This window comes from Electrophorus electricus, unplaced genomic scaffold (assembly GCF_041902795.1).
Source record: "Electrophorus electricus isolate QZ-2024a unplaced genomic scaffold, ASM4190279v1 Scaffold37, whole genome shotgun sequence".
NCBI lineage: Eukaryota > Metazoa > Chordata > Actinopteri > Gymnotiformes > Gymnotidae > Electrophorus > Electrophorus electricus.
The window spans coordinates 448,425-520,513 of record NW_027658660.1 but is presented as its reverse complement, the minus strand read 5'-3'; the positions used below and the strand labels follow the sequence as shown (position 1 = coordinate 520,513).

The following is a 72,089-nucleotide window of genomic DNA, read 5'->3' as shown; positions in this document are numbered from 1 at the left end:
GGAACTACACGTGCTTCGTTAGAAGTTCAAGCACACCTCAAGTACGCTTGCCGCACATCCCGGCGGAATGGTGTAACCGCACGGTCACTGGGAACGAGTCTGTGGGTTCATGGGCACGAGCAGGATTGTATGATTATTGTGGAAGGATGACTTTGGTTGTTAACATGCCAGAGAATTCGGAGGCGACATGCGCCATGGTCAGGTTAGCAGCTCCTTTATTACTGATAGGCAAAAAACTACACAGGGACCCGGTAACTGATGCAGCAAGACAGTAGCGAGAGGCATACCATTTTGATTTAACAAGGAATACCCCCACATACATAGATGCAATAGGAATACCTCGCGGAGTTCCGGACAGATATAAGTTAGCAGACCAGATAGCAGGGGGATTTGAGAATATTCCGATACTTTCTGCATTATTCCCCATTACTCCAAATAAAAATGTGGATCGGATTAACTATGTACATTATAATGTCCTCAGGCTAGCCAACCTGACTAGGGATGCAGTGGAAGGACTTAGAGATCAGCTGGGACCAACCTCACTGATGGCGGTCCAAAATCGTATGGCATTAGACATGTTGTTGGCGGAAAAGGGGGGTGTCTGCGCTATGCTTGAGGATGTGTGTTGTACATTCATTGCTAATAATACCGCTCCGGATGGGTCGGTTAGTAGAGCATTGGATGGTTCGAAGACCCTATCAGAAGAAATGCATGAGAATTCAGGCATAAACAACCAGTTGGAATCCTGAATGGTGAGCCGGTTCGGTCAGTGGAAAGACTTAATTGTGTCATTGATGGTTTCATTAGCCACATTCACGGGAATTGCTGTGACATGCGGGTGCTGCTGTATTCCATGTATTAGGGCGTTAATGGTTAGACTAATTTCAGCTATGATAGAAAGGAAAGATGTGCATGAGGGTACCACGATGATGCCACTGATACAGGGGGAAAGGGACGTAGAGACAGGAGATGCCAGAATAAAGGAGTGTGATTGGTGATCTCTTTGTAGAGATCAAAAGGGGGAATTGTGGAGTTTCAGAAATTAAATGAATGCTAAGCTTACACTAGTAGAGAATAATGTGCAGAATGGAATAGGACTAATGCTTGAATAAATAAAAATAATTACTGTATGTCCAGACATAACAGGAAATGCCCTAGACGTGCATATGTGTGATTATGCAAGAAGACATGTGTACGAGACGGTCAAACAGAGGTGACGGCTGAGATGGAAAAACACAAAAGCAGAAGTGGCACAAGGCGAGAGAAATATGTCTGTCTGTTGCAAAGTTATGCTTTAGATCTCACTCGCACTGTGTTGTGAAGTGACATCTCCAGAGCTCTGCATTAATAAAAGGCCACAGGGTAACGCACTGTTTCCTGTCTCTTCTTTCCTGCATCAACGGACATGACACTAACTAATGATATAACAGAATCTGGCCCTTAGCTATTTTATTAGCTTTTTATCAGGGCACGCTTAGTAAAACGTCACATCTCTACATCAACTTTTTAAAAAAATTAACAGACAATCAAATTATTTTGGCTATACTAAAACCTGTCCTGGAGCAATGCCTAGCTAGCTGGATAGCTAACACTAACATGCAAGACTGGGTTTGTTTTGCAGAAGTAGCAGATGCTAAATAGCTGCCTTGTAAAAGAGGTTTGCATTGGGGACTGTTTGTATTTGATGCATGCACTTTAGGTATTATTGCATAACGCTATTTGTGATGTATTTTTGTTTTTCAATCAGTCACATTCCGAGCCAAACTTCTCTTAGGTATCTTGTATCAGTGGAGAACTACTTTTGAAGGCATTGTTACTAGCTAACTGTTAGCTAGCAAGGTAACAAGGTAACTCTTTTTAAACAACAAAAAGAAAAAACACTTTACTGTGATTAACAACTATGAATTTACTAAGTTGTGATTGTTTCATAGAAGGTCTGATTAGCTAGCCTAGCTAAAGCTATGTTTGATACGTTTTGATATGTCTAACGACACTAGCATTTTTGGACAAGAGTAGCTTTATAGTTGCTTAGCTAATGTCACAGAATTAAAAGTAGAATCAGAGGGAAATGTTGAATATTGTGTCATTGCACCAGCCATGAGGCATTAAAGTGTCTGGACAAGAACATAGCTAGCTAGCTAACTGGCTTAGATCACTACTGCAGCTCTCACACCTCGGTTTATTACATCATAATAGGTAATGTGGAATTTTTAAGGACCATTGTTGCGTCTGATAACGCGTTCAGAAAAGGTGTTCTTCAGCTGAATGAACAGATACTGAAACGAACACTAAAGAGATCATCCAACATTCAAGATATTTCAGTAGACACACTAGTGGAAGAGCTGCTGAGGTTCCTGAGCCATGAATGTCCGGCCTCCAGCATCTACTCTGGACAGGTATGTCACCGCCTTGCACCAGGACGCAGAGATCCATGAGCATGACTGAGATGTAATTATAACTATATACACCTCATTAGTCTGATGCTAATGAGCACACATGCACACCTGCCGTCCAGTTCTTTAACATCCATATCCGTCACCTTGATTTATCTTAGTAAGTTGCTGCTGAAGCTCTGTCTCTCTTTCTCTCTTTCCCCATGCCTCCTTCCCTTCCTGTAGGAGTGTGGATACACCACTGGCGTTGTTGCCTGATGCACCTCCTTTGGAAGAGGACACGGTCCACTGTCAGAACTGGCAGGAGACAGTGGAGCCGCACACACTCGCCTCTCTCGGCTCCCGGGAGATCGAACGGCAGGCTGTCATATATGGTAAAACAGCAAATGTGGTGCACAGCAACTGACTATAAAAGACAACTCCCAGTACACAGTTAACATGTAAAATGAAAACAATTATTTACTGATCTAACTTAAACTAAATAGCTACTAAATCTTTTGAACATACAGTATTCTATTTATTATGCACATATGATAATTCTATCCTGACTCATGAAAATGTGGAATTCTGAATTGTGTAACGTTTGTAAGAAATTGTAGTGACTTTGCTATATCCTCTTCCTCAGAGCTGTTCACAACGGAAGCATCTCACTTGCGGACTCTCAGGGTTCTCGATCAGGTGTTCTTCCAGAAGATGAGGAACCTTTTGACCGTCGAAGAACTTTCCTGTATCTTCCCCAACCTGCCCCAGGTCTACAGTCTTCATGGTCAGTCTCTCTGTGTGCGAGCGTGTGTGTGTGCGCGTGCAAATCCGCTCCATTTGTCTTAGTGTGTTTTCAAACCTAAATTTCTGAAGCCTACTTGGTGTCTAAATCATAATCAAGATTAAAGAAGTGTAAAACCCACCCAAACTGAGAATTTAATGACAGAACAATATCAGCTATCGGCACCATGCCATTACTGTGAGCAGGTATGGACTGGAGGCTGTACATGTTGTTTCTGCGGTGGCCTTCATGACACAAGTAGAGTTCTGTTGCCCACTGACACAACTTTCTAACAAACCACATATACACTGGCTCGCTTAAACAGATTCTGTTTTGTGGTGTTGCATTTGTGTTTCAGCGAATCTGTGTGAGTCCATGAAGAGGCTGAGGGACTCTTCTATAGTTCAAGGCATCGGAGACATCATGGTGTCTAGAGTGAGAGCTGGCTAGTGTTACTCCCTTTCTAGTTCACATCATCTTTTGGTGCTGTCTAAAATGAAGGGGTTGTTCTGTGTAGTGTGGGATATACTTGTTGCTTTACTTGATATGTCAGTAGCTCATGTGTTTGTGTGTGTGCGTGATAGTTTGAAGACGCTGCAGGAGAGGAGTTCCAGGAGCAGGTGTCTCACCTGTGCAGTCAGCAGAGTCAGGCACTGGAGCTCATTAAAAATAAATGCAAAGACCCGCGCTTCGCGCACCTTATACAGGTAACACTTTTTAGAGGTATAAAGCCTTTGGACAAACCTACAAACACTAGAGCTTCTGCCATATTTGTTAGTGGGCTGGGTTGTGAATTGGTTGACCCATACTTTGAATTGGAGACTATCCAGTCTTTTATATTTGACTTTTATTGCAGCACATAACTTCTAGTGATGCTGTTTTAGGTATAAATTGGTGTTGCTGTCAACAGAATCCACATTTGGACTTAGATGTCCTTGGCTCATTCGTGTGTGTGTGTGTGTGTGTGTGTGTGTGTGTTAGGAATGTGAAGCCAGCCCTCACTGCCGCCGACTACAATTAAAGGACCTTCTAGTGTCTGAGATGCAGAGACTCACCAAATACCCCTTGCTGCTGGATAACATCATCAGACACACAGAAGGCATGTATAGAAACACTCACACACAATGTATTGAACCATGAAAACACTTCAGTATACACACACATACCAGTTTACCAAGGAGGCAAGCACACACACCCTTTCTCCTGGATTAACACTAGTATGTGCCCCCACAACAGCTGGTTCTCCAGACCTGCAGCCATTGGTGAGGGCACAGGCGTGCTGCCGTGGGATACTGCGAGCTGTCAATGAGGTCGTCAGGGAGACGGAGCACCGGCGACTGCTCAGCCGTTATCAGCGCAGGCTAGACTTGTCCCCTCTGGAGAGGCAGGCCAGTCCTGTCGCTGCTCAGTTCAAGGTACGGCCTTACTATGTATCCACCATCTGCCTTCCAAACAGCTTCTCTGGTCTTGGAGCACCTGATCCAGAGTATGAATTATTAACTATATTCTTTTTCTATGTAGAATCTGGACCTGACCACTAAGAAAATGATCCACGAAGGACCGTTGACTTGGAAAGTTAGTAAAGATAAAGCTATAGGTAAGAGATCATCACAGCTGAACAAATCACTGTTCACTCTGGGGAATGCAGCTATTGAGAGCATGGTGCTATGCTGACTTGGAGTTATTTGGTTCCCTGCTACCTCACACATGACATGGTCTGAATAACTGTGTGTGTGTGTGTGTGTGTGTGTGTGTGTGTGTGTGCACCTGCATCTGCCTGTATGCTCATACGTGTGTATGCACATGTTTCAAGGACTTTTAATGTGAATGGATGCTTTCAGTGATCTGTGTGCAAGCTTGCATACATTTTTGTTTTTCCTCTTGCAAATGATTACTTGACAGGTCCATTCTCACTCTGTGTGTGTGTGTGTGTTCCAGACATTCATGCTCTGCTTCTCTCAGACCTGTTGGTGCTACTCCAAAGGGGTCCAGGTGACCGTTTGAACTTGCGATGTCCAGCGCGCTCACTGGGTGGAGTTTGGGGTGGGAACACGCACCTCAAAACCACCTTTTGCCCCGTTGTTCGCTTGGATTCATCTCTTGTCAGATCTGTGGCTACAGGTATATTTGTAGTTATTCTTACAGCTATGAATAGCCAGAATAGATGAATGGGTCTGGAATAACTATGTCTTTATTTTATTTTTAAAAAATTAAGAAGCCAGTTAGAAATTGCATGTGGGTTACTTTGAATACATTGTTTGACAACCTGCTCTTCTCTATCAGATAACAAGGCCTTGTATGTGATCAGTACATCAGAGAGACAGATATACGAGCTGGTGGCTGGGACTTCCTCTGAGAAAAACACGTGAGTTTGTTTTTTTTCCTCTCTCTGACCCACCATCTTGTCATCAAGGTCAACCAGTCAGCACTGCTGTGTCTGTATTGTGATTACATTTATGGTGTCGGGCCATTTATGGTTTAAATGACAAACCAGGCACCCAGAAGTATAGAAACCAAGCCTTAAGTGAAGTAGATATTGTGCATGAATGGATAACCATTTGAATTTCCTGCAAAATCAGCTCAGAAATATGGCAAGTATTTCTTTGAATACTATGCCCATATGTTCAGATGATTTTAACAACATTGTGCTGTTGTAGAAATTGGGACCTGATGGCTTTAGCGATGTTTCCACAGATGGAAGAACCTGTTAGAAAAGACCATCTCCTCGGCCTCTGGAGGCATTGAAGCGACCGAGCAAGGATCAACAGCTCCGTAAGTACTCAGGATTTTGAAAGTTTTCTAATGCTGCTGTAATGCTGTTAAGAGAAGGCAGAATTTCAAAGATGCACTTACAATGATTGGACTCCTGACATCTCCTCTAGGTCTGCGGTTCTACGGTTGCATGGTAATCAAGTCGGTCGTCTAGGTAAGCCCATGTTTGTTTTTGTTTGTATACAATGTCATAGGATTTGCTCTCTGTGGTACTTATGGTTGATGCCTTTGGTCCCTAGATGGCTCCCTATCAGAAGAGTCTGGTTCGATAGAGAGAGATTCACAGAGTGATGATGAAAATGTTCTCACACCTACTATCCCAACTGACCAATCAGAAGCCTACATGCATACTGGTGGGCAGGGTTATGTGGGAGGACAAGCTAAAGTGGCTGATGCTGCTCTTCAAGATGGTAAGAATTTGTTACACTCCGTTACACAGTCATTGTTGCACTATGATAGTTAAACAGTATATTTCTGGTGGTGGTGGTGGTGTTTTTATAAATAGAATTTTAGCAGGCTCAGATATTTACCAACTTTTTTGCACCCTTTGTGTTCTGCCAGTCAGGACACTAAGACTGTTGATCCTTGGATCCTTGGATCCTTTAGAGGCTGCCAGTCAGAAGCAGAAAGTGACATCATTGTCCTCACAGCAAGAAGGGCAGGAGATGCCTTGCCATTCACCAAAAGGCCGTTCACACCTGGAGATGCTGAGGCATGAAACGAGGCCCTGCCAATCACGAGCAAGCATACGGCAGCGCATGATAAAAAATGTGGATGGAATCTTTCAAAGAATGGAGGGACTGATGAAAAACCTGCATCAGCTTAGGGTAAAGTGGATATATTACTCACTCTCTCTCAAACACACACACACACACATACACACACACACACACACACACACACACACACACACACACACACACACACACTATCATTGCAGCTAACTAGCACTTTCATGTTATGTTTTAAAAGAATGGCTTTGTGCACTTGTGAGATCCTGGTTAACTCCTTGTTTTCATTTTCATAGGAGATTGAAGCACTGTAGACTGCTCACAATGGTGAGAAAAAGTTACCTGTCAGTCAGTTCAGATGACACCATCCATGGGTCTTCCTCCATTATCAGGACACCATCTATTTATCTTGGGTTGAGCGATGGTAAGTGTGTCAAAGAAGCAATTTTTAAATACTGGGCCTAAATCTGTTTAATGCTGTACCACAATTCTTTTTGATTGTACCAAAAAAAAAGATCTAGTCTGGAATCACTGGGATAATTTGGGTTGAGTTTAAATGGAGCCCACTGTTATCACTCATAATCCGGTTTCAGTTGTGAACTGTCTTTTGTGATGTTTCTTTAACCCAGTCCCCCACTGCGAGTAAGCCTGAAAGGCTGGGCCAGGCCAGCACTGAAAGCATGCCTAGACTGCTCATGCAGTCCTCCACCAACGAGCTGCTCACATGCCTGGGTGTGTTCTTGTGCCGGCGTTGCTGCCTGCTGAAGGACCTGACTGCTGACGAGCCTGTGCAGTGGCTGCGCATTGTGGACCGCTACGTGACACTGACAGAATGGCAGGAGAAAAGCTTCCTCATTCCAAGCACCGTGGTCTTTCTCTACATGCTGTGCCGCGACATCATTTCAGCTGAGGTGGCCACCAAGGAGGAGCTGCAGGCCGTGCTGCTCACATGCTTGTATGTGTCTTGCTCCTACATGTGTGAGGAGATCAGCTACCCAGCCAAAGCTTTCCTGGTGGAGGAAAACAAAGGGGCCTTTTGGGCCCGATCCCTGGACATTGCTAACCGCATGAGTGGCAAGATGCTGCAGATTAACAATGACCCGCAGTATTTTTGGCAGGTCTTCACTGACCTGAAGAACATGATGGTTCATTAAAGGATTAAAGAATAAAATATTTTATTAATTAAACATTTTGTTAAAATTTAATTTAATTTTAGTTAAAAAAAACAAACACATAACTGCAAAGTCAGTTGTTATAATGTGTGATGTAATTTCTCCCCACCTAGCGTTATTACATCTCCTAATCTTACCAAAAATGTGCCACTTGATTTAGTTATGTTAACTTGATATCAAAGATGTCAAAAGCAGCTTTTAATGTCAGCTGATGCTTGTTGGCATAAGCATTTATAAATGTTCAAGTATGTTTATGTCAATTGTCATTAAGGGCTTATGTGGGAGTCATCTAGCACTCTGAACAGTGCCCTTCAGTAATGTTACCCAAATTTCTTATCTGCACCATCAAATGAGCTCCACTAGACCTAATCTGCCATATGACAGCACTCAAACACTGCCAGTTTGAAGTGGTTCTGCTGTGCCCCACAACTCTAGATATGTCTCCCTATTCTGAGGGAAAACGTTTATTTTCACAAAATGAATTCTATACTCAGCTCAGCAGTGAGAATACTGTGAAGTAAGAACTGAAGCCTGAACCAGGCCTAAAAGCTATTTAACTTTGTGGCTCAAGGTGAAGATGCACTGACATGCAAAACAGCTCTCTGATGTATTGTGGTTGGGTGGAATGAGTCTTTGATAACTAAGATTGTAACTAAGATTGAAACTGCTCACTGCACTACAACAAGTACACAAGGTGCAATGAACTTGCTATGAGAATGATCTCAGTAAGTAACTCAACAAGGATAGGCTCATCATGATGCATTAGCTAACATTCGGCACTCATACACAAGGGTGAATGTTCAATTTTCATTCAAGCATCTCATGGTCACAGTCTGTAGCGTGTACAAAAGGAATCTAAAGGAAAGGTGTGAGCAAGTGCATCTTCCACTGATAAGAGATGTAAATTAAGACTCGAATTGTAACGTTAGAAAAAAGTACAATTCTATCAATTTATTTAAGATGCCACACCTTAAACATTTAAAGTTATTGTTATTTACAGTAAATTTATTATAATGCAAAATAATTTTAAAATGTTATTACAGTGACATCTCATGAACTATTACACAATTATTTTACAAGGGACAGACTGATTGACTAAATTTAAAATTAAGAAAAGCTTAAACCAATTTTAAACAATACAGAAACTCTACATATAGAATATAAAAAGTTAATAACAACAATCACAATAATAAGAAGAATAATAGTAATAATGCAAACAAGGATGACAATAACAATCACAATAGTAATAATAAAGTCAGTGTCTTCGGCTTTTCTTCTTAGGCTGTTCAGGCATGGGTTCTCCACTCATGTCCACTTCAAAGTGCGGCACGAAGCTGTTGAAAATTGGAGTAGAGAAGCTCTCAGTCACGTCGAACTGTCCATCAGGCTTCACTTCCTCTCGCAGAGTCAGACAGAAGAGCGCTTCCCACAGGCGCTGCTTGATCCTGCGGCCCAGTACAAGGCTGTAGGGCTTGGCCTGTCTGGAGGGACTTTAAGTTGAAGTTCAAGTTCAAGAGGTTTTATTGTCATTTCAGCTATATACAAGTACACAACAAAAACGAGACAATGTTCCTCCAGGACCATGGTGCAACCTGAAAACAACAGTGCAACAGACAACATGCTACACAAGTGCAAACAGTCCAATATAGTGCAAAATGTCATTAAATAAACATTAAATAAACAATAATAAATACAGGACAGGACAAATACAAAATAGAAAATGAGTAGACAGTGCAATTTAGTCCAGTACACAGTACTGGGCATATGTAAAGCGAGTTGTGCATAGCATTCAGTGATATGCTACCCTGAACATAGCAGTCACCAGTAGCAGCCAGAACAGTTCAGAGTACAGTGCTGGTTTAGTACAGTACTCTAGCAGCAAGTAGGATAATGTGCAAGACTGCAACAGGAGTGCATAGTTTATTTGTGTGACGTTTGACTTCAGCACTAGTCCAATGCAAAACAATGTGTGAGTGTGTGTATAGATATGTATGTATGTATGTATGTATGTACGTGTGTGTGTGTGTGTGTGTGTGTGTGTGTGTGTGTGTGTGTGTGTGTGAGTGTGAGTGACTGTCTATAAGCATGTATAAAAGTGCCCATTTTGGAATCTGAATTGGAATTGGAGTTAGCCAGAGTTCAGGAGTCTAATGGCTTCTGGGAAGAAGCTGTTGCACAGTCTGGAGGTGCGGGACTGGATGCTGCGGTACCTTCTTCCAGATGGCAAAAGGGTGAACAGTTCATGTGAGGGGTGTGTGGGGTCTTTCACAATGTTGGTGGCTTTCCGGATGCAGCGTGTTAGGTAGATGTTGGTGATGGAGGGAAGAGAGACCTCAATGATCTTCTCAGCTGTTCTCACTATTCTTTGGAGGGTCTTGCGGTCAAAGGTGGTGCAGTTCCCAAACCAGGTAATGATGCAGCTGCTTTTGGCCAATGTTTTTTTAAAAAGAGATAAGGAGATACCAGAACAAAATAGAAAAGCAAATAATAGAGGAAGATGGCATGGGATGGAGGGATGGAGGGATGATAAAAGACGGGTAGTAACGGATAATTTATTCTATTCTCTCAGCTATTCTCTTTAACTAATTCTGAAGTCTGCATCTTTATTTTCTATTTGAATGTTAACTTTACGACTAGCTGATTGGGGTTTAGGAACGACACTAGCGTTGATTTTGATTCTAGCCACAGTTCTAGTAATAAGCAGTGTTACAACTCTACATGCAAAGTCACTGAACAGTTGACTGTTAATTCTGTAGTAAGCATAATGCAAAAAATACAACAACATATTTTGTTGTGATTGAAAAAATTATGTCCTAAATACATGCGTTGTAAATACATTGACATTAGTATTTTTAATTAATTTCTAACATTCAGAGACATTCAGAGGTGTTTCTATTAGGCCCAGAGTCAGCTAGGTCTCCACTCTCTAATTACTCAATGAACCTCAATGGTTTCCAAATCACATCTTCTCTAACAGTTAAAGATCTTGGAGTTATGGATCCCAGTCTCTCGTTCGAAGCTCACGTAAATAAATAATGTTTCTAGGACCCCCTTTCTCCACCTTAGAAACATTTCAAAGATTAGGAACATGCTCTCCACACATAACGCAGAAAAGGTAGTCCATGCATTTATTACTTCAATATTGGACTACTGTAATCCCTTACTATCTAGCTGTGCTATTAAGTGCCTAAAGTGCCTAGCGAGTTCAAAATGCAGCAGCCATAGTTCTTAATAGAGCTAGAAAATTTGATCACATCAATCATATCTTAGCTACTTTACTTTGGCTCCCAGTAAAATTTCGTATTGATTATAAACTACTTTTAATAATTCCAAATGTGCATTAGACTTTACAGTAACCTAAGACAACCCTTTTGCATGAAGGGAACTGGTAACTATGCTCACCCTCCATAATGTGCAAAAGATATTTAAAGTGTAGGACAGTCGAAGCATTATGTGTGCGTGTGCGTGATGTTATTAACATGACAGTAAAAGCTCACCATTTTTAAACGGGGGCTGATGGACTTTCCATTTATGCAAGACTTATGTCAAGAGTACATGTCAAAAATTAGAGACGAAATTAGGTGCTAAATGCTGCAATTAGGCATACAGCAGTCAAAGGCAATTTGGAAACACACTTAGAAAACAAAGATCATGATCTTTGATCATGATCAAACTTTCAAAAAGCTTCTCAACGTGACGAGAATGTGAGGTTTAGGTTCATCTATAGTGTTACAGTATCAATGTGAAATATGGCTATTGAGGTTAGCATCACGTAAGAGTGTATATGTGTGAAACATCTTCGTCGCCATAAATGTTGTGTTGTTACATAATTAAGCAGTCCATCCAGTTTCATTTACTTGATTTATTAGCAACCTGTGTCCACTGTCTAACTCAAGTATTTTTATTTTTATTTCCTCCATGTTGTTTATAATAGGCCTACAGTAAGAAATCATTTTAAAGGTGATCGCCATTTCTCCCACTGTACACTGTTGAAGCATACAAGTTTTTATTCAGTGAGAGATATGTCCTTTATGGGTGACATGCTACATTTGTTACTGTTTTCACTTAAACAAGGAAAATCATACTCAAAACAGATATATAAGTGGACAGTCAGGGTGAAATAAGTAACATTCTCCTTTTAATGTTATATTTTAAAAAAATATTAAAGGTCCTAAGTATGTCAGTGTTTTAGTTAGTCTTTTGGCCAATGTTTTTTTTAAAAAAGAGATAAGGAGATACCAGAAAAAAATAGAAAAGCAAATAATAGAGGAAGATGGCATGGGATGGAGGGATGGAGGGATGATAAAAGACAGGGGTAGTAACGGATAATTTATTCTATTCTCTCAGCTATTCTCTTTAACTAATTCTGAAGTCTGCATCTTTATTTTCTATTTGAATGTTAACTTTACGACTAGCTGATTGGGGATTTAGGAACGACACTAGCATTGATTTTGATTCTAGCCACAGTTCTAGTAATAAGCAGTGTTACAACTCTGCATGCAAAGTCACTGAACAGTTGACTGTTAATTCTGTAGTAAGCATAATGCAAAAAATACCTAGCATAAATAAATACGCAAGAATGCAGAGCACGAATAGTCGTTGCTTACAATCACTAGACAATCACTAGCAACTACATTTGCTAATCATTTTCTCTTTAAGGTTGGTGTAAATTGAAAACTATTGCAGACGTGACGTGTGATGTCATAATGCAGCCGCATCAATTATGCGATTATGATGTAGTCAACAGATTTTTCAAATGAACAATTTCTGTGAACCATTTTTAGTCTACAGATCACAGATAACGGTTACACTTGGATTTTCAAAACTAAATTTATTATGGGTCAGTCCGGTAGTTACGATTGCAATCCAAGACGCAAGGAACATGTTCCTTCTGAGAAATATGAAAAGGAAAAGCACGGGATATTTGGTAAATATAGGAAAAAGAAGAACGAAAAGACACGAGCCCAGATCCCTGCCAGAATATTCACGCAGCTTGTGCTATTGTTCACTTGCTGTTGTCGGAAGGGTGTTAAGAGAAGGAACACTACCTCAGTGGATGACTTCTTTAAGGGTAAGTTCTGACCACAGCCACCACTTGGATGAACTGTGTGTGTGTGTGTGTGTGTGTGTGTGTCTGAGAGAGAGAGATCTACGTAGAAGTGTTCTAAGTATCTATACAACGCTAATAAGACATTTTCTGTTACTTTTTAAACAGATACTAGACCAAAGTATTTATTGAAGAATGACTTGCCTACTGAGAGAACTGAATCAGCCATGGTAAGTAAAGTAGAACCAAGGCAAATGATTTAAAGCCATACTGAGGCAAGGGACAAAAGCCACAAAAAATGGAAAAACAGCTATGGTGAACAGTGATGCTAATTTAATGCTTGTACTTAAGTACACTGAAATGTCTTTGAATATAAATTACAAATGCATTTCAACAAATGTTGGAGAAATTAATTAAAAACACTAATGTCAATTTATTTAGAATATATTTAGGACACATACATTTAGCATATGCAATCTTTGTCAATTACAGGAAAAAAAAAATATTGTTGGTGGGTTTTTTGTTTGTTTGTTTTACATTCTCCTTAATATAGAATTAACAGTCGACTGTTCGGTGACTTTGCATGCTGAGTTGTAACACTGATTATTAGTATAATTGTGGCTAGAATCAAAATCAACACTAGCTAAAATGACTGAATGCATTGGAATTTATTATTCCAATAGCACAATTTGAATGGGTCTACGGTACCTTAGTGTGTCAGGTCCTGTTATTTCTGTTGAACATTTGATATTTGGGGGCACATTTTTACATCATTAGGCCTGCAGGCTATGTGATAACGGCTATGCGATAAAAATTGTATTTGTTTCCTTTCCAGTGCAATACAAACTATAAATTCCAAATGCATCAAAATGTAATTAAAGTCATATTTCAATTCAATGTATTTAAATACTGTTCAACAATATTTCTACTTATATCTACAGGTGGAACTGAAGTCTTTCAAAAAGATAGAACCTCCAGATATGAATTTCAAGATGATGCTTCCTGAAAAGACTCCTTTGAATCAGATTTACGATCACAATGACTGGGATGAATGTATTGAGGACCCGGAAGCCATGTTTGCTAGAGTGAGAAAGTCTGCAGTGGAGCAGAGCAATCCTAACACTTGTTTTCCATAAATTCTCACAATGCTATGAATTATACATTTCAAGTAGATGTAATTAAATATTGCTTAACACTGTTTCTCTTCATAGCTGGAACTGAAACTGAATTCTTTCATAAAGATGCAATATGATTTCTGTGAACATGATATGGACCAACTGATTGAGGAGATGGAATCCACAGTTGTTAGAGTGAGAAAGTTTGCAATGCAGCAGAGCAATCCTAACACTTGTTTTCCATAAATACTAACAATGCAATCAAATATGCATTTCAAGTAGATGTAATTAAATATTGCTCAACACGGTTTTTGTGTCTGCAGGTATTAGACGCCGTACTTGCTAGGGAGGATATGGTTGCATAACCTCTGACGACAGCAATAAACAGCATTAAAAATACTCTGACATTTTTCAGTCTAATCTCTGCCTATGTTGTCTGCAACACAGTCAATTAAACCATGGATAGTAATTATATCTTTTTTTTTTTGTCTCACAAACATTCTGAATGTAACATTTCCTAGAGCTTTTAAGATACAATCACCATACTTGGCACGCACACTATTTTTTCCCTTGATGTCCACTTACATCTATGTGGCTTAATAATCACAATTCATTTTTACACAACCAATTTCCAACCTCTATATATATCGCTCGGAATTCAACAGACACCTGTTGCTACTGCACCTTTAAGACGGATGTAAGATAAATGAGCTCCTTTATGATTGGCTGCCCTGTATTGTGCTTCATTCAAAAGGTACTCAGAGCTGAAATGCCTGAGAAAGGCAATTTAAGTGGGTGTGCTAAACCTCTATAGGCTGACTAGTCAGAGATAGGTCAATAAAGTGTTCTTGTGACATTAGAAATACAAATTTCAATATGGGGGCATTTTTGCAGCTAACTAAAACACTGACCTAGTTAAGAATTTTAACATTTAAAATAAATAAATAAATATATATATATATATATATATATATATATATATATATATATATATATATATATATATATATATATATTAAAAGGTGAATGTTACTTATTTCACTCTGAATGTAAAACAGTGCATATTGTGTTAAACGGGATTTCCATCCCATGTTTTTAAGGCTGCCTTATGTATAAATAAATAAGCAAGAATGCAGAGCATGAATAGGTCAGTCTTCCATTCTGTATCACATACCTACCTTTGATAACACCGTGGTAACTGGAAAAAAAACAACCCTTTTTACTCAGTTGTCACTACTTCCAATAGACTTCACGCTAATCTCATAGAAGTCCACCCCTTTCCGTGTCCTCCGGAAACAGCACTTCCGTTGTGTTGTGACAGGATTTGTTCCTGAAGTTGTATGCGTTTTCTAAATTTGCACCGCATTTCTAAAGTGTGTTACCACTTTGATGAATATGCTTTGTGTATTTGCAGCACGATGGGTTTTCCAGGACACCGTAATTTATGCATGTTTAATTCCATCTTTTATTCACGTACTAAGCCCAACTCTATAGGCTAATATTTATAAAACCGAGATAACCATAGAAACGTCTTCATCTGTGCTTGATACTTTCACGGAAAAACGTAACTGCTGCTTGTCAAGCTTGTTTCATCAGGTTTTATATCATCGTCATGACGTGTTTGAATTGATCCCAGGCATATGCAGTCCTCATCAAAATCCATTCATGTCCTAGGCTGTGAGTAAGCTATGTTCTCTCTCTGGTCACAGTTGGCAAATAAATTGTGCATATAGATTGTGGGGAAAACACTTTAGCACGTGTTCTCCAAAGAAGTGTCTTAATATGAGCTATCTAGCTAGTTCCAATGTCAACTGTAGTCATAACACTGGGTTTCTCTCTGTGCTCAGGTGTCTTATTTGCATGCCAGTAACATGTTAGCGATATTGCAGTAGTGTGAATTTTTATGTTGCCCGTGATGAAAGGTGACAGGAAACAAAAATCCAAACATTTTTTTTGTTCAGGTCTTTTTAACGGTCATAACCGACACATATTTATCTAACAAAAAAATCAGGTTCCTCTAAATGTGTGGAAGAACTACTGTGTATATTTTTGTTTCCAGTGGCCTGAGTACCTAAAATATGTCACCATTTTAGGAAGCAGGAAAGCAGGGCTGCTTACAAACATGACATTAGTAAATTATTTTTGGGATATTTTCATTTATGATTTTCCCCTTTTTGTTGTTTGTTTGCTTTTTTACTTTCATTTTTTGTAGGGACTGTGATATATATTTTGTTATTTGAATGCATAATATAGCTTTGGGGCTCCCACAGACACTTGTGTATATAAACATATTAGGGGAGATTTTTTCATTGATTTGTATATGTTTGTGAAGGAATGCACATAGTTCTCATGTTTGACCCACTTTAAAAATATTTTTTGACTTGTATCAGAAAGGAATACAAGCATTTATTCATATCAACATTTTCCTTGCAGAGTCATTTCAAAGATGATGCAACAGAATAGTTTTGCTTATCTATTCTGTACTTTGTTGATTGACAGGTAATTCCACCCTCAACTTTTTAGGGTGCCTCCCCATAATTGCTCAGCTCTTCTGTGTAATAAAAGCAGGATTGGTTTGTATATCACATTGGTGTAGGTCATTTTCACCCGTTATATAAAGAACATTCTAATGGCTTTGGGGGAGACGAACCAAATTAGTCCTTTATAATTGTAATTATATATTACTTCATTAGAAGTTTGTGATTATTCCTGTTATTCATCAACTTAGGTACCGTGATTTACTGGGGTAGGTCAAATTAAAAGATAATTGCCTGCTTATATTAGGTAAAGAAAGTTTTTTATGTCATAGTTTTCACTTACTATGATTGGGACAATACATCTTTTACATGAGGATGGATTTTATCAAAGCTTATATGGATCTGTATGCCATGCATAGGACACTTATGCTTTATTTAGTTCACTAAATACAAGCAGTTCATTTTTGTTTTAAATGTTGATGTTCCACCTGCTCCATCAGACCCTCTGCTTTGACACTATGTCCACCTGATGTACATCAGTAAGCACAGCCTATAACAAGGTATGTCTTAGCCACTTGTAATCTTCTAAGCATTAAATTTCACAACATTTTTATGACAATGTTAGTCTTTATAGTTTCCATAACTAGGTGCTTAACTGAAATCAGCTCCAGTGTTTCATGTTGATGTCTTTCATTTTTCATACATAGTCATGTATATATTTGTGACATGCTACATTTGTTACTGTTTTGACTTGAACAAGGAAAATCATACTCAAAACAGATATATAAGTGGACAGTCAGGGTGAAATAAGTAACATTCTCCTTTTAATGTTATATTTTAAAAAAATATTAAAGGTCCTAAGTATGTCAGTGTTTTAGTTAGTCTTTTGGCCAATGTTTTTTTTAAAAAGAGATAAGAAGATACCAGAACAAAATAGAAAAGCAAATAATAGCGGGAGATGGCATGGGATGGAGGGATGATAAAAGACAGGGGTAGTAACGGATAATTTATTCTATTCTCTCAGCTATTCTCTTTAACTAATTCTGAAGTCTGCATCTTTATTTTCTATTTGAATGTTAACTTTACGACTAGCTGATTGGGGATTTAGGAACGACACTAGCGTTGATTTTGATTCTAGCCACAGTTCTAGTAATAAGCAGTGTTACAACTCTGCATGCAAAGTCACTGAACAGTTGACTGTTAATTCTGTAGTAAGCATAATGCAAAAAAATACAACAACATATTTTGTTGTGATTGAAAAAATTACGTCCTAAATGCATGCGTTATAAATACATTGACATTAGTATTTTTAATTAATTTCTAACATTCAGAGACATTCAGAGGTGTTTCTATTAAGCCCAGAGTCAGCTAGGTCTCCACTCTCTAATTACTCAATGAACCTCAATGGTCTCCCAATCACATCTTCTCTAACAGTTAAAGATCTTGGAGTTATGGATCCCAGTCTCTCGTTCGAAACTCACGTAAATAAATAATGTTTCTAGGACCGCCTTTCTCCATTTTTAAATTGACTTTATTAAGAAAATTCAATTCAATTCAATACAAACACTCCATCACAAAAACCTCACAAACAATATCTACCAGAGGGAACAGACTACCTTCACTCTATACATTAATAATTAACAACACAATTTACATCTGTAAATTAGGTATACATCATCCATTTATATGTCCAAAAGAGTCCAGGGAATTTTTCCTCTCATATCAAACGTCTTCAACCTTTTTAACTCACACACAATCTGTTTAAAAACTATTTCTGCAGGTATTATACATTGCTCAATAATCATCTTACATCGTGTTTTCCAAATCTTCGAATTTGTCACACAAACAATCATCCAACAAAGGTCCTTCACATTCTCAGTCAAATGCTCATTAAACACTCCATACCTAATACTTTTCCTGTTACGATCCCATTTAATCCCAATACGTTTAATTTTCTTCCAAATTTCAATAGTCCTTGTGCACTGCAGTAATAAATGTTCTATCGTTTCATCGGCTATGCAATTATACATCGGACATTCCTTTGTTGTAACAAAACAACTCCATTTGACAATACATCGTACAGGCAGTCTTCCAACAGATATAAGCCATGCAGTATCTCGAACATTTTCCAAGATACTTTTAGACTGCACATCTTTAACACAGGTTTCACATTCTGTCACTGTCAGACCCTTATAATTGACATTCCCCCAAAATCACAGTCTTGTATTGTTTTATCGATCATTTTATTTGGGGACTTATTCCAATCAATATTAAGCTGCCTATATTTAAACAAAAAATCTCCATATAGTAATTTAAAATAAGGAGCATGTTTCCTTGACTTGCCTCTTTTCTTTCCACTGATTTACATCTCCTACCCAAATTGCTTTCCGAAATATAGCTTTCGTTACATTTTTGCAAAAGGCATTTTCTAATTTCTGAGCTAACTCAACTCCCCCTAATCCGCCTTTATCTTTTGACTTGTACATAATTTCCCTTTTTGTCACTTCTGTTATTTCCCCAAATAAAACGAACACACATTTTATTCAGCCTCTTAATACATTTCTCATCCGGAGGGAAAACCATAGCCAAAAACAACAATTTCGAAAAAATAAAGGTCTTAACCTCCTGTATTCTAGTCTTATAGTTTGACACCCTCCATTTTCCCAATTCTAGTTTAATTTCACACTCCTTTTTCTCCCAATTCCGTTCGCTACATCTACCATTTACTACCATCAAACCTAATATTTTTATTTCAGTTTTTATTTCTACATCTATTGGTACAGGTTGCCCATCTCCTATCCATACCCCTTCACTTTTACTTTTATTTAATTTTGCTCCAGCCACAACTTCATACATTTCAAAGTGCCTCTTAACTATATGAAACTCATTTTGATTCTTGACATAAGCCGTCACATCATCTGCGTACGCAGATATTTTCCATCTTTCCATACCTAACATGTGAACACCTTGTAATTGCTGATCATTTTTAATTTTATATAATAGTGGGCTAATAGCGATGACATATAATGCAGCACTCAATGGGCATCCTTGTTTAACCCCTCTATGTATTTCAAAATCTTCAGTTAACACACCATTAACATTAATTTGGACTTTTGATTTACTATACAATAATTTAATCATATTTACAAACCTCTCTGGAAATCCATAATGTTCCAATGTACACCATAAGTAGTCTCTAGAAATATAATCAAAGGCCTTTTTCTGATCCAGTCCTATTATATAAAAATCCCTCTCAGACCCTTCAATAACCAAACTCCTTATTACCCCTAAACTATCCCACATGTATCTTACTCTTATCACACATATCTGTTCCAACTCTATGATATCATTCAATATTTCTGACATCCTATTAACAATTATTTTTGCACAAATTTTGTACTCCAAGTTTAATAGGCTGACCTGTCTCCAATTATCCAACTTACAAGGATCTCCTTTTTTTATATATTAATGATATCACACACTATGATAAAATGAATCATGCAATTGCCCCCCATCTAATGCTTCATTAAAAACATCAGCTAGAAGATCAGCAATTTCACTAACGCACACCTTATGAAATTCAGCAGGTAAACCATCGGCTCTAGGATTCTTGCGTGGGTTTCATTCCTCTATTGCTCTGATAACTTATTTTTTCCTAATTCATTCTTCCAACTCCTGCAGCTCCTCCCCTTGAATTCTAAAATAATCACCTGGAATGTAAACCTAGCCTAGAGGACCTTTAGAGCTTTATTATTAAAAAAAGACAGACAGATGAACAGAAAAATGCAAAATGTATATAGAATATTTTTAAGTATTCGCCATCTCCACCATTATAGGAATGATGTGTGTGTGTGTGTGTGTGTGTGTGTGTTTATGTATGTATGTATGTATGTATATATATATATATATATATATATATATATATATATATATATATATATATATATGGTTACGTGCGAGTACATGTATGTTGGATTGTATATGTACACGTATTAGAGTGTGATATTTATCGTTTATGGATTGGCTCTGTATGGATTTTATCAATGGTCTCCAGTCTAGATGATTGGTTCTGTTATTGATTAATAATTAATAGAATTATTCTATTGATATATAGTCTATCAATAGATTTTTCTATTGGGTGACACTAATATTATTTTTTGTTTTCCAGTTCATGAGTATGTTTTTTTTGTTTGTTGTTTTTTTGCAATAATATTTTTATTATATCAATATAATAATGTTATACATAGTATCCTGTCATATTGGTTGATGATATGTCTCCTAGGAGAAATAAAGATGGTGTTGGATGGCTATGGTTATTTAAAGCATGGGATATGTTGGTGATGATGACTTGCCAAAATTGCTTGATAGGTGTGCTCTGCCACGTGGCGTGAATGTAATCGTCAGCTGTGTTTTGAGTAAAATATGTACAGATTGCTGAGCTTGTGAAACCAATTTTAAACATCCAATGTGTAGTATAATGTACTCTGTATTATTTTGTACTGAATGCATTGTAGGTTAGTGTTGCTGTCATGTGGTAATTATTATTACACATTTTAATCCAAACTGTGGTATCGGGGGCTAGTAATAAATCTTCCTCCCATTGTCTCGATGGGAGAGTAACTGTGAGATTTGATTTCACTATTGTTTTGTATATCTTAGATAATAGGTTTTTTGTATTAAGAATGTTTGTTTATAAAATCTGATATGGATGTAGGTATCGGAATTGATTTTTGAACACATAGGTGATCTTAGCTGATGGTATTGTAGGAACTAGGGGCTTTCTATACCATATTTTGGGGCTAGTTGTGGGCGTGACATGAAAGAAGTCTTATGATAAATATGTTTAAGGTGTGTAATGCCTTTTTCTATCCAAGAGGTAAAGTTTAATATTTTTGTTCATGGTAAAGTCTGGATTGTTCCAAATGGGAGAATGACTAGTTTGTGTGAGTGTGGAGTTTGATATCTTGTGGAATTTCCACCAGACTGTTAGCATCATGGCCACCTTCAAACTGTTGAAACATGGATATTTTTGAATATGAGTCTGGGCACATTTGAAACACCTGCTGCAAACATTACTGACATTATTTCTTGTTTATGTGATTGGCTGTGTTTCTCTAGTCACAAGTACTTCTGAATGCTCCTCCAGAGCACCCAGAAACCCTCATAGTGGGTTTCTCAACTTGCTCAGACTCAAATCTGAATATCGGCATCTGAAACATCTTGGAGAGGAACAAAAAACACAACACATTTGATTAAATTGTTCTGGTCACCAGGACCGGAGCTCAACCCAGCTCTGGTAAAGGCTACCAGTGCACTGAAGGGGTCCATGCTCTAAACTCTGGAATCCCACCGGACTGAGGCGTTGGGAAAGCGGTTTCTCTGTATGCCCAGTCATGATGAAAAGATTGTGAATCTTTTATGTGAATGTTTACGTAAATATGAGATTTTACACTCAGAATGTAAATAAAGGTAAGTAAATAAACACATTGTAGTTGATGGTTTTAACAATACCCAGCGTTAGCCTACTTGATCGAATAAACTAATATTATTAACCTATTAATAATACAAAAAAAAAATCTGTATTAACAATTTACTATTTGCCATTACAACTCTGCCTTGAGATCTGAAGTAAATGACTTTATGTAATATAGAATGTAACGTGAAAAATAAATTCGGTAAATTCTGGCTTTAAAAAAGTTCTTTCAGTGTTACTACCACCTGTTGTAGATCGACAGTCACACACCCCCTCTGACAGCCGTGCTGGGCGGTTGAATGGGGTTTGTGTGTATAGGATATACTAATACTGGACGCTGCAAGCAAACGCGCGGCCACATGCTCTACGTCAGCCCTGCAACGAGTTGGGGAGTATACGGCAGGAGGAGAGAAAAAGCTTTGACTAAGTGCATCCTCACCTGGGCACACTCCGCATCATTTCCCCTTATGGAACATCCATACCTCCAGGGCGCTACACTCCATCACTCATACCCAGCACAGCACATACTCACCTGGACACACTCCTCACCATATCCCACTCTACATTCCGGAGCTCCAGACCTCCAGGATTGCAGCGCGCCAGCCGACCCTTTAGGGACCACACTTAAGCCCCCCTCCTTGGGCTAAACCTCTTAGATTGGATCAAGGGCTAATTTTCAATGGATCGCAGCAACGTAGCTGCTCTGCCACTCACAAGAACCTGGCCCAGAATCAGGTCATTTAAGGTCAATTAGCACCAGGTTCTCCACAAACATGCTTTGCAGCTGAATCCCTGGTCCGTTCACACGTGTCTTTGCTCACTGGGGTCCGGGAGGATTCTGATTTGGAGGCGTTCAGTCATAATCCCACAGGCACCAAATCTCTGAACCTGCGGTTCCTCTCATACTGAGCAGGATTACTGTTGCAACACCACATCATCAGTAGGGTAAAACTAACCTGTCTCATGACGGTCTAAACCCACCTCACGTTCCCTGTTAGTGAGTGAACAATCCAACGCTTGGTGAATTCTGCTTCACAGTGATGGGAAGAGCCGACATCGAAGGATCAAAAAGCGACGTCGCTATGAACGATTGGCCGCCACAAGTCAGTTATCCCTGTGGTAACTTTTCTGACACTTCCTGCTTAAAACCCAAAAAGCCAGAAGCCTCACTTTCACGGTCTGTATACCTACTGAAAATGAAAATTAAACGAGTTTTTGCTGTTCTGCTCCATGGGAGGTTTCTGTCCTGCCCGAGCTCACATTAGGACACCTGTATTACGCTTTAACAGGTGTAACCCCCCCCAGTCAATGAGAACATTTTTAATATCTGTGGGAAAAGAGGGAGAAATGTATCCAACAACTTTCTTTTTTAATGTGCAACACAGTCAAAATTGTGAACTCAACTACATGCAAAAACCACAAAAAGCATTTACAAACTGGAAACTCTTACTGCATAATTAAAACATTATACAACTTAAGAAAAAACATAACATAAAACATAAAACATCGGTAAATATGAGAATTCAAACAACAAAATGAACCAAGCTTATTCAAATTGAAAAGTAACAGCAGTAACTCTAGGCATGACCCATGGCCTTGAGGACCTGTTCGGCAGCGGTGTGGTGGGCCTCCTCCTCCATGTTGTTGTTGTTGGGGCAGGGGAGAACTTCGGCAGCACCGCAGAACGGTTCGGATAACCCTGGTACCAGCACGCTGTAGTTGACACAGAGTAAGCCATTGGTGTTGGTATGATAGCGCACGTTGTAGAGTGGCACGCCGAACCCATACATTTGACACAGGAAGTGCACAGCATTGCACGTCCGCGAGAAGTGCTGTGGGCGGGGGTTGTGGGAGGCCGCCCCCACTGACTGGAAGCGCGTGGGTGTGAGAAGAGCCTGGCGGACAGGTGTAGGACCCGGAGAGGCGAAGGCGCCCACTTCTTCACACTCGTCATGTCTGCGCTTGGAGCTGCCAGAGAACCAGTGGGCAGTGATGAAGATTACTCATATAAACCTTACTCATATAAACACCACCTGGATTGGCTTTGACATATTCAGGTGGATTTGGGCATGTCATCCAAAGCACACAGAAGCAATAATCTGTTAATACACCATAATTCTATAATCCCAACCCATCAATAAGAACCCTTAATGGCAATTGAATAGAGAAGGCAGCATACCGTACTGAGTCTGCATTGTCTAGGGTGTTGGAAATTCAGGTTACTGGCCATCATAAATATATTCCAGGTTTACAGTTAATGAGAGGGAGATGGTACTCTCTCTCCATCCATCACTACACCTACGAGACAGTCTGTAAGGAGGCCACACTCTAAGTGATGTGAAGGCGTTTACTCCAGACCTTTTTGTGTATTAAATGGGTTTGTTCTAGACCTTTGCTAGCTCTCTAGTGCAGGATCTAATAACGTAATGACAAACAGCTGGCTGAGAAACAAGCAGCCATGGGGCCAGTTACTCATGGTCCCGTTAAATAAGAGGATTCAGAACAAACTGAGCAGTTATTACTGTATAGTTCATCCATTATTGATGTTAATTTCTCAAATTAAAGATGTGGTTTTGCAGCTTAATCTCAATGGAATTTTTTAAATTTAAAATGCTCTGAGTTAGACTACAGAGTCAGTACAGCATATGTGTGTGTGTGTACACATGTGCATGTGTGTGTGTGCGCGCGAGTGTGTGCGTGTGAGCACGAGTGTGTGTGCGTGAGTGTTTGTGCGTGCGTGCGTGTCTAATTGCGCACAAACGTTTCTTGTGCAATGTGAAAAAACAAAGAGCTAGACAGAAAAAGAGAGGGAGATTGATCAAACAAGGAGGGAGGACCTAGCTAAGCTAGGACTGAGGGGAATGACTTCAGGGCAGAGGTGGGTAGATGAATGGCTAAGATGATGGACTGTTGGATGGACTGATGGTGTTCAGTGTAGACCCAAAACAGGGCCTTCAAATCCAGCCTTAGGGGAAACCCACTTAAAGACAGACAAGTGAAGGTTGTAGGTCACATACCTACAATGTGCTTCCCTCACTGTCTATCCATCGGTACGTTACTGATACATACCTGTAGATGGATAAACAGATACATACATAACAATACATACCTATAGAGCGATAGATACATACAAACATACATGCACACAGAAAGACATAAAGAAGAATTTTAGGTCTACCTTTGATATCGAAGAAATCAAGAATTGTCCTAACTATCACACACACAGGCACTAGGTTAGCTAGCTAACTATTTGACGAAACTGAGTACACAAACGCTATGGTAAAAACCTGTGTAAAAAGACCAAAACCTGAAGTAAATTGTTAACTGGAGATGGTAAATGTCATTAATGCATTATGAGCAAAAGATAAACTCGCATGTCAAATGAGCCAGTATGAAGCAGAACTAGCTAGCTAGGTTTACTCTTTAGCTTGCTAGCTAGCTGGTTTCTGTGGCTCGTTTAATGGGGGTGAGTCTGCACGCTAATTAGCTGCTATCACGGCGAGCGTATTATAGCAAAGAAACTAATGTTAGACTATAGGCACAGTCTATATTGTGAGAGACACATTACCCCCAGATATTCAGATATGCTCAAAATGCCCCCCATATAGCGAGGTAATAAATTAAAATATTGCACACACTAGTTGTGTCAGCTGCTGTTGGTGAGACATTTTATGTTATAACACCCACCACTGCTGTCTATTGTCGCACTTAATTTCAGACAATATTACTTTTTTTCTGTGTAAAGTCCCCTTTACTGTCTTGCTGGAAGCTTAATTCTGGACATGGACATGAGTGTACCAGTGCAGTGGTGACTTCTCTGGGTCAGGATAGTCAGGGTCAACAGGGGTGTGTGAATGCCAAGGTTTTAGCCTTTTGAATTTTCCTGTGCCCATAATTACAATAATTTTCTAATAATTAATCTGGTTTTTTTTGTTTTGTTTTTTTTTGTGGTAGAGACATGTTAGGCAAGACAGTACAGGTTGTACCCTTACTGCTTTGCTCAGAGCAAACTGGCTTTCAAAACACATGTATTTCATTTTTTTAGTTCTAACATGTTGGCTTTACCTGAAGTTCTTCTAACGACACTTCAGTGTGGCAGATTCTCTTCTGACTGGTTATCACTGGGCTACTACACTGAAGTATTCTCATATGCTATCAGTAAATATGCCACTTACTTCTGTGTCACCACATGTAAACATGGTTCTCTTTACAGAAAATAGTTTAGTGGTGCAATAGCTTATCCTCTTTCCTATCAACTTCTATATCACTTCAACTAAGTCAATCAAATCAAAATCAAAATTTATTTGTATAGCGCTTTTTACAACAGTTGTCACAAAGCAGCTTTACAAATGTCCAAGTCCAAGCCTCCAGTGAGCAAGACAAGGGCAACAGTGGCAAGGAAAAACTCCCTAGAACATGAGGAAGAAACCTTGAGAGGAACCAAGACTCAAAGGGGGGCCCATGCTTCTCTGGCCAACAATGGTCACCACAATAATGACAATTTTAAGAGGAAAAAAAGCAATTAATATCTAGTCTAACTTTCTAGAGGTCCTAATCTTGTCCCTAAGTACACAGAAAAAAAACAAACAAACTCAGCAGGATTACATGTATATTTACATTTACAGTATTTAGCAGACGCGCTCATCCAGAACGACTTACAAAAGTGCTTTGTCATTTACTCATAGAATATATCCAAGTTCAGTATAGTAGGTTAGAATTAAACATACCAATGAACTAGAATACTGTGGAATACAGGGATAAATGCTGATACCTAGAAGTGCAAAATACATAAGGTCTATCTTAAACAACGATAAGTGATATAAACAATAAGTGCTAGAGTTTGTATATTTACCCCTAACTATGCATTTCCTTCCTTCATTTCCAAAACAAGGAAGTAAACAAACATGGTGGCGTCGCCGTGGGAACCGCGACCACAATTACGTCAGAAGCACGATGTCATAGAACACTGATAGCGTCTAAATTCTAAAGTCATTTCCAAACATTCATTCGGAACACAGTCACAGCAAGGTGAACGTAGCGACAGTGTTACTAGTTTATGTTTTCAAACAAAACCACGAAACAATTCTGGACTTTAAAAAATGTTCCCGGTCATTAAGCTGCATCGGGTCGACTGCAAAGGTATGTACATACAAAATATTTTACTTTACTGTATTTTTAGAACAAAACCCCAAGTTGGAAGAAAACATTTAACATGAAGGAAGCATGTTTGTGCTTGTGCCACGTTTGCCAGATTTGCCAAAATGACACATGCCGCTTGCAAAAAACAGACCCACATGACCCATTTCATTGCAAAACCTGGCAACAGTGGAGACCTGATGAATTTTTTTCTTTCCTCAGTGTGCGGATCCAATCTGCATGATTGTGTTCAGTGTGGTGTCCCTCTGACCCTTACTGAGAAAGCACCAAGTGAAACCACTGGGCCTCAGCCCCCCGTCAACAATGAGGTAGAGGATGCAGGTCAGGTACCTCTCCCACCTCTCCCAGAAAGCCCCCAGCATCAGGGTGAACAGGCTGAAGAGTCAGAGGATGAAAGCGATTATGATGATGATGAAGCTGATAATGATGATGACTGGACTCTTCAGCAGCAGAGCAATTTCTCATTTCAGCTTCCAGCAGCTTCCACTGAGGGGAACACACAGTTTGTCAGACATCCGGCTCTGGACGGCGTGAGCAAAATCATAGACGATGTCCACGAATATCTACGAAACAGAATTCCAAGAGAGTCCTTTGGCTACATGGCCCCAGGATATGGCAGGGACCACCCTCTGCTGAGCAGGAATGCTTGGAAGGCTGATGCATGGGGTGCCAGCTTTGGGGTGGCAGGGAATAGTTCCACACTTGGATGGTATCCGCTTTACAATACGCTGCAGCAGAGTGTATTGTACAATACACCAGCTACTTATGCCTCCAGTGCACCTAAACCTGCTTTCTTGGTGATGGCACAGAATTACCAACCTCAGTACAGCTCCTGGTCTGGAAACACTGTCAGATTTCCTAATGAGGTCAGAGCTCACAGTTCCAATGCTGCTCCTGCCGTGGGCCAGAGCTGTAGGAGCCAGACGGAGCAAAGGAGCTCCAGGAAGAGGAGGAGAGAGACAAACTCCCCGAGCTCCTCTCACTGCTCCGAGACAGAGAGCGTCCCCAGGAAGATGAGAAGATGAGAGCATGAATGAGAATGAAAAGTCACGTCGATCAAGCAATAATAATAAAAACTTACGCTTGAAGTTTTGTAGAAGTAATAAAGATAAAATAAAATGCAATTATTTCATGTTTAACATAGCCTGTGTTCAATTGTTTTTTTGAGGGTCCAGCTCATATTTTATGATACAAATATAACATCTTTAAGAAATTTCTGTAATCACAAACAATACAGTCCAAAGTCTTAGATGATTACCAAGAACTTCAAGTTTATTCCATGATTTATGCAAAGCTAATATAAATTCAAATTCAAAATTCAAATTCAAAATGTATTTATTCAGTGCCATTTACAACAGATGTTGTGAAAAAGCAGCTTTACAAATGTCCAAGCCAAGAGCGACAGTGGCAAGGCAAAGCTCACTAGAGCATGAGGAAGAAACCTTGAGAAGAACCAAGACTCAAGGCGGGGGGAAGGGGGGGGCATCCTCCTCTGGCTGACAACGGTCACCACAATGATAACAGTTTAAAGAGAAAAATAAATTAAAAATGAAATAAGCAAATGTACAAGTTTACTTAGCTGATACGTACTATTCTGGAAAATATTATTTAATTCATTTTTGATTTTCTTGAGAATTCTTTATAATATACTTCAATATATCTGAATATCTTGAATACATAATATTTTTTCAATTTTTAAAACTGTTGATACAGCACATATTTAATTCAAACTATAGTCTATGTAGACTTCCAACACACACTGTCAGCTGTTAGCATCTCTTAAAGAATAATACTTGATATTGACTCAGTGTGGTAATAATTCTTTGGCTCCCTGTAGCTGCACGCATCAGATTCAAAACCTTGATGTTTGCCTACAAAGCCAAAAATGAACCAGCCCCTTCATACATGAGGTCAATGGTCAAAGCCCGATCCGTACCTGGAGTACTTCGAACCTCAAGTCTGGCTCGGCTTGAAATACCTTGCTTCAGATCTCATGGATGACAAGCATCGAGACTATTTTCTGTCCTGGCTCCAAGATGGTGGAATGAACTCCCACTTGCTGTCCGGACAGCAGAGTCCCTTGCGGTCTTCAAGCGCAGACTGAAGACCCATCTATTTGCAGAATATTTAAAGAACAACTGACACTGCTCCCATATTGACTGACTAAATTAATACTTATTGTAGGGTATTGTTTATGTTGTTTAATAAACTCTAGGACTTATTGTTTATAGCCCTTTTCATTGTTTAAGATAGACTTTATGTATTTTGTACTTCTAGGTATCAGCATTCATCCCTGTATTCTACAGTATTCTAGTTCATTGGTATGTTTGATTCTAACCTACTGTACTGTACTAGGATATATTCTATGAGTAAATAATAAAGCACTTTTGTAAGTCGCTCTGGATAAGAGCATGTGCTAAGTGCCATAAATGTAAATGTAATTATACTTTATTAGTCACTTAATAATTAATTAAATAATTAAATAATTTCATCTCATGAGCTAGTGAAGTCCTGCCCCCTGGGGAGATTTACTCCCCCAATGTTCAGTTCATGGATACAGGCTTGACGTAACCTACATCACATGAGGTTATTTTAAAAGCTACAAGTGTGTAAGCTAACAAACCCTCTCATAAGCAAAGTAAATTAAAAAAAAAGGAAGATTTTCTCCACCTGAAATACTATTGTAATGTTCTGAGCACATACAAAGATGGAGTCGCTCGCAGTAAGATGAATGCAACTTTATTAGAGAACACGCTTAGCCCACAAACAGAAGCCAAAAAACAGCAGACCGGGCAAAGAGCGTTATCCAAAACACAGACGCTCCAAAACGGAACCCGAGCCAACGGGACTTACCTACCGAGAGCGCTTATATACAGAAAGACTAACGAGGACTAACGCGCTGCAGGTGATTACAGTAACAGGAGGCGGTACTAAGCAGGGGGCGGAGCCGACAGGGACCAAAACAAGGAAGTAAACAAACATGGTGGCGTCGCCGTGGGAACCGCGAGGCCAACTACGTCAGAAGCACCATGTCATAGAACACTGATAGCGTCTAAATTCTAAAGTCATTTCCAAACATTCATTCGGAACACAGTCACAGCAAGGTGAACGTAGCGACAGTGTTACTAGTTTATGTTTTCAAACAAAACCACGAAACAATTCTGGACTTTAAAAAATGTTCCTGGTCATTAAGCTGCATCGGGTCGACTGCAAAGGTATGTACATACAAAATATTTTACTTTACTGTAGTTTTAGAACAAAACCCCAAGTTGGAAGAAAACATTTAACATGAAGGAAGCATGTTTGTGCTTGTGCCACATTTGCCAGATTTGCCAAAATGACACATGCCGCTTGCAAAAAACAGACCCACATGACCCATTTCATTGCAAAACCTGGCAACAGTGGAGACCTGATGAATTTTTTTCTTTCCTCAGTGTGCGGATCCAATCTGCATGATTGTGTTCAGTGTGGTGTCCCTCTGACCCTTACTGAGAAAGCACCAAGTGAAACCACTGGGCCTCAGCCCCCCGTCAACAATGAGGTAGAGGATGCAGGTCAGGTACCTCTCCCGCCTCTCCCAGAAAGCCCCCAGCATCAGGGTGAACAGGCTGAAGAGTCAGAGGATGAAAGCGATTATGATGATGATGAAGCTGATAATGATGATGACTGGACTCTTCAGCAGCAGAGCAATTTCTCATTTCAGCTTCCAGCAGCTTCCACTGAGGGGAACACACAGTTTGTCAGACATCCGGCTCTGGACGGCGTGAGCAAAATCATAGACGATGTCCACGAATATCTACGAAACAGAATTCCAAGGGAGTCCTTTGGCTACATGGCCCCAGGATATGGCAGGGACCACCCTCTGCTGAGCAGGAATGCTTGGAAGGCTGATGCATGGGGTGCCAGCTTTGGGGTGGCAGGGAATAGTTCCACACTTGGATGGTATCCGCTTTACAATACGCTGCAGCAGAGTGTATTGTACAATACACCAGCTACTTATGCCTCCAGTGCACCTAAACCTGCTTTCTTGGTGATGGCACAGAATTACCAACCTCAGTACAGCTCCTGGTCTGGAAACACTGTCAGATTTCCTAATGAGGTCAGAGCTCACAGTTCCAATGCTGCTCCTGCCGTGGGCCAGAGCTGTAGGAGCCAGATGGAGCAAAGGAGCTCCAGGAAGAGGAGGAGAGAGACAAACTCCCCGAGCTCCTCTCACTGCTCCAAGACAGAGAGCGTCCCCAGGAAGATGAGAAGATGAGAGCATGAATGAGAATGAAAAGTCACGTCGATCAAGCAATAATAATAAAAACTTACGCTTGAAGTTTTGTAGAAGTAATAAAGATAAAATAAAATGCAATTATTTCATGTTTAACATAGCCTGTGTTCAATTGTTTTTTTGAGGGTCCAGCTCATATTTTATGATACAAATATAACATCTTTAAGAAATTTCTGTAATCACAAACAATACAGTCCAAAGTCTTAGATGATTACCAAGAACTTCATGTTTATTCCATGATTTATGCAAAGCTAATATAAATTCAAATTCAAAATTCAAATTCAAAATGTATTTATTCAGTGCCTTTTACAACAGATGTTGTGAAAAAGCAGCTTTACAAATGTCCAAGCCAAGAGCGACAGTGGCAAGGCAAAGCTCCCTAGAGCATGAGGAAGAAACCTTGAGAAGAACCAAGACTCAAGGCGGGGGGAAGGGGGGGGCATCCTCCTCTGGCTGACAACGGTCACCACAATGATAACAGTTTAAAGAGAAAAATAAATTAAAAATGAAATAAGCAAATGTACACGTTTACTTAGCTGATACGTACTATTATGGAAAATATTATTTAATTCATTTTTGATTTTCTTGAGAATTCTTTATAATATACTTCAATATATCTGAATATCTTGAATACATAATATTTTTTCAATTTTTGAAACTGTTGATACAGCACATATTTAATTCAAACTATAGTCTATGTAGACTTCCAAAACACACTGTCAGCTGTTAGCATCTCTTAAAGAATAATACTTGATATTGACTCAGTGTGGTAATAATTCTGCTGAGAAGTTGCAACAATGTCATAGGAGCTCAGTGCAGCAGTATGAGGTCACTCTGTTTCACTGGCAAACTACAGCAGCACAAAATCCCTTCAGTTCTTCAGAGCACCCATCAGACGTTTTTGGACCTGACTGAGCATAGGATGCAGAATATAATGTCATTCAGATAAAGAGGGCCTATGAAACGTCCTAGTGCCTACCAACGGATGGCTATGATGTACCGTGACAACCTGCGCACCGTTGGCTACGTCTACGTCCCACTGACTTTGCTGGTGGAATGCCAGGAATTGGACATGGAAGGCATCTCTGAGTGGATAAAGTAGGCCAAGCCATGCATCTGGTGGAAAGCCATCAGATACTACTATGTGCAGGTTACAAGTGACATGCTAGGGTTGAGGTTGGGGTTGAGGTCGGGGTTAGAGAACTCCTGCCTGACTCAGCACACCTGCGGGTGTCGGCGACTACATGGAATCCCAGGAGAGGATGCACCTAAAGAATGTAGACTTCAGACAGTACACGACTGCCTGTGTGGTGTCTTCTAGAGAAAAGGCAACTTCTCAACATGTACTGTCACTCAGGAATTTTGTGTTCTTGGCCCAGTACCTGCAGGCCAAACCCTGCTATGGGAAAGACGCTTCGTTATAAGACACGCGGGTTTAAACTGAACGGAGAATGCCCTCAGCCCTGTATTGATTCAAGCAGAATATTTTTTTCCTCATTGACATTGACATCCCATTCACTTTAACAGCAATAATCAAAACATAGCTTTGTGTTCTGAACCTTGTTAGAAGTAATAATCTTTTTGTTATGTGGTCCCAATTACAGCTGTAAACTCGCCATATTAACACCCCATACAAAGAAGCTGTGATTAAAAAGTATTAACCAAAAGCGACGTTTAATTTTATCCAGTGCTTTTTCAAGATGTGGATGATAGGACGTACTGCATTGTGAACATAAGCTGTATATATACAATCTATAGTTATGCACATGCTGCCACCATGTGGTGGTTCTTTAAAATATTAATAAAATTTAAGTAATTATGCATGATTCATGGGACACATTTTACGTAAGAAAATATATGAACAAAAAAACCCATCAAGCATATTTTGAAAAGTGAAATTTCAAGGGTCCTCTATATTTTAGTCAGGCACCAAAAGTCAGTGCTTATTGAAAGACCAAAATCATAGAGAAATGTATCATTCTACTGCATTCAAAACCGGCAGGGTGGTACCAATCCTGAAGAAGGCCACACTTGACAGCTCCAGCGTTACCAACTACAGACCGGTATCACTTCTCTCTTTCCTCTCAAGAGCCCTTGAACGAGCAGTTTAAAATCAATTGTCTCTTTTTCTCACACAGAACCAGCTGCATGATCCCAGTCAGTCTGGCTACAAACCGGCACATTCTATACAAATGGCCCTCATAGCAGTGACTGAGAAACTTCATGCTGCTAAAGCTGTCAAACTGTCATCTGTTTTGATTCTTCTAGACCTTTCAGCAGCCTTTGACACAGTGAACCACAACATTCTTCTCTCTGTTCTCTCCAGGCTTGGTGTGACTGGCTCTGCTTGGAGATGGTTTCAGTCCTACCTGGAGGGATGGTCCTATCAGGTGACATGGAAAGGATCCACATCCAAACCGTGTAGACTCTCCACTGGTGTTCCACAAGGCTAAGTATCAGGCCCCCTTCTCTTCTCTTTGTATACTCGTTCTCTTGGTGATGTAATATCTTCTCATAGTTTGTCCTACCACTGCTATGCTGAGGACATTCGATTATTGCTTTCTTTTCCACTCTCTGACATGCAGGTCTCCAGACGTATCTCAGCATGCTTGACTGACATCGCATCATGGATGACAGTCCAACCCTTGAAGCTCAACCCCAGTAAAACCGAGCTTCTGTTCATCTCAGGTAATCCCAACCCTTACCATGACCTCACAGTTTCCTTCGAGAACTCCCTGGTATCACCATCTGAAGCTGCCCGTAGCCTGGGCGTAACTTTGGACAATAGGTTGTCGTTCTCAACTCATGTTTCTAATCTAACACGGTCTTGCAGATTCCTCCTTTGTAGCATACAGAGGATTCGACCCTTTCTCTCACAGGAAGCTACCCAGGTGCTTGTGCAGTCTCTTGTGATCTCAAAGCTATACTACTGCAACTCGCTACTTGCTGGTCTTCCTCTAAGAGCCATCAAACCTCTACAACTTGTCCAGAATGCAGCAACCCGACTGGTCTTCAATCTTCCGAAGTTCACACGTTACTCCACAGCTGCGCTCCCTGTAGCTGCATGCATCAGATTTATCATTGTTTTTTTGAGGGTCCAGCTCATATTTTATGATACAAATATAACATCTTTAAGAAATTTCTGTAATCACATACAATACAGTCCAAAGTCTTAGATGATTACCAAGAACTTCATGTTTATTCCATGATTTATGCAAAGCTAATATAAATTCAAATTCAAAATTCAAATTCAAAATGTATTTATTCAGTGCTTTTTACAACAGATGTTGTCAAAAAGCAGCTTTACAAATGTCCAAGCCAAGAGCGACAGTGGCAAGGAAAGCTCCCTAGAGCATGAGGAAGAAACCTTGAGAAGAACCAAGACTCAAGGCGGGGGGGGAGGTGGGAGGCATCCTCCTCTGGCTGACAACGGTCACCACAATGATAACAGTTTAAAGAGAAAAATAAATTAAAAATGAAATAAGCAAATGTACAAGTTTACTTAGCTGATACGTACTATTCTGGAAAATATTATTTAATTCATTTTTGATTTTCTTGAGAATTCTTTACAATATACTGCAATATATCTGAATATCTTGAATACATAATATTTTTTCAATTTTTAAAACTGTTGATACAACACATATTTAATTCAAACTATAGTCTATGTAGAGTTCCAACACACACTGTCACCTGTTAGCATCTCTTAAAGAATAATACTTGATATTACCTCAGTGTGGTAATAATTCATTGGCTCCCTCTAGTTGCACGCATCAGATTTAAAACCTTGATGTTTGCCTACAAAGCCAAAAATGAACCATCCCCTTCATACATTAGGTCAATGGTCAAACCCCGATCCGTACCTGCAGTACTTCGAACCTCAAGTCTGGCTCGGCTTGAAATACCTTGCTTCAGATCTCATGGACGACAAGCATCGAGACTATTTTCTGTCCTGGCTCCAAGATGGTGGAATGAACTCCCACTTAAAGACATTGAAACAGCGTTTCCAAGCATTGTATTAGCCCTAAACACTGTTTCAGGGCAAGAGATTGTGTTTTAGACTAAAATGTAATGCATTATAAATGGTATCTTTACATCGCTACTCTGTTCTTTACCTTTTAAACACATTGAAACAGCATTGTAATCGCCCTAAACACTGTTTCAGGGCAAGAGATTGTGTTTTAGACTAAAATGTAATGCATTATAAATGGTATCTTTACATTGCTACTCTGTTCTTTACCTTTTAAACATATTGAAACAGCATTGTAATCGCCCTAAACACTGTTTCAGGGCAAGAGATTGTGTTTTAGACTAAAATGTAATGCATTATAATTGGAATCTTTACATTGCTACTCTGTTCTTTACCTTTTAAACACATTGAAACAGCATTGTAATCGCCCTAAACACTGTTTCAGGGCAAGAGATTGTGTTTTAGACTAAAATGTAATGCATTATAATTGGAATCTTTACATTGCTACTCTGTTCTTTACCTTTTAAACACATTGAAACAGCATTGTAATCACCCCAAACACTGTTTCAGGGCAAGAGATTGTGTTTTAGACTAAAATGTAATGCATTCTAAATGGTATCTTTACATTGCTACTCTGTTCTTTACCTTTTAAACACATTGAAACAGCATTGTATTCGCCCTAAACACTGTTTCAGGGCAAGAGATTGTGTTTTAGACTAAAATGTAATGCATTTTAAATGGTATCTTTACATCGCTACTCTGTTCTTTACCTTTTAAACACATTGAAACAGCATTGTAATCGCCCTAAACACTGTTTCAGGGCAAGAGATTGTGTTTTAGACTAAAATGTAATGCATTATAAATGGTATCTTTACATTGCTACTATGTTCTTTACCTTTTAAACATATTGAAACAGCATTGTAATCGCCCTAAACACTGTTTCAGGGCAAGAGATTGTGTTTTAGACTAAAATGTAATGCATTATAAATGGTATCTTTACATTGCTACTCTGTTCTTTACCTTTTAAACATATTGAAACAGCATTGTAATCGCCGTAAACACTGTTTCAGGGCAAGAGATTGTGTTTTAGACTAAAATGTAATACATTATAATTGGAATCTTTATATTGCAACTCTGTTCTTTGACTTTTAAACACATTGAAACAGCATTGTAATCACCCTAAACACTGTTTCAGGGCAAGAGATTGTGTTTTAGACTAAAATGTAATGCATTATAAATGGAATCTTTACATTGCTACTCTGTTCTTTACCTTTTAAAGACATTGAAACAGCGTTTCCAAGCATTGTATTCGCCCTAAACACTGTTTCAGGGCAAGAGATTGTGTTTTAGACTAAAATGTAATGCATTTTAAATGGTATCTTTACATCGCTACTCTGTTCTTTACCTTTTAAACACATTGAAACAGCATTCTAATCGCCCTAAGCACTGTTTCAGGGAAAGAGATTGTGTTTTAGACTAAAATGTAATGCATTATAAATGGTATCTTTACATTGCTACTCTGTTCTTTACCTTTTAAACATATTGAAACAGCATTGTAATCGCCCTAAACACTGTTTCAGGGCAAGAGATTGTGTTTTAGACTAAAATGTAATGCATTATAAATGGTATCTTTACATTGCTACTCTGTTCTTTACCTTTTAAACATATTGAAACAGCATTGTAATCACCGTAAACACTGTTTCAGGGCAAGAGATTGTGTTTTAGACTAAAATGTAATGCATTATAATTGGAATCTTTATATTGCGACTCTGTTCTTTGACTTTTAAACACATTGAAACAGCATTGTAATCGCCCTAAACACTGTTTCAGGGCAAGAGATTGTGTTTTAGACTAAAATGTAATGCATTATAATTGGAATCTTTACATTGCTACTCTGTTCTTTACCTTTTAAACAAATTGAAACAGCATTGTAATCGCCCTAAACACTGTTTCAGGGCAAGAGATTGTGTTTTAGACTAAAATGTAATGCATTATAATTGGAATCTTTACATTGCTACTCTGTTCTTTACCTTTTAAACAAATTGAAACAGCATTGTAATCGCCCTAAACACTGTTTCAGGGCAAGAGATTGTGTTTTAGACTAAAATGTAATGCATTATAAATTGTATGTTCACATTGCTACTCTGTTCTTTACCTTTTAAACACATTGAAACAGCATTGTAATCATCCCAAACACTGTTTCAGGGCAAGAGATTGTGTTTTAGACTAAAACGTAATGCATTCTAAATAGTATCTTTACATTGCAACTCTTTTCTTTGACTTTTAAACACATTGAAACAGCGTTTCAAAGCATTGTATTCGCCCTAAACATTGTTTCAGGGCAAGAGATTGTGTTTTAGACTAAAATGTAATGCATTATAAATGGAATCTTTACATTGCTACTCTGTTCTTTACCTTTTAAACATATTGAAACAGCATTGTATTCGCCCTAAACACTGTTTCATGGCAAGAGATTGTGTTTTAGACTAAAATGTAATGCATTATAAATGGAATCTTTACATTGCTACTCTGTTCTTTACCTTTTAAAGATAATGAAACAGCGTTGTAATCGCCCTAAACACTGTTTCAGGGCAAGAGATTGTGTTTTAGACTAAAATGTAATGCATTATAAATGGAATCTTTACATTGCAACTCTGTTCTTTGACTTTTAAACACATTGAAACAGCATTGTAATCGCCCTAAACACTGTTTCAGGGCAAGAGATTGTGTTTTAGACTAAAATGTAATGCATTATAATTGGAATCTTTACATTGCTACTCTGTTCTTTACCTTTTAAACACATTGAAACAGCATTGTATTCGCCCTAAACACTGTTTCAGGGCAAGAGATTGTGTTTTAGACTAAAATGTAATGCATTTTAAATGGTATCTTTACATCGCTACTCTGTTCTTTACCTTTTAAACACATTGAAACAGCATTGTAATCGCCCTAAACACTGTTTCAGGGCAAGAGATTGTGTTTTAGACTAAAATGTAATGCATTATAAATGGTATCTTTACATTGCTACTATGTTCTTTACCTTTTAAACATATTGAAACAGCATTGTAATCGCCCTAAACACTGTTTCAGGGCAAGAGATTGTGTTTTAGACTAAAATGTAATGCATTATAAATGGTATCTTTACATTGCTACTCTGTTCTTTACCTTTTAAACATATTGAAACAGCATTGTAATCACCGTAAACACTGTTTCAGGGCAAGAGATTGTGTTTTAGACTAAAATGTAATGCATTATAATTGGAATCTTTATATTGCGACTCTGTTCTTTGACTTTTAAACACATTGAAACAGCATTGTAATCGCCCTAAACACTGTTTCAGGGCAAGAGATTGTGTTTTAGACTAAAATGTAATGCATTATAATTGGAATCTTTACATTGCTACTCTGTTCTTTACCTTTTAAACAAATTGAAACAGCATTGTAATCGCCCTAAACACTGTTTCAGGGCAAGAGATTGTGTTTTAGACTAAAATGTAATGCATTATAATTGGAATCTTTACATTGCTACTCTGTTCTTTACCTTTTAAACAAATTGAAACAGCATTGTAATCGCCCTAAACACTGTTTCAGGGCAAGAGATTGTGTTTTAGACTAAAATGTAATGCATTATAATTGGAATCTTTACATTGCTACTCTGTTCTTTACCTTTTAAACACATTGAAACAGCATTGTTATCGCCCTAAACACTGTTTCAGGGCAAGAGATTGTGTTTTAGACTAAAATGTAATGCATTATAAATGGAATCTTTACATTGCTACTCTGTTCTTTACCTTTTAAAGACATTGAAACAGCGTTTCCAAGCATTGTATTCGCCCTAAACACTGTTTCAGGGCAAGAGATTATGTTTTAGACTAAAATGTAATGCATTTTAAATGGTATCTTTACATCGCTACTCTGTTCTTTACCTTTTAAACACATTGAAACAGCATTGTAATCGCCCTAAACACTGTTTCAGGGCAAGAGATTGTGTTTTAGACTAAAATGTAATGCATTATAATTGGAATCTTTACATTGCAGCTCTGTTCTTTGACTTTTAAACACATTAAAACAGCATTGTAATCGCCCTACACACTGTTTCATGGCAAGAGATTGTGTTTTAGACTAAAATGTAATGCATTATAAATTGTATCTTCACATTGCTACTCTGTTCTTTACCTTTTAAACACATTGAAACAGCATTGTAATCACCCCAAACACTGTTTCAGGGCAAGAGATTGTGTTTTAGACTAAAACGTAATGCATTCTAAATGGTATCTTTACATTGCAACTCTTTTCTTTGACTTTTAAACACATTGAAACAGCGTTTCAAAGCATTGTATTCGCCCTAAACATTGTTTCAGGGCAAGAGATTGTGTTTTAGACTAAAATGTAATGCATTATAAATGGAATCTTTACATTGCTTCTCTGTTCTTTACCTTTTAAACATATTGAAACAGCATTGTAATCGCCCTAAACACTGTTTCAGGGCAAGAGATTGTGTTTTAGACTAAAATGTAATGCATTATAAATGGTATCTTTACATTGCTACTCTGTTCTTTACCTTTTAAACATATTGAAACAGCATTGTAATCACCGTAAACACTGTTTCAGGGCAAGAGATTGTGTTTTAGACTAAAATGTAATGCATTATAATTGGAATCTTTATATTGCGACTCTGTTCTTTGACTTTTAAACACATTGAAACAGCATTGTAATCGCCCTAAACACTGTTTCAGGGCAAGAGATTGTGTTTTAGACTAAAATGTAATGCATTATAATTGGAATCTTTACATTGCTACTCTGTTCTTTACCTTTTAAACAAATTGAAACAGCATTGTAATCGCCCTAAACACTGTTTCAGGGCAAGAGATTGTGTTTTAGACTAAAATGTAATGCATTATAATTGGAATCTTTACATTGCTACTCTGTTCTTTACCTTTTAAACAAATTGAAACAGCATTGTAATCGCCCTAAACACTGTTTCAGGGCAAGAGATTGTGTTTTAGACTAAAATGTAATGCATTATAATTGGAATCTTTACATTGCTACTCTGTTCTTTACCTTTTAAACACATTGAAACAGCATTGTAATCGCCCTAAACACTGTTTCAGGGCAAGAGATTGTGTTTTAGACTAAAATGTAATGCATTATAAATGGAATCTTTACATTGCTACTCTGTTCTTTACCTTTTAAAGACATTGAAACAGCGTTTCCAAGCATTGTATTCGCCCTAAACACTGTTTCAGGGCAAGAGATTATGTTTTAGACTAAAATGTAATGCATTTTAAATGGTATCTTTACATCGCTACTCTGTTCTTTACCTTTTAAACACATTGAAACAGCATTGTAATCACCCCAAACACTGTTTCAGGGCAAGAGATTGTGTTTTAGACTAAAATGTAATGCATTCTAAATGGTATCTTTACATTGCAACTCTTTTCTTTGACTTTTAAACACATTGAAACAGCGTTTCAAAGCATTGTATTCGCCCTAAACATTGTTTCAGGGCAAGAGATTGTGTTTTAGACTAAAATGTAATGCATTATAAATGGAATCTTTACATTGCTACTCTGTTCTTTACCTTTTAAACATATTGAAACAGCATTGTATTCGCCCTAAACACTGTTTCAGGGCAAGGGATTGTGTTTTAGACTAAAATGTAATGCATTATAAATGGTATCTTCACATTGCTACTCTGTTCTTTACCTTTTAAACACATTGAAACAGCATTGTAATCATCCCAAACACTGTTTCAGGGCAAGAGATTGTGTTTTAGACTAAAACGTAATGCATTCTAAATAGTATCTTTACATTGCAACTCTTTTCTTTGACTTTTAAACACATTGAAACAGCGTTTCAAAGCATTGTATTCGCCCTAAACATTGTTTCAGGGCAAGAGATTGTGTTTTAGACTAAAATGTAATGCATTATAAATGGAATCTTTACATTGCTACTCTGTTCTTTACCTTTTAAACATATTGAAACAGCATTGTATTCACCCTAAACACTGTTTCATGGCAAGAGATTGTGTTTTAGACTAAAATGTAATGCATTATAAATGGAATCTTTACATTGCTACTCTGTTCTTTACCTTTTAAAGATAATGAAACAGCGTTGTAATCACCCTAAACACTGTTTCAGGGCAAGAGATTGTGTTTTAGACTAAAATGTAATGCATTATAAATGGTATCTTTACATTGCTACTCTGTTCTTTACCTTTTAAACATATTGAAACAGCATTGTAATCGCCGTAAACATTGTTTCAGGGCAAGAGATTGTGTTTTAGACTAAAATGTAATGCATTATAATTGGAATCTTTACATTGCAACTCTGTTCTTTGACTTTTAAACACATTGAAACAGCATTGTAATCGCCCTAAACACTCTTTCAGGGCAAGAGATTGTGTTTTAGACTAAAATGTAATGCATTATAATTGGAATCTTTACATTGCTACTATGTTCTTTACCTTTTAAACATATTGAAACAGCATTGTAATCGCCCTAAACACTGTTTCAGGGCAAGAGATTGTGTTTTAGACTAAAATGTAATGCATTATAATTGGAATCTTTACATTGCTACTCTGTTCTTTACCTTTTAAACAAATTGAAACAGCATTGTAATCGCCCTAAACACTGTTTCAGGGCAAGAGATTGTGTTTTAGACTAAAATGTAATGCATTATAATTGGAATCTTTACATTGCTACTCTGTTCTTTACCTTTTAAACAAATTGAAACAGCATTGTAATCGCCCTAAACACTGTTTCAGGGCAAGAGATTGTGTTTTAGACTAAAATGTAATGCATTATAATTGGAATCTTTACATTGCTACTCTGTTCTTTACCTTTTAAACACATTGAAACAGCATTGTTATCGCCCTAAACACTGTTTCAGGGCAAGAGATTGTGTTTTAGACTAAAATGTAATGCATTATAAATGGAATCTTTACATTGCTACTCTGTTCTTTACCTTTTAAAGACATTGAAACAGCGTTTCCAAGCATTGTATTCGCCCTAAACACTGTTTCAGGGCAAGAGATTATGTTTTAGACTAAAATGTAATGCATTTTAAATGGTATCTTTACATCGCTACTCTGTTCTTTACCTTTTAAACACATTGAAACAGCATTGTAATCGCCCTAAACACTGTTTCAGGGCAAGAGATTGTGTTTTAGACTAAAATGTAATGCATTATAATTGGAATCTTTACATTGCAACTCTGTTCTTTGACTTTTAAACACATTAAAACAGCATTGTAATCGCCCTACACACTGTTTCATGGCAAGAGATTGTGTTTTAGACTAAAATGTAATGCATTATAAATTGTATCTTCACATTGCTACTCTGTTCTTTACCTTTTAAACACATTGAAACAGCATTGTAATCACCCCAAACACTGTTTCAGGGCAAGAGATTGTGTTTTAGACTAAAATGTAATGCATTCTAAATGGTATCTTTACATTGCAACTCTTTTCTTTGACTTTTAAACACATTGAAACAGCGTTTCAAAGCATTGTATTCGCCCTAAACATTGTTTCAGGGCAAGAGATTGTGTTTTAGACTAAAATGTAATGCATTATAAATGGAATCTTTACATTGCTACTCTGTTCTTTACCTTTTAAACATATTGAAACAGCATTGTATTCGCCCTAAACACTGTTTCAGGGCAAGGGATTGTGTTTTAGACTAAAATGTAATGCATTATAAATGGTATCTTCACATTGCTACTCTGTTCTTTACCTTTTAAACACATTGCAACAGCATTGTATTCGCCCTAAACACTGTTTCATGGCAAGAGATTGTGTTTTAGACTAAAATGTAATGCATTATAAATGGAATCTTTACATTGCTACTCTGTTCTTTACCTTTTAAAGATAATGAAACAGCGTTGTAATCACCCTAAACACTGTTTCAGGGCAAGAGATTGTGTTTTAGACTAAAATGTAATGCATTATAAATGGTATCTTTACATTGCTACTCTGTTCTTTACCTTTTAAACATATTGAAACAGCATTGTAATCGCCCTAAACACTGTTGCAGGGCAAGAGATTGTGTTTTAGACTAAAATGTAATGCATTATAAATGGTATCTTTACATTGCTACTCTGTTCTTTACCTTTTAAACATATTGAAACAGCATTGTAATCGCCGTAAACACTGTTTCAGGGCAAGAGATTGTGTTTTAGACTAAAATGTAATGCATTATAATTGGAATCTTTATATTGCTACTCTGTTCTTTGACTTTTAAACACATTGAAAAAGCATTGTAATCGCCCTAAACACTGTTTCAGGGCAAGAGATTGTGTTTTAGACTAAAATGTAATGCATTCTAAATGGTATCTTTACATTGCTACTCTGTTCTTTACCTTTTAAATATATTGAAATAGCATTGTAATCGCCGTAAACACTGTTTCAGGGCAAGAGATTGTGTTTTAGACTAAAATGTAATGCATTTTAAATGGTATCTTTACATTGCTACTCTGTTCTTTACCTTTTAAAGACATTGAAACAGCGTTTCCAAGCATTGTATTCGCCCTAAACACTGTTGCAGGGCAAGAGATTGTGTTTTAGACTAAAATGTAATGCATTATAAATGGTATCTTTACATTGCTACTCTGTTCTTTACCTTTTAAACATATTGAAACAGCATTGTAATCGCCGTAAACACTGTTTCAGGGCAAGAGATTGTGTTTTAGACTAAAATGTAATGCATTATAATTGGTATCTTTACATTGCTACTCTGTTCTTTACCTTTTAAACATATTGAAACAGCATTGTAATCGCCGTAAACACTGTTTCAGGGCAAGAGATTGTGTTTTAGACTAAAATGTAATGCATTATAATTGGAATCTTTATATTGCAACTCTGTTCTTTGACTTTTAAACACATTGAAAAAGCATTGTAATCGCCCTAAACACTGTTTCAGGGCAAGAGATTGTGTTTTAGACTAAAATGTAATGCATTCTAAATGGTATCTTTACATTGCTACTCTGTTCTTTACCTTTTAAACATATTGAAACAGCATTGTAATCGCCGTAAACACTGTTTCAGGGCAAGAGATTGTGTTTTAGACTAAAATGTAATGCATTCTAAATGGTATCTTTACATTGCTACTCTGTTCTTTACCTTTTAAAGACATTGAAACAGCGTTTCCAAGCATTGTATTCGCCCTAAACACTGTTTCAGGGCAAGAGATTGTGTTTTAGACTAAAATATAATGCATTATAAATGGAATCTTTACATTGCTACTCTGTTCTATACCTTTTAAATATATTGAAACAGCATTGTAATCGCCCAACAACACTGTTTCAGGGTAAGAGATTTTGTTTTAGACTAAAATGTAATGCATTATAAATGGTATCTTTACATTGCTACTCTGTTCTTTACCTTTTAAATACATTGAAACATTTTTCATCAGCTTACACTAATGGTCTTTGTAATGATGAGCATTAATGTTTAGAGGGGGTATCTCCCTCAATTATAGAGTGGATGAACTCTTGTTATGCAATTGATTAATTGACAGAGGTGCTGCAAGTTCAGGAGCCTCTCAGTTGGAAAGGTGTAGGAAATACTGCAGTCAGCAAGGTTTCAGCAAGCACTTAGAGTGCCAGAGAGTCTAAGAATAGAAGCTGTTTTTTTCTTGGCCTTCTGTTTTTCAGTGTGGCAGCATCGCTGAAAGGTCAAGATGTTGTTTTAGCACACAGAACCACCTTTGAGTAACAGAAGACAAAGAACTTGTCTTTTCTGAGAAGCGTGTAAAGAGAAAGCAATCACTTGCTAAAGCCTGCCCAAAAAACAATGGCATCGATCAGGGCTCTGCTCTGCTTCAGACAGAAATATTCAAAATTAAAACTAAAACAGCAGTAGATGTTTTAAAAAAAATCAAAGCTCTGTGATTTAGCTAATTTAGCTAATTGATGGTTATTATGGCACATCACATTCAGCCTCAAAGAACAAACAATCTCTCTCGTTCATTTGGTTAGTAGTCCTGTTTTCATCTTTCCATAATGGTATATTCTCTTGCCCTTCAGATTCCTTCAGTGGGATCTCCCACTCCAAGAAGGTTAAATTTGAGAATCCTGCGCGGGGCGGGAGCCCTGGCCCTCGGATTCGGGCAGGGACACCCTGGCCCTCGGATCCGGGGTTCACTTCAATCGATGGCTTACCTGCCATGGTCTTTTCCCCCTCTGGAGCCTCGGACGAGGCTTCGTCGTCGTCTTCCTCCTCTTCCAGCTGGCAGGGCGGAGACGAGGCATTGACCTCGCGGCGTGCTGACGGCTATCAGAAGCGGGGCAGCCTCAAGAGGAAGAGAGAGGAGGCACACAGCAGCAACAGTGTACAGATCCTGGAGGAGCTCTCCTCCCCTGGGTTGTCCAAGCGTGTGGCCAGGGGCAGCGATTGCGAGTACCAACTGGTGCAGAACGAGATCCTCCGCTCCGTCTCCAACAGCTACGAGGTTTTGGAGTCCCTGGGCCGTGGAACCTTTGGCCAGGTCGCCAAGTGCTGGAAGCGGGGCACCAGTGAAGTAGTCGCAATCAAGATCCTGAAAAGTCATCCGTCCTATGCTCGACAGGGCCAGAACGAGGTGGGAAAGTTGTGCCTGCTTTAAATGAGCTATTGATATGGCCTAGAATCAGCTGTAGCCCTGATTCTGTTATTGTTTGTTTCAGTTTTACAACATATGTTCTGTTGGTGTCAGATGTGCTAACGCACACCGTGGAATTTGTATACAGCCAGGGTAGCACAGAAATACTTGTTTGGCACACTAGTTCTAATTTTCACTAGTTCAGTAGGAACTAGTTCGGATAACACACGGACAGCTTGAAGCTTACTCTAAAAAGAAGATTTAGCTTCAGTTGTGTAAGCCATGCCTGTTTGGATGTGCATTAAAAATGTTATTGTTATGAAAGAGCATTAATCTGCATTGTTTGAGTACCAAAAGCAAGTTCATGGGTTCATTTCCAAGGGACCACTTCCATAATTGCATCTCCCAAATCCTGTAGAAGTAAATGGTTGAAGGGAAGTACACAAAGTGCTTGATGCTATTGAAAATAAGTAGGCTATTTGTCAGCAGTATCAAACTTTGAAGCTGTGACCACGTAGCTTCGGCTTAACGCGTATTCCGTCTTCCCTCCTTTGCTCCTCCTCAGGTGAGCATCCTGAGCCGGCTGAGCAGGGAGAACGCCGACGAGTTCAACTTCGTGCGCGCGTACGAGTGCTTCCAGCACAAGAAGCACATATGCCTGGTGTTCGAGATGCTGGGGCAGAGCCTCTACGACTTCCTCAAGCGCAGCAAGTTCAGCCCACTGCTGCTGAAATGCATCCGGCCCGTGCTGCAGCAGGTCGCCAAAGCGCTCATGAAACTGAAGAGCCTGGGCTTGATCCACACCGACCTCAAGCCCGACAACATCATGCTGGTGGACCCCGTCAGGCAGCCGTACCGCGTCAAGGTCATCGACTTCGGCTCAGCTAGCCACTTCTCCAAGGCCCCCAGCTACCTGCAGTCCAGATACTACCGGTGAGGGACACGTGCTGAGGCGTATTAGAAATAAGTATGCACTCGTTGCACTCTAGTGTGCTTGAGAGTAGAGCTGCATGTTGTGGACAGTTGTAATAACCCTGCTACACATTAAAAGCCTATGATGAGCATTACAGTTAACTGGAGCACGATTGATTTATAAGTGGTTTATTTTTATTGGGTCATGTGAGTGCTGTTATTTAGCAAAACACCTAATGAACCGTCTTCGGTGTCTGAGATTAGTTAGGATGCGCTGAACTGCAGGCTTTGGTAATATCAGTATTTAGCAAGTCTGTACAAAACCGCTATTACATTGTAGCTACACTGTTAATTAACAGTGTAATATACTGAGTAACGGGTGTTTAACTGCATTGGTACTCTGTATTTACTTAATGCAAAACAGAACATTATTGTAGTGTTGGTGCATTGTAGTGTTGGTTCCATGTTACACTAGAATAGTGGGTGTGTAATGTCTAGGAACACAAACACCCCCCCACGGAATTATCAGCCGAGGCTGATTTCATGATGGCGATCTCTGTGTTTTTGGTCCAGATCGCCTGAGATCATCCTGGGTCTCCCATTCTGTGAGGCCATCGATATGTGGTCCCTGGGCTGTGTCATTGCTGAGCTGTTCCTGGGCTGGCCCCTGTATCCCGGAGCCTCCGAATATGATCAGGTAAGCACATGGTCCTTTGAGCTGTGCCTTAACGCCCGTACAGCATCAGTGGTGCAGACCTGTAGTGGTTTTGTGGCTGTAGTGATATGTGTGTGTGTGTGTGTGTGTGTGTGTGTGTGTGTGTGTGTGTGTGTGTGTGTGTGTGTGTGTGTTTGTGTGTGTGTAGTTTGACCTTTTAGCTGCTTTGTCGGCCCGCTCATTTTTAGGATTAATATAAATGAGTTTCTATGGCCTGTTTTTTTAGACATGCACTTTGAAAATGAAAGGATTAACTCAAAATAAAGTCATAATCCTTTTGCCGTATGGTGTCTCTGCAGATCCGTTACATCTCCGAGACGCAGGGCCTACCAGCAGAGTGCATGTTGAGCGCAGCGACCAAGACGCACTACTATTTCTACTGCTACCCCCTGTGGAGACTCAAGGTTTGCCTGTCTTCAAATGCCAAATGCCATGTGTTTTTTATAAGGGACGTAACTTAATGACTTCATGTAACTTAATGGTGGAGCTGAATGGTTTGTTTTTTCTTTCCTTTCTCCAGACACCTTCGGAGCATGAGGCGGAGCGTGGCATCAAGTCCAAAGAGACTCGGAAGTACATTTTAAACTGCCTTGACGACATGATGCAGGTTATTTGGGCTTTTGTGCGCGTAACTATACGCATTTCTTTTAGTGTTGCGATGTGAAATTGAAGAACGTGACAAAGGGCTCCCGCAGCTCACATTATAGAGCAGGTAGAACAAGGTGCCAGCTGAAAGGTCGAGCGTTTCTGCTGTCATAATGAGTAGCGCATGTAAGTCGCTCTGGAGAACGGCATCTGCGAAGGGCAGAGCAGTGCGTAGAAATTTGCTGCAGAACTTCGTTCGTATTGGGTGCATTGCCGCCCTCTGCTGGTGAATAATATGACTCACCCATGGGTCTCTCTCGCAGGTCAATATGACCAGTCTGAAAGGCACCGACGTCTTGGCGGAGAAGGCCGACCGGCGGGAGTTCATCGACCTACTAAAGAAGATGCTCACGCTAGACGCTCACAAAAGGATCACGCCAGTGAAGACCCTGAACCACCCGTTTCTGACCATGACCCACCTCCTCCACTTCCCTCAGAGTGCACAGTGAGTTGCTCCAGGCCTTCCAATCTACATGTCAGTGTTTCAAAAACATTTTAAGGAACACCGTGTTAATTTAGAAATCCAAATAGCATCAGAGTTTCTCTGCTAGTACTGTAACCCCCCCCCCCCACCTGTGTGTGTGTGTGTGTGTGTGTGTGTGTGTGTGTGTGTGTGTGTGTGTGTGTGTGTGTGTTTGTGTGTGTGTTTGTGTGTGTGTTTGTGTGTGTGTGTGTGTGTGTGTGTGTGTGTGTGTGTCTCTCTCGCTGCAGTGTGAAATCTTGCTTGCAGAACATGGAGATCTGCAAGCGGCAGTGCACAGGCTTCGACAGCAGCAAGACCCTGTTTGATGGTAAATCTGATGCCCACTTTGGTGCTTCTTTTAAATGTTACATTAGGGTTGGCTTTTTGTTTGTTTGTTATTCTTCAAGTAGATTTAAAACATCACCAAACTGGCCTCCGATTCCACCTATAAAAGAAGACAAAAATGGTTTCAAATGCAAGTGTTCTACCAAATCATGTTACTGCTCAAATGTGATCCACAAATGGTGAATCAGGTTGTTGCCTAGTATTCGAGTAGCCGATAAAGAGGCCCCTCTACCGTAGTTCAAAACGAAATTCCGTTGAATCCAAACTTCATTGTGTAATTGTTGATAATTGTAGCTGAGGTTTTTGTGTCTCTCATTCTATAAGACCAACACTATGCTTTCTTCTATGGTTCTTGTATGTGTATTTGTGGAAAATTCAATTCTACTTGTATTTTTGCAGTACACAGTACTTAAGCAGACCGAGAACTCTTCTTGGTTTTTCAAGGGTTGCGACTTGTGCAATATTCAGCACATTTAAATAAATGTTTCTTTCTTTTCCTAGACGTTTTCCAAACACTTGATTCTTTATGACATTATGAAAATTTCTTTCTTTCCTCGAGTACAAACTCGAGTCCATCATTCATTGGCTGATATGTTACTATCATACATGTATACATGCAGACTCAAGCAAGGAGTTTGTAATGGTGGTACAACTGTGTTCAGGTCATTTGATACTTTTTATTGATAAAGATGTTCTTTTCCAGACCCAGTAGGGTTTTGTTGTTTGTTTATTTTTTTTTTTTGTACCTCTATGAACATTATTGAATAATATTCCTTATAAGGGAATCTCTAATTAATAGAATCATGTGTTTACATTTGGAATAAATTACATTCTGATAATACCCTAGCACCTGAGTCATACACGTTTTCTTTAATGAAAGGGGTTCAAACCTCTCCTGTACACCAAAGCATCCCAAGCCAAGTCTTGGAGGATTTGTCTGTCAGTCATTAAAATATCAGTTCACAGAAAGATGGATGAAACATGTTTTACTTTGATGAACTTTTTACCTTGGAGTACTTTGTTTGGTGTGAGAAGCTGTAAATGTGTCCAGTCCTTAAAGCATTATTCTGATTTTTCTTGTCCCCTCCATCATTTTCATGCTCTCCTTGTAAGGGCTGTGAAGATGCTCAGCAGAAAATGAGCTGCTCAGCTGCAGAAGAGCACTTCAGCCTACATTTCAAGCCAATTCAAATTTGAACTCCTACACTGTCTTCTCACGTCCATTTCTTTTTGAATGTCAGTTAGGACATCAAGATGAATTAAGCACACTAAGCCCAATACTAAGAGACTGGTAGAGTGGATGAGCCACAGAGCAGGACACAGCACTATTTTTGCTTCAGCCAGTGCTAACTTGATGCAGTCTTGCTGCTTGGGGATTTTGCAGGCTTTGACTTCTTGGGTGTGTGATGAGGATTTTGCTTAAATTAAACCCCTCATAAACACGTATGACCAACCTGTGCCTATGCTCTACCAGGACCTCATCGCGTACTTCTCTTTCAGTAACTCGGAGCCTGTGTTTTTTTGTTTTGCTATTTCTGACATGATTGGGTAACATTTTCCTTTTAATCTATATGTGGAATCCACAAAAATTATACGCACTTAAGCGTGCTTCAGCATAAACAAGCAGACACTGCAGTTTGGATTATTTCTAGGGAAACAGGAAAATATAGTATCTTTAATTCGCTGCATAACAGTTTACATTAATTATTAATCATTCGTATGTGTTGACAGTTGCAATAAACAGATTAAGAAAACATGCCGTGAAAATGCTGCCGTGTCCGTATTATAACAGAAATAATGCAGCTTCACTGTGCAGATCATCCATAAAAGTTGCTCTATATGGATTTTATGAATAGTATGCGAATTTTGTTTAAAAAGACGATGAGGCCTAACGGGAAAGGCTAAAGTGTCAAGTCGGACTTGAATTCAACGACTCAGGTAACATTGGGCTCTCTAGCTAGGTTAGCTAACAGACAAGCTGTCTATTTGAGATGGTTAACTTAGCTAGTTCACACATTACTTATGCACATCTCTTGCGGCAACAGATTCTAATTTTCATGGCGATGGAGCACGTTAGTTAACTTGCAGATTAACTGCCAACTATTTACTGTAGCTGCGATTAACGTTATTATCTAGCATTGGCTCGCTAACCGTCGGATTGCTCTAAAAGAGCTGTGACAGCTGCATGTCAGTCCTCGGTCGCTGAACTGTCTTCATGTCTAAGCACGGATACCTGTCGATAATGGGATCATTTGGGGGAGAATGAAGTGTGAACTAGCTAGGATAATTAGCTACTATGGCTAGGTACCTGTCCGCCAACGATGTGGCAAATTTAAAATACTGCAGTTCTTTCGTATAAAGGGAAGCTTAAAATTGTGTGACATGTGACCTTTTATCTTGGCTGCTGGCTAGCTATTGTAATTAAGTTGAATTTCAGCTTGGACACCTTTATAGTAATTGATGGTTATTATGACACATCATATTCAGCCTTAAAGAACAATCTCTCTCATTCGTTTGGTTAGTGGTCAGTTTTCATCTTTCGCTAAAGGTATATTCTCTTCCCCTTCAGTTTCTTCCAGTGGGATCTCCCTCTCCAAGAAGGTCAAATTTGAGAATCCCGCGTCTGGCGGGAGCCCTGGCCCTCGGGTTCGGGCGGGGTCGCCCTGGCCCTCGGATTCAGGGTTCAACTTGTTCTATGGTTCACCTGGCCTGGTCTTTTCCACCTCTGTAGGCTGTGACTTGGGTAATATTCAACACATTTTTAAAAATGTTTGACAGTTGCAATCAACAGATTAAGAACACATTTTGCAGGTTAATTACTATAGTGGTTGTGTTTTTTAAAATCTACTTCTATTTTAGCTTTAATTTTGAATAAAGCCCATAACTAGATCTGCATGGCTTGCGGCTATTGTAATCAAGCTGAAATTGAGCAGAGCTAAATTATTTAAATAAAGCGCTTTCAGGGTGATGTGGAGGCAAAACAACATGGAAGATTGTGATTTACATCCGCTTGATTTTCTTGAGCCTTCTTTCTGCAAGATTAAGGGTGGGAAAATCAACAGAGAGTAAGTGATGAATTTAACTAGCTGGCATTAGATAAATCACAGAATTGTGGCTGTGTTTTTTAAAATCTACTTCTGTTTTAGTTTTAATTTTGAATAAAGCCCATAACTAGATCTGCATGGCTTGGGGCTGTTGTAATCAAGTTGAATTTCAGCTTGGACACCAGTATAGTAATTGAAGGTTATTATGGCACATCCCATTCAGCCTCGAAAAACAAACAGTCTCATTTATTTGATTCGTGTTCGTTTTTTCATCTTTCCCGAAAGGTATGGCATCGCAGCTCCAGGCATCCTCTTCCGCTTCAGTTACCTCTAGTGGGCTCGTCTGCTTCAAGAGGGTCAAATTCTAGCGTCATGCGTCTGGCGGGAGCCCTGGCCCTCGGGTTCGGGCGGGGTCGCCCTGGCCCTCGGATTCAGGGTTCAACTTGTTCTATGGTTCACCTGGCCTGGTCTTTTCCACCTCTGTAGGCTGTGAGTGGGTAATATTCAACACATTTTTAAAAAATGTTTGACAGTTGCAATCAACAGATTAAGAACACATTTTGCAGGTTAATTACTATAGCTAGCTACCTATCCACTAACGATGTGGCAAATATAAAATATTGCAGATTTTCCATATAAAGGGCAGGTTAAAATTTGTGACCTTGTATTTGATCTTGTCTACTGGCTAGCTAATAACACGTGCACTTGGACTTTCCACTTTTAGATGCTACACCTGCCTGTTATTATTACCTTACTGCCAAGTCATGAAGAATCCATAGAGTAGTAAATTGATATTCTGTGGGAATCTTCTCATACCTGTCGATACAGCACAGCTAGATTATTTAAATAAAGCGCTTTCAGGGTGATGTGGAGGCAAAACAACATGGATGATTGTGATTTACATCCGCTTGATTTTCTTGAGCCTTCTTTCTGCAAGATTAAGGGTGGGAAAATCAAGAGAGTAAGTTATGAAGTTAACTAGCTGGCATTAGATAAATCACAGAATTGTGGTTGTGTTTTTTAAAATCTACTTCTGTTTTAGTTTTAATTTTGAATAAAGCCCATAACTAGATCTGCATGGCTTGCGGCTGTTGTAATCAAGTTGAATTTCAGCTTGGACACCAATATAGTAATTGAAGGTTATTATGGCACATCCCATTCAGCCTCGAAGAACAAACAGTCTCATTTATTTCATTCGTGTTCCTTTTTTCATCTTTCCCTAAAGGTATGGCATCGCAGCTCCAGGCATCCTCTTCCGCTTTCAATTAACTCTAGTTAATTGCTTCAAGAAGATCAGATTCGAGCGTCATGCGTCTGGCGGGAGCCCTGGCCCTCGGATTCGGGTGGGGACACCCTGGCCCTCGGATTCGGGGTCCAATTCAACCTATGGCTCACCTGGCCTGGTCTTTTCCACCTCTGGAGGCTCTGAGATGTGCAATATTCAATACATTTAAATAAATGTTTCATTCACATTATGGAAATTTCTTATTTCCTGTAGTATCTTCAACGGTTCGGTTTTGCCAGCATGCTCTATGTACCTCTTTGAACATAATTGAATAATATGCCTTGCAAGGGACTATTTTAATTAAAAGAATTAAGATAATCATGTGTCATACACGTTTTCTTTAATAAACGGTTGGTGGTGCTGTGCCAGTTTCACTAATTACTTAAATCACTCAGGCAAGGTTGAAGCTGCTGTAAATGATTTTGAAGTTATCAACTTCTGCTGTACCACTGAAGGAGTCCACCCCCTCCCTTTAGAGCATCTGTTTTTTTAATGGATATAAATCTGGAAAATTACAGACTTGACAGATTAAAAAGCTAACAACAAAAAAAATAATCAGAGATGACTTTTATAAGCCGTCACCTTAAAAAGGCACATTTAAAGAGTGGATCCAGTGCTCCAGCTTGCATGGAGTAGGCTGGAACATGTTCCTAATTAGGAACCACAACATGGCTGCTCAGGAAATCTGAATGCCAGACAGACAAAAACAAGGGCTTCAAACCTTTCCTGTAACACCAAAGCAACGCAAGCCAAGTCTTAGAGGATTTGTCTGTCAGTCATCAGCTATGGCTGTGTCACCTGACTGAGAAACACCTGGGTTACCTCTGACCCATGGGGTGGTAAATGGTCTACCAAAAACGACCTCAAATAGTGACAATTTGGTGGTGGCACTGGGCATCATTCTGATCTCACACAACACTGCTGGCAGTAGATTGAGGTAATAAAAGCAGTATGGGCATCCGGTGATATGGAAGAGGATCGCCTTTTAAATAAAATGCAAGTAGCTCAGGTTGAACATAATGGTACCAAGAACCGGTTGGTGTAAGTATTGAATATTAATATGCATACATTGAATAATGTATGGTTTGGAGAACAATAGTGGAACCTGAACAAGTATTATTAAAAATTTAAATTGTGTATTGAGTGTTTTAAAGTGTGTATTGAGTTAACAGTCTTGAACTTAGGAAGACCTAGGAAGGACAAGATCTATCCATTTCTTTCCTGTTTTCCATCATGGCCTTTGTTTCAATGTATAATTCATTTTGTCAACAATGCCAGATGACTGAGGATGGTAAGGGATGTGAAACTTCCAGTCAATAGTTAGGTAGGTGCATAGTTTCTGAGTTACCATAGAAATGAAACAGGGTCCCTGATCTGAATCTATTACCCGAGGCGCACCGTACCTCGGTATTATCTCCTTGGCTAGGATTTTAACCACAGCGCGGGCATCTTCCTTAGAACAAGGAAACGCCTCAGTCCACTTGGAAAACCTGTCTAGAATCACTAGCAAATACTTCAACTGACCACAAGGTGGCAGGTGCGTTTTGTCTAGCTGTAGATACTGAGAGGGATCTGCTCTAGTAGAAAGTGCCATTATTGTTGGTGATTTCAATATTCACTTTGATAGTGCCCAACACCCTCTGAACTTGGCCTTTAGTTCTATATTAGAATCAATTGGTTTCAATGTACAAAGAGAACCCACACACTCTGGTGGACATACTTACCCTGCTCTCATATTGACTGACTAAATTAGTACTTATTGTAGGGTATTGTTTATTACAATGATGTTGATTAACAAACTCTATCACTTATTGTTTATTGCACTTATCATTGTTTAAGATAGACCTTATGTGTTTTGTACTTCTAGGTATCAGCATTGATCCCAGTATTCTACAGTATTCTAGTTCACTGGTATGTTGGACTCTAACCTACTGTACTGTACTAGGATATATTCTATGAGTAAATGACAAAGCACTTTTGTAAGTCGCTATGGATAACAGCGTACTGCTAAATGCTGTAAATGTAAATGTAAACATACGCTTGACTTAGTACTGCCATACGGTGTAGACATGGAGAAGGTAGTTATACTACCCCAGTCAGGTGCCATCGCAGGCCATTCCCTAATTTCATTTAAACTATGCATGAGCCACACTATCGTAACCTCGCCTCGCTATCATACCAGACACACGATCACATCGTCCACTGCACCTGGATTTATTGGGAATCTCCCAGACTAAAAATTTGCGCCTAGGATTCCCTCAAACCCAAAGGAACTTGATCAAATTACTGAATGCTTAGAATCAGTATTCTGCTGTGCACCTAATGATGTTGCTCCATTTAAGAATAAAAAAATTAGCTACAAAAATGTAGTACCTTGGTATAATGATCTCATTCGCAATTTAAAACAAAACACTCAAAGAATAGAACATAAATGGCACCGCACTAAGCTCGTAGTCTTCCAGCTTGCATGGAAGGAGAGCCTACTCACCTATAGAAAAACACTTATTACTGCTCGAACAGCTTATCTCTTGGGCCCAATAGAAAATAACAAAAATAATCCTAGATTTCTTTTTAGTATCTGTACAGTCAGGTATTTTATTAACTACTTCCCATCTTGGGGGTCCATGGGTTTTGAGAGTTATGATAAACTGGGATGTTATGATTCTGTCACTTCACCTCTCTTCTGTCACTCGAGTGTGTTGACTGAGAGCGGCGGAGTGCTGATGTTCCAGGGTGCCCTCGTGCCTGTGTTTCCTTCTGGCTCTTTCCTTTTAGCTGTGCTGCCATAGCTAGATCTGCCGGAGCCCATCTTTGCACATTATAGTTCCCTAATTTACACACCCTTGTACCTGGACATGCCTAATAATCTAGTCTCTCTTTCTGCCGAGGTACACCTACTCCTGATGTCATGATGTTACTGAGCCTCAACCCGTCTCAGCTGCCATGGCTCTTCCCACCACACCCTGATGTGCCCTGCTGTAGGCCACCACAGCTCCACCCTAGCCAACTGCTTCTCCCTTGCCCTTAATGGATGCTCTCTTGTGGGATGGGCTTTGGACACATGCACACCATCGCGTCAAGACTAGGGCCTCTAGCAAATTGGACTGGACATTAACTGCTTATTTTTTCATTTTTTATTTATTTCTCTCTTAAAATTTATATTATTGTGGTGAGCGTTGCCAGGCAAAGGAGGATGGGCTTCCCCTTTGGGTCTTGGTTGCTCTCAAGGTTTCTTCCTCATGCTCTAGGGAGTTCTTCCTCGCCACTGTCGCCCTTGACTTGCTCACTGGGGGCTTGGACTTGGACATTTGTAAAACTGCTTTGTGACAACATCTGCAGTAAAAAGCGATATATAAATACATAAGGATAGTGATATTAAATGCAACCGCAGAAAAATGAACCAATAACATCATTCTTGCACAAAGAATTGTCCATCCCACTACCAATGTTACAATGTATTCACCAAATCTACTTTTACATATTGTTATTTGCATTCGGCACTATTATATACAAACCATACATTAATCAATATGTTCCAACACATTCCAAGAGAAGGCTTCTCTTGACCTTATCCTAAAGAAGATTGTTTTTCTATATGGTCTTGAGCCTGGTGGAGAGGTCATATATCTTACCCTGAGGTCCACCAAAGCCTACCTAGGATCCTTTGCTTAAGCCTGCAGATGCCTCTGCCCTGTACGCAAATCAATCTGAAAGGACACAGAATCTTTATACTCCCTTATGTTTTATGTTATTAATATGTCTAATGCATTGTTCGGTCTCTTTTGCCTGTAAACACTCCTTATTACCTCAAGGGCATGCCACTGTGTGAGTCCTCAGCCCGCCCGAACCAACACCACTGCTATGACCACCTCCGTCGTCGGGCCACGGCCGTCGATCTTCTTTTCTGATTCATCAAAAAGTCTTTTGTAGGGCTGAAAGAAGATCGATACGTATTACATGTTTTAAAATTCAAATTCTTATATGTTGTGTCTTGTTTTGTACATTGTTGTATGTCAGTAGATAATGTTGTTTTTAGTTTATAGATTTGTAAAAAAATAAAAATAAAAATCTCAATACTATCTTAATAGGTTTCCAACAGTCCCATGGTAGGCAGTAGTTCACCTGGGTGCTGGGAATATTGACATGCCTATCGATATCTTGTTGCCATTTTTTTTTTGCCTTGGCTCCTGCCACAGTTCCAGCAGTCTGTGATGTCATCCTACGATAGGTCAGGAAGCGGCTCCGTTCTTCACCACCGGCCCGCAGCCTACTCGCTCGGCCGGAGGAAAGTCAACTGGTACCCTTACCTGTGAGAGGAAGAGGAACAGCGACAGACAGGAGGGATTCCTGCATTGAACATCAGATGGATTATTGAAGTTGATTATTGTAGTTTTTGGGCAGAGAAACTCTATTAAATGTATCTGAAATACAATGTGTGAGTGTTGGGTTTAACAAGATGGCTGTCGTATTTTGAATTCAATGGGAGGTGTAACTGTATTTAAAAATGGTTCTTTGGCACTTACTGGCAGTATGTGTTCAGAACACATCTCACATCCAACATCAAGCTCTTATTTAACTCCTATAGGATTTTAACTTCTGACTTTGAATCTTTGTTTCATTTAAAGGGATACTGTGGGCTAAATGGAGCTAAATCTACAACTACAGTAGTGAACTGTATTACTACAGAGAAATCGTTTTGGGATTCTGTGTGTTTAAAATAGGAAAAAAAAAAAATGAAACTAAAAGGGCTGGCAATTAATATGATTCATGTTTCAACAGAAATATAAAACACATTTTAGGACTTGCAGATGCTTTATTTTCGTTAAAACTATTTGTAGATTATGTTGTGAACTATGCCCTAATTTGTTGTTTGTTGTTTGGGACCAGTCTGTGATGATCTGTAACCAACACAGCAGCATAACCAAATTTGAACTTCTGCTGTATTGCAAAACAATATCAAATGTAAAAATATGATAATTATGGCCACATTACATCTCTATCACTTATTGTTTATTGCACTTATCATTGTTTAAGATAGACCTTATGTGTTTTGTACTTCTAGGTATCAGCATTGATCCCTGTATTCTACAGTATTCTAGTTCACTGGTATGTTGGACTCTAACCTACTGTACTGTACTAGGATATATTCTATGAGTAAAGGACAAAGCACTTTTGTAAGACGCTCTGGATAAGAGCATCTGCTAAATGCTGTAAATGTAAATGTAAATGTAACCAAAAACCAGCCATTTTTGCACATTTTCAGCAAATTGATGTTTCAGGCTTTATTGATGATTTGAGCGTTGCCTTGTAAAGAACGATAACATCCTCGTGAAACGTGACGAGATGGGGGAAACATCTTCACTACCTATCATAAGACAAAAAAGTTATTGATTTTTAAAAAATGGATATAATTGTGATATTCTGTCTAACAACTAAATTGTCATATGTGTTTCTAGCAATATGTTCTTACCTGTAGTTGCAGCAGCAGCTACAGTGTCAGGGTGCTCCTTGCTTTTCTTTTTGAGTTTCTAACAAAAACAAAGCAATGATTTAGTAGAAAAATATCAGAGCATAAGTACATTTATAACTAAAAGTACAGATACAAACCAGTAATAATGCAACAGAATATAATTTAGAACAAATTATGTCATTTATGCAAAGTGATATATACACATTCAGTGTGAAATGAAATTCAAATATGCACTACTTTAAAAATGAATAATGTAACAAAATCTAAATAAGAAATAAGTCAAATGTTTTACCTTTAAGTCCTTTGAGACCTTACTGAAGGGGAATAGAAAATGCAATCTCCCCTTCTGGGCTTTCATGGTTTTGCTCTGATTGTCCAGAGCAGGCTCAGTACATGGTGACCTAGCAGACATCTCAGACTGTAGTGATGGAGAGCTATGTATATCGATGCTGAACAGGGAAGACCAGTCATTGTGTACACTGGGGGACTCTTGAGCCTTCTTCACAGAGGGTGGGACAACCAACTCCATAACTTGGCTTGCCATGACGTCGGAGGAGGTGTTCATACTATCTGTGCATAGCTCTGATGATGCCTGTGATGATTTCAAGTCATCCTGCTCTAGGTAGATTGGCATGACCATACCACAGAGCTCACAAGATGAGACCCCTTCAAGGTCAGGATTTATTAAATGACGGGACAAAAAATGTGTCCTTCCTTTTATGTGGGGATTGATGTCTTGCGACAGTTCAGCAAATTCCTCCATCTCATCATCAAAGCGCTGAAGCATATCCGAAACCGGAGAGCCAGCTATAGGAATGGTACTTATAGGTCTAGATGTACCATCGTCATGGACATCTGAGGATAACGATGTCAAACTCTCAGTATCTCCTATCAGAAGCTCACTCATTGCTTCTGAATTTGTATCTTCCATGGTCGAGTGGAATTTCATCACAATTTGGTCTCTCTCATGGTCATCCAGGCAACTGCGATGCGTATCAATAACTGCAGTCCTAACATCTCTGCTTAGAGAGTCTATATGAGCTGTCCCCTCCTTCACGTGGACTGAAGCTGAATGATTTATCTCACAAGATCTGGTACGGAAAGCATTCAGCAAATCTGCAGTTTCCTTCTTGGAATTTGAAAGCAACACTGATCTTAGATCAACATCTAACATTTCTTCCAGAGATGAAAGAAGACCCATCACAGTTACTTCACTGACAATGTCGGCAATGAATGAACCCATATGAGAGATCATGACCTTTGTCTCCTGTGAAAGAAAGGAGAGATAACATAGAAAGGCGAACATTGAAAATTGCTCCAAAATGGTTTTGGTTGTTTGGTTTAGAATTAATATGAATCCCATTTAAAATATGTTGATGTGTAAGCAATGTAGTATGACTTACTGGACTAGGGATTGCTTTCCGGATAGATGTCCACTGCCTAAAAGAATGTGAATAAAAGCATTCTTTAGAACTATAATTAATATTTATTCTAAAAATCTCATACATTCAAAAGTATACCAAAAATAAAAATTATAAATTGAAAAAGCAGAAGAAGAAAAAGAAGAAGAAGAAGAAGAAGAAGAAGAAGAAGAAGAAGAAGAAGAAGAAGAAGAAGAAGAAGAAAAGTTTTAAAAATGGCATACTCATTAGTCAGATCCATCACAAAATGGGTCAAGATTGGTGCAATATCCAGCTTCTCCAAGTCTGGGATGATTTTTTTGGCTCTATCAAGGAGCATTTTGCTGTCATTCCTCACAGGTTTATTCTCGTCTTGTCTTGTGCTTTTTGACTTGCTCTTGTTTTGAGAACCATAGAAGAGGTTGAATAAAAAGAAATTAAATATCAGGATAACATAACAACTGTGCTGACATCTCACTTATTAGCAACAATTCGATTTTCTGATGAATAACAAATTTGGCCATTTTAAACTCACCTTTTTAAATACTGAAGAAGCCCGTGCCACTTTTGGAGGTGAAGGAATTTTACTATGGAAACAACAAAAATATATAAGGAAATGTTGTTCGTTTGTCATTCTTCAAACATCAACAGCCTGAACTAAAATCCATGATCAAATTATTTTGAGAGAGCTTGTGTCTAAGTTTATAGATTGTTATTCTTATTCTCTATTTAATGGATGAATCACTCATAGAGCTCAGGTCCATGTTGTATTTTGTTAATTGCACAATACAATCAAAATTATTTTATTCTACTTTAGCACATTATAAGGAAAATAAGACTAATTCCTTTAACATTACTTCCTAATCTTTTAAAATAACAAGGCTGATGAAACATGTTTCATCTGTTTCATGTTTCATCGTTCCGATACTTTGGAATAGTCCAGAAAGTATTTATAGTATCTATTGGTGTTTAATACAGATTAAAGAGTGGCTTGTTTAGCTTAGTCTAATTGTTCAGCTTGTTTAGCCGGGTTAATTTAAATTCTGTTTAAATTAATTTCATTTTCTACATTTATATTTTGTGACTTTTAACTTTTATTTGATCAATGTTTTATTGCTGAATACTGTTCGTTCATTTCAGTGTAAAGCACCTTGAGATTTTGGGTTCTATAAGGAATATGCTGTATAAATAAGAATCATTTAAAATTCATATTGTTATTCTAAGATTTTTTAACATTGTAGTGCAAAGGCCTTACATCTTCCTGCCAAAAAGACGCTTCTGTTTCTCCATTTGTCCTGGTCCAAGTTTTCTTAGGACTCTCCTGGAATACTTTGTTCTGAAAAGGCGATATGAAGTCAAAAGCATAAATCATTTTTACAGTTTGGTGGACAGACAGCAATCTAACATGTAAGCAGGCAGGCTTGAGGATCAGAAGGCAGACAGTTATACATGTGAATGGCAGTCAGTTCAGAAAGACTGTCAGTATGCAGACCAACACTCATGAAGGACAGAAAACAGGCAAGAAAGCAATCAGAATGGCAGCACACCTTTACAGGTAAATTTCAACAGGCAAGCAGCTGGGTATGCATATCCCTAAACCATTAGTTCCAAAGGCTAAATCTTACTGCATTGAATACAAAAAGTTTATGAATGGTTTAAACTGATTTTATTAGTGGTTAATAATTAGGTCACAAACAACTTAAACATCATTAAATAAACAGTCATGACACATACACAAAAGGGGCAGCAGGAATGTGTTGACCTGTAGAATGTGTTGGTGGGTATATGGAAGTAACTTATTAGCTAACAAATATCTGACCCCACAAAATGGTGACTGTTGCAGAAGGCAAACTAAGATAAGTAACCAGTCAGGTTAGCAGTACGTATGAAGGTGAGATAACTAGCCCATATGGCAAGCAACACGTCAGCTGCTCTTTTTATGCATTTAAACTGTTCATTTATAGCCATTAACAAGGTACTTTAAAACTCTACTTTTCAAGAGGTAACCCATATTTCAAAAACTGATACTCCACCGTCAAATGTTTCTTTCTAAGAAAACAAGCTGTAAGGTAGCAAGCAAATTTCCAGAAAACACTAATGTCTGCTGAGAGCCCTGTTTTCTTTACTATTTAGGTTACTTTACTCATAACAAGAAGGCACAGAAAGCACACCCATATGTATGCACAGGTTATGTCTTGATTTTATATGTTGCAGCTGACCAAAAGGGTCGCTGCTACCTTTCATGGTGTTACAATAAATTATCATCAAAAAATGGAACTCTCTTTTGAGTTAAGGGCCAAAAAATTTGCTCATAACATAAAACCCATCTCCGCTTCACTGCTTCAAGCAATAAGTCCTTTTTTTTGGTAATTCTTTTACATATATTGGTTTCCACAACGGGACGAAAATGACAGGGACTGAAACGCACCTATTAACAGCTTACGTGTTACGTGTTACGTAGCTTACGTGTTATCCACGTCATTTCCAAATATTCAACCTGCGGCTCAGCACCGCTAAAATGATTTTATAACCGTGACGGCATCTGACAAAATCAACACATAACCGACAACTGCTGTGAAAGTTAGAAAGCACAGAATACATTGTTTTCACTCACACAGCGCACAAAGTGTTAATGGTCAAAATTATCAAATTCAATTGTTCAAAATCAAAATCAAAAGCAGATTCTCTCTAGTGAGTGAACAGAGGTAGACGCAGAGAGAGGGGCGCTACTGTGGACCGACTCTTCTCTGCTAAGTAGAGCTGTTCGTCTCAAACTGCCCGCACTTAGGAACGTTATACGCACCTGCAGCGTGGACGTACCACATCGAAATACGTCACCAAATGTGGGCAGACGAGAAAGGGCGGGTATGGTGATGAAATTTGGTTTAATCACTTATATTACTTGTCTTGTACCTTTAAAATAGCAAAATCTAAATAGCATGAAAAGCAGTCGCTTATGCTTGACATAAAGCCTTGTGTGAGAAAACAGGTGGAACGTCAATGCATTCCATAACTATATAAAACTACAGCAGACAGACCGTTCATCATAAAATTAGAAAAGCTCTAGCTATAGTAGCTAAGCGGACATTTAGACAGACAAACAACCCAAACTGCAATACAGACAGAGGTGGGTAGAGTAGCCAAAAAGTAAAACCACTAAATTATCTGTTAAGTGGACGTACCGAACCAGGAATGGGTTTGCTCTTCCTCGACTCATTTTGGCCAAGGGTGAGCGAGGGACTGTGGGTTCCATCAGTGCACATTCCTTGACCAATGTATTCTTAATGATCCATTTTATTTCTCATTCACACTACATCAAAGACAGTTCACTTAATTTTCAAATCCAGTGTGCATGCCTTAAAAGTATGCAAACTGTTCAAAACATATGCCTTAAATTAGAAAATGATATGCTGCTGATCATTGAAATAATCAACTTTCTGGAGAAGGAGAATCAGTCTCGATTGCAGTGGCTCGCACTGCTCTGTGCAAACAGTGTGCACAGAAAACAGGGATCCTCACGATTCTTTCCCAGCTGTTCGTCTTGGTTTTATTTGATAATGATTCTCTCATCAGAAATGCAAAATCTAAGTACTGAACTCTGTTAAAATTCTTATAATAAATGCATTTATCTATTATATTTACACATATTTTCTGTGTTTGAACAGGCATGGTATGGACATATATACTTTGACATTTCCCAGATCTATAAACAAATCTCACATACAAGACAGAATTCTGATACCGCACCTTTTGCAAAATTGTACATTTGCCATTAGATCATGTTTGGCTTGTGTTTTAACCTGTGCTAGAAGCCTCCAGGGTAAAACACAAACCAAACATGATGCCTTGCCGGCTCCTGAATATCCCTTTCAGTATCTACAGATAGACTACGCACATGCCACCTTGTAGTCAGTTGAAGTACCTGCTGGTGATTGTAGACAGGTTTTCCAAGTGGACTGAGGCATTTCCTTGTTCTTAGGTTAAAATCCTAGCCAAGGAGATAATACGGAGGTACTGTGTGCCTTGGGTAATAGATTCAGGTTAGGGACCCTGTTTCATTTCCAAGGTAACTCAGAAACTATGCACCTACCTAACTATTGACTGGAAATTTCACATCCCTTATCATCCTCAGTCATCTGGCATTGTTGAGAGAATGAAACATACCTTGAAAGAAAGGTTAACAAAGGCTATGATGGAAACAGGAAAGAAGTGGATACATCTACTGCCAGCGGTGTTATGTGAGATCAGAATGACGCCCAGTGCCACCAATAAATTGTCACCGTTTGATGTAACTTTTGGTAGACCATTTACCATCCCATGGGTCAGATGTAACCCAGGTGTTTCTCATTCAGGTGACATGGACGTGATCTTGGTGGACTACACCCAAATGTTGACTGAGAAATTGAACAGTGTGCATGGTAATGTCGCTTGCTCTCTCCCTCTTCCCGCAGACAAGCCTACTCATGCATTTATTCCAGGTGACACTGTTTTGGTCAAATCACTGAACCCTTGGAAAGCTGGTAAAGCTGCGTATGGACCCCCAACAACCGTGATCGCAGTGACCCGAACCGCTGTGCTTACATCGGGATCAGCACAGTGGATACACACCAGCCGGCTGAAGAAATCACCAGTAGCTGACGCGTCCGACAAGCAAAATGCACCTAAACACATTCACATATAGTACAAAATTTGTTATATGATTTCATGCTGAGGGACTGGCCCTTGGCTGCACCACACACCAAGGAAGTACTCCTTGTCCCTGTATGTCAATACACTTTAGCATTGGTATTATAACTTGATAGATATCCTTTCTGCCTATTAACATCCTTTTGCTGACTCTTTGGTCCTTTCCTGAAAGGTTCTTGCAAAACCTTACTATAGGAATAATGGGCCCCATTCATTTGATAATATTGGCATTATTTTCAGTCTCAAAAAGTACAAAATGGGGGATAGTGGGCTTTCAGAGTCATCAACAACAGTGTAATGGTAAATTAGCTTGTGTGGTCTCCCTGGTAGCGGTAGGAGAGGTGGAGCCAGGAAAGGACTGTCTGGTTTGTCAAGCATTCCATACACCCTGGGTACCAGTCCTGGTAGATGATGTTATGGCAGCAGCACTTAATCATAATTCATCCGACTGTCAGATCAATATGGGAGTACGGTTTATACGAAATGTATCTAAGGCAGCAGCTGCCAGTGGTAATCTCCCCGCATGGGCCCTGTTTGATCGTTCATGGCCAAACCACAGGACAGACTGTGACATTGGCATTTGTAAATGGTATTACCCCCATTTCAGAAATATGACCCTAGCAGTATTACCTGTGAAAGGTAGCACCTGTCTATGTTCTGCAGGCTTGCCTGATTGTCCATTTTTTGGTCACACGCTGTGTATAAATGAGGTATGGACATTAGGCACGGGACTGGGCAGATGCACAATAAATAATATAACAGGCACACCGTCTCTTTGCCCTGCGATCCTGGGCACTGGCATATCTGCAGCTATCATGTGGGTATGCGGTAGGATGGAATACTCCAGCCTACCCACTTTGATTGTTAGTCATACCCATCATCAATTTCCCTGAAAAGGATGTTGTACCCCAGCATTAACTATCCCATCTCTGGTCATATATACATGTTCGCAGTTGACATCTGACAGAGCTAAAAGGTCTGTAATTAATGGCACCCCTAATAGGTATGGTGGGTATGTACTGGCCAACCCATGGACTAATCCTGGAATGAACGCGGGTGGGAGTTTGTTCCTGGGAGGAGGAACTACTGCAGCCCTTAATAAAATTAACGGTTTGGCATGGCAGGTACTTAATTTAGCCAATAGGAGTGAAAACGCCATGGCATTACTCAATGATAAGGTAAATAAGATCCGTACCGCTGTCATGCAGAACCGCCTAGCCCTAGATCTCCTCTTGGCAAAGGAGGGAGGCATCTGCAAGGTCATTAATGAAACGTGTTGCTTTGACATCCCTAGTTACTATAACAGCATTACTGACATCATTTTGCACATGAAGACCGCTATTGCTGAGCCTCCACCCGCCGATGATTCTTGGTTCAGTTGGTTAACTGAGCTTGTCGGCCCTTGGGGATCTTGGCTCATAAACATATGTTTTCCCATACTCCTGATTATTGTGTTGATTCTTGTTTGTGGACCCTGTTTATTGTCACTCCTGTCTTCTTTCATAACTCTCATTTCTACCTCCGTGATTAATCATGCTAATGTTGCCTTGGTGCCTGCGTATGAGAAAGGTCTATATACTGATATGTGATTCCTTTGGAATCAAAGAGGGGCGTGTTAGATACTGGAGCCTTTATGTCTTCAGGCACTCAACGCAAGGTCTCTGCCTATCAGCCATGACATGGCGGTTTGACCGCGAGCTGGTCGCCCGAGGTCATCCGCTCCCTCTTCTTGTCTTCTTTACCGCTCCCTTTCTCTTTCTCTCTCTCCCTGTCTCTCTTTAAGGACAGCAGTGGCTCATGACGGGCACGGGAACAGCTAGTGGCTCGTTCATGCAGAGAACATCTAATCTTTACTAACCTTGTTTCTTTCCTTTCTACATAGACCCTTAGAACATGCCTCACTTTTCCCCGTCATCCTGTATATTTAGATAGTAGATTTAGGACACATATATACTCTGTGCTTTCCTCGATAAAGTGGAGCGCTCTTGATTCACTACCTTGGTGTCAGTGTCTCTTGACTTCCCCGGATCCGACTACAGAGGATGGATGGCAGTGGGTTACTTGGAGAAGATTGAACCTGAAGGACTGGTCACTTTGAACCGGTTTCTAACATTTGCTTTTGTGTCTAGAGCAAGTAGAATTAAGGGCGTAGGGCACAGAAGACCTGTCTTGTGTTTTTGTGTTCGCTTTAACAGAGACCTCTTGTGGTGACTTGTCACAACTACGGCAAGAGGCAGCAGCAGATGACACCAAAGATCACATTAGCTTGGACTTTCATGTTCTATTTGTGCTTCATTATGCGTACAGTAGTCGTGGCATGTTTTATTTTTCGCTTCATAGCATCTCATAACATAGTAAAGTGAACAGTGAGAAAGTGGAACCAAAGAAAGGACTTAACGTTGGGTCCCATGACAGTGTTGCAGTAAAGAAAGGAAAATAGGACATAGCTCACATTTCTTTTCAAGTAGCTCTCTCTCTCTCTATCTCTCTATCTCTCTCTCTATCTCTCTATCTCTCTCTCTATCTATCTATCTATCTATCTATCTATCTATCTATCTATCTATCTATCTATCTATCTATCTATCTATCTATCTATCTATCTATCTATCTATCTATCTATCTATCTATCTATCTATCATCATTCTCCCTCTCTCTTGCTGTCCCAGACAAATTGGGACACACGTCTGTGCTACTGGTTTAGGGTTATGATTAGGGTTTGGTTAGGGTTAGGGTTAGTTTTTTTTTTTTTTTTTTTTAAACAATACCCATATTTTTATACATTATATATTTTATATATTTTAATGTTGATTGTTTTGGTTCTGTGTGAAGTTAAAATATTTTTTTATGCTGCACTTGGCCTCAATTAATGTATTTTAAACATATTGGATGTGAGTCCTTGACCAGCATGTCAATAAAGCTTCATCCAGTTGCTCTTGTCACAATGTGTTCAGTTCTTCTTAAAAGGGTAACATCGCAATTCTAAATTGTATTACAGTAAAGCAAAACATTAAAGGTTATTTGGTTGTACTATTCTATTGATCCTATAGTCAGTGGCTATCAATAAGAAATGATCAAGCACAGTTTTATTGGGTGTGTGTCTGGAAAGAGAACTACAGCACCCGGTGAGATTTTTGGTTCAAGATTAATCATCATGCAAATGATTGTGATTAACACTTTGTCTGTTTAATTAAACTGTTATACTATAAACCTAATATTTTAATAGGGCTGGCAACTTTCTAGATCCGATTACTACACGTGTGTGAAGTACAGGTGCTGTAGCTATACAAAATACAAATGTCCACAGTAGCCTAATTATAATATATGCATCCAAAATAAACACCAGAAGCCTGGACTAATGCTAATGTACATAAGTGCATTAAATCTAGGCAGAACTGTTCGATAGGTTGGATAACAAAACACTTGTCCCGCCATACAAAAGAAATGAGAGCGTGATAAGGACTCCAAGTCGCCACCAGATGGCGCCCGAAACCGCTTAAATGTATTCCAGTCGGAGATGCCTTTTACCTTAACATGCCAGGATACACACTCACTGGATGTTTAATCTTTCGAATGGGTCAGCTATATTTTTATAGTCAGGAAAGATTTTTTATTATTATTAATCAGTTAAGTAATTCAAGCTGTTGCATTTTGCTGAGTTGAGGGAATATTGCATAACCCTGTACTAGCCAAATAATTAGATTTGATGTGCTATTTTGTGGATTAATACCATACCTGGCATGGTTTTAATGGCACATGGTCAATACTTGCTGTCAAAATACAGAGGTTCATAAGAACCTCCTTCCTTCATAAGGAGACTCCTGTTTTTGAATCTGTTTCGCGCTAACACCACTGTTTCTGCATACTAGCTCTTACTGCTTTTTTGCAACATGTTTATTCTTCGCCGTTAGCGATAGCTTTATCTGTGAGAAGTGTAGATGAATTGCTGTTCTGTGACGTGGGAGACAAGGCAGGATGCAAAGACGAGCCGTGGTTCACATGAGACACATGTTTATTAACACACAAAACAAAATGAAACCAAACACGAAGAACATTAAGCACTAACATCGGAGGCTCGTCGCTTTCAGAGTCCTCTGACCCGGTCTATAAACCACAGGAAGGATCCTCATGGCGGGCCTCCTCCACCTCCACTGATGGATCCTCAGAGCAGTCGGATTCGGTGTCTGACCTGAGGCCGACGTCAACATACTCCTCACTCCTGCTGTAATCCTCATAGTCCTCCTGGTAGTCCGTGGGGGGATAGTAGGACCCTGCAGAGTCTGACCCTGGATATTGGTAGTCGTAATCGTACGGGTCCCGGTAATCCAGTGAAGGTAGGCAGGACTCTGCAGCATCTGATCCTGGACCACCACCAGGGCCCCCCCAAAATCCTCCAGAGATACTCTCCCCCGATGTGATGACAGGGAGTGTTCCCACAAGTATGGAGGATTCTCCTGCATGGGTTGGGTTTCCCCTTTTTCTTCTTTCCCTTGGCTCGAGGCAACCTTCAACGGTCGGTGTTCCTGTGACGTGAAGCCGGATGCAAAGATGAGCTGCGGTTCAGATGCCACAGACGTTTATTATCATACAGAACAAGACAAAACCAAACACGAAGAACATTAAGCATTAACACTACTTAGAACATAACAGGCAGTCTTAAAACACAACAAAGCAGCATACATGGGGTCAAACACTGACAAACAACAACAAAATAAGGGTTTAAATATGTGTGCTCACAATTAAAAGAACTATAGACAGATGCTGGTTCACTCCTAACATCTGCAAATTAAAATACAAGTTGGTTATTTCTCAAAAAGGACTGAAGCTCTTCCTCCGTCAGTGAAGCACCCTGGTAGTGTTCTCATATGTGGCGATGGAAGTGACGTCCATGTAAATAGGTGTTTAATCACTGCCATGTGCTACTTGGAAAAGAAATTAATCTTTTAGTATGAACAATGTTGGGGATAAAGAATGGGGACTTGTACATCTCCAATAGCGATTAGAAGACAATAACTGACACTAGGACACCTCATCTAAATATGTTGACTTGACAAGTACAGTATTATTCATGTTATACATCTATGGGTTAAAAATATGGAAAAAGTGTTTTAACAAGAACGCCAGAGGGGGCATTTACTATTTTGTGGAGAATAAAAAATGGCTCATTTTAATGTGTTAAAATTTTTTAAATTCTTTTGCAGAGAGGGAAGGGTGAAAGGACTGAGAAAGAAGGTTAGCACCTGCCCACCGGTGCTGGGAGTAGGCCTCACTCACCTGTCATGCACAAGAGACCTGCAGTCCCAGGGCACAGTAAAGGCTAATTTACTCCCTACATATAAAAGCTTGTAAAACTTGTTTCTGTTAGAGTGCTCCTAGACTGAGGTACCTACATTCCCAAGTCTGAAAGGTGAGATTCTACCTGTGCACGTAGAAAATCAGGTAGGCTGTTTTTGTCCTGCTCTTTAGGATGGCTGGCTCAGTGCTTCTTGATACTTTTAAGTCACTGAATGACAACCAGCTCTGTCCTTCTCCCTCAGCTGTGTCACTGATATAGTGGCCTGTCGGAGTAGTCGGTGGTCCTTAGTCATTTAATAGTTTCTACTGCACGTGTATAAATAATGTCAGATTACTCACCATGGTCCATGCTGTCACCTAAATGAGAAACCACCGCCTGGAGTCTGTAGGTGCCAGTGGGTGCACATTCCTGCAACAAACAAATACATCTTTTTTTTCATACGATTAACTGAAAACGCATCACGGATCGAACGCCATCTCTGTATTAACAGGCCTCTTTCATTCTCTCTCATTCTGTCTCTGTGTCTCTCTCAGCCTGTATCTCTCTTCTTTTTGGTCTCTCTCTCTCCTCACCGGTAGGCTTACTTGCTGTCCTCTAGCTCCCTGTCCTTCTCCTCTCTCATTTACTACTGATGGGTTAAAAGAACTTAGTCATTATGGCAGATACTTATACACAGCCGTATTATCACTCCACTGTAAGAAAATGGCACAACTCTACCTGGCTGGGGACTGGAGTTTTCCCCCAGTTTATCATTTTGCATTTCTTGCGGTTTGTCCTGGGTTCCCGCTGCTCCACTGAGGACAAACCACAAAGCCATTCAGTCGGCATTTTGTAGCTAAATGGGAATGGGTGGACAGAGAAGTATGTGGGCACGGGTTGATGGTACGAGCTCACCTCGACTGCTGCCTGAGAGAAGCCACCCCAGGAAGGGCAGAGAGATCCAGCTCGGACGGGACGTCCATCACGTCTGAGAGCTTTTGGCCCAGCATGTCAAACCGCTTAAGGTGGAGGACGAAAATACTGTTCCAAGAGGAAAAGTGACTTAAGGACTGGAAGTGTGTGTGAGTGGAGGAGGGTGTGTGTGTTGGACTGGTTTAAAACTCATTCTTTAAGGTCATCTACGTCAGACGAGACTCACCGTGGCAGTGTGAAAAACTCCACCTCTTCAGTTGCCTCGCAGCCTGCTTCACACTCACAAAAACGCTCCAGTAGTGTTGGCTGAAAAAAGAAAGAGACCCTTTCATTGAGAGTGATAAAATCAAAATGGTAGCATGTCATAACTGTATTCTCTCCTTTACAACACAGTAATGAAGCCTTATCCAAAGAGGGTGTGTGAGGTGACCAACCTTAAAGTAAGTGTGTAGGCTGTCGGTCGTAGCAGGGCTCAGATTTACAGAGAGGTGGTTGTAGACATCCACTCTGCAGCTCTGCTTTCCACAGCTTTCACAAAATGGAGAACAGAAATGTTACAACATTTGCACAGAAATAATCTCCTGCATCCCTTATACAGTGTGTGAGTTATCACATGCTAATTTGCTCAGTTTTACAAGTAGATAACATCTTATCTAATGTGAAGCATCAGAGCAGAAAACATTTAGAATGCTCAGTCCATGTCTGTTGTTTTCCCAAACTCACACACACTCTGAGATTTGAAAGCTATGTAATGAATACAAGCTGAACTTGTGAGCATTTTAAATGTTCATATTTAAGTTATGTATGTTATGAAACTTTCATGAATACTTTAAACAGAGATGTCCGGAGAAAGCGCCTACTCTCGGTGAGAAAATGTACTTTAAACAAACACGTTAAGACTGGTTAAGACCAGTCCATTAACACAAAGGAGATATGCAACAGTGATACCTAATTACCTGGTACATGTGAGCACAGACTTGATATGAAACTCAAA

General features: G+C 39.3%; 1 protein-coding gene across 1 annotated transcript; it reads left to right on the top strand.

The window, feature by feature from the left end:
- Window positions 1-32,361: 32,361 nt before the first annotated feature.
- Window positions 32,362-64,885, top strand: LOC145655849 (homeodomain-interacting protein kinase 2-like). The gene is made up of 10 exons (XM_081709314.1): window positions 32,362-32,474; window positions 45,574-45,925; window positions 46,491-46,858; window positions 47,411-47,534; window positions 47,852-47,956; window positions 48,073-48,159; window positions 48,461-48,642; window positions 48,909-48,988; window positions 51,575-51,748; window positions 64,683-64,885. The coding sequence occupies exons 1-10, from the start codon at window positions 32,362-32,364 to the stop codon at window positions 64,883-64,885; spliced, it is 1,788 nt and encodes a 595-aa protein (XP_081565440.1).
- Window positions 64,886-72,089: the final 7,204 nt, after the last annotated feature.

Excerpts from the sequence above, each read along its gene's own strand:
- LOC145655849 (XM_081709314.1), top strand. The coding sequence starts at position 32,362 with ATGGCTATGATGTACCGTGACAACCTGCGCACCGTTGGCTACGTCTAC. Across the intron at positions 45,926-46,490 it reads CTCGACAGGGCCAGAACGAG|GTGAGCATCCTGAGCCGGCT; the intron begins GTGGGAAAGTTG and ends GCTCCTCCTCAG. Across the intron at positions 51,749-64,682 it reads CTCTGTAGGCTGTGACTTGG|GTGACACTGTTTTGGTCAAA; the intron begins GTAATATTCAAC and ends CATTTATTCCAG.